This window comes from Mytilus galloprovincialis, chromosome 8 (genome assembly GCF_965363235.1).
Source record: "Mytilus galloprovincialis chromosome 8, xbMytGall1.hap1.1, whole genome shotgun sequence".
Classification (NCBI taxonomy): Eukaryota; Metazoa; Mollusca; class Bivalvia; order Mytilida; family Mytilidae; genus Mytilus; species Mytilus galloprovincialis.
Genome location: NC_134845.1, coordinates 85458089 through 85530177, shown reverse-complemented (window position 1 = coordinate 85530177; position 72089 = coordinate 85458089). Strand labels below are relative to the sequence as shown.

Sequence of the window (72089 nt, the reverse complement as noted above, 5' to 3'; positions counted from 1 at the left end):
TTAGTTACAGTACGTCTTAAAATGTATATTTTAGTTGCAAAGGGTGTGTTTACTTTTGATGGGACTTTCCACCCCTCTTACACTTAAAATTAGCTGTATTGGGATAGAACTCATATCCCATATTATAGTGGAGACTTGGGGTCATTTGATTTGAAGTACCTGCTATATGACTTTGAAATTTAATTCAAGGGGAAAGGTAAATTTGACGTTCTATATTTTGACCTTTATTTTACGGACGCCATCACGAGTTGGTTGACCGTTATGGAATAACCGTTTCACAAATGATATCGGATATGTTCCTTACGTCGTAACTACAATCCCCTTCCCTTTCATGAATATGACCTACCGAATTAGACTATTTACCGGATTTGTAATCACTTAAGCAACACGACGGGTGCCACATGTGGAGCAGGATCTGCTTACCCTTCCGGAGCACCTGAGATCACCCCTAGTTTTTGGTGGGGTTCGTGTTGTTTATTCTTTAGTTTTCTATGTTGTGTCGTGTGTACTATTGTTTTTCTGTTTGTCTTTTTTATTTTTAGCCATGGCGTTGTCAGTTTGTTTTAGATTTATGAGTTTGACTGTCCCTTTGGTATCTTTCGTCCCTCTTTTCTTTTACTCTATATCATTATTTATACATGATAGAGCCATTGTGTCTTTTAAATAAGGTTGGAAGACATATGATATTGAAAATGTCAACCAGAAGTAAACTTTTTAAATCGGAAGTAACAACTTATCTCCCTTATTTTAAGAAAAAGGTTTTAGAAACTATATATTTTGGGAATCAGTGTAAAGTTATTATTTGAAACTGGAACGTGACTTTGTAAATTGGCTTATTATCTTCATAAGTTGATGATACTTTTGCTTTCAAAATTATATTTTCAAAATTAGTTTGTGATTAACTATCATTTAAGATGGGAAATACTGTTTTAAAAAAAATATATTTTAATAAAAAAACAAATCTAGAAAAATATATTTTTGAAAAACTTAATGAGTCGGTAAACTTGTCAATCTATTTTAAGTAATAATTTGATATAAACAAAAAATAATATTTTAATGTTTAATACATTGGGGTAAGTCAGATCATCATTGCTAATAAAACAATTTGAATTTAATTTTACACTTATGTTATTAAAACATAAAAATTTTAAGGTTTGTTTGTCATTTTAAACTTATACAATGTATGCGATGTGTTTAAGCATTATGGAATACTTTTGGAGTAAAAATGCAGACTTTTTAGCATAATGAGCACATAATTTCTTATTTTATAAGTCATAAAAACCTGTATGGCTGTATGTTGAAAGATTAAAAAAACTGTTCACTAACATAAGGACAAGATAATGAGGATTGACATTTTGAGGGAAATGCATCTTTATACAAGACGTATAATTCTTTGATGGGAATTAACTGAATGAGTTAGTTTGCCAGTGCTACTTATTATAATGCACTTTTTTTAATTTTTGCAAATCAAAATGCGGAGATATTTCATTGTGCATTTATACATTAGACAACTTGTAAAGGAATGCAATCTTAGTTTCTTGGTTAGAAAAATAATGTCACAAGTGTGGGACATTAAGTTATAGAATGTGTAGTAATTAAACATTGTATATTAAGTAAATGTTGATTTTATTAAACATTAAGTTTATATTATAAACTAATGTTGTCAAAAATGATATTTAGGTAAAAACCCTATGATATCAATTAAACATAATAGATATTCATTTAAATACCAATTTTATCATTATGCATGCACATTACAAATTTTACTTAAAATTCACAACAGCAATCAACGTTAGTAAAACATAAAAAAAAAATTACGTTATAGATAGTTTATTTAATAATGTGTTTTAACATTTGCTGGAAAGACAGTCATCACGAACAACTAACACAAATGTTGCAGTACGTGAAGAAGGTTAAAATGCAAGTCAAACATTTCACTTTGTCATTTTCCATTATGATTAAATTATATCTTTCAGTAACTGCCATACTTTGGATGAAAATTACTTTTTCATCCTCCAATTATTATTGTTTTCATCCAAATATTTTGTCAAAACATAAGATTTGGTATTATGCTGTTTGCTGAGATTCTCTATTTACTGTCCATAACAGGTATAAGTTTCAACTCATCTTTAAATATCCAAGGATCTCTATTTATTGGAAAGGCATCAATCGTAAACAACTAACACTGCAATGTGGCAGCTAATGAATGTCGGTCTTTCAGATACTGCCATGTTTTGGATGACAAGTGTTTTTTATCTTCAAAATTGTTTAGTTTTCTTCCAATAGATTTGTCAGAAATATATGAAGTGGTTTTATGTTGTCTGCTAAGATTCTCTATTTAATGTTCATCACTTATGTCTGGTTCAATTTGTCTTTTATATCCAATGACTGTAATGGAAAAGCACAACAAAATTATACAACCCAGGAGTCAGTTTCACAAAAAAAACGTCATAAGTATACTGAATTGTTCATGACTTACGAGCAATCTTAATCGTTAGGTTTTTGCGAACTGACTCCGTTTTCAGTATTTTCTGACAGGAGAAAACAATTTTTAGATGAACGTAATTTATGTTTGCTGATCTTAAATTGCATTCTGACAATTGCACTGAAATGGAACAATCATGTTTTGTTACTGTTTAGTTTCAACGTTTTTGTAGCCATCATATTAGGGATCAGAATATATTTTGAAAGAAAAAAACGTTGCACCCAAATACCCACTTTATTCATTTAAAATTGAATGGCCATTCCCTTACATTATAAAATTGCAAATGAATATGGGGAATGTGTCAAAGAGACAACAACCCGACACTTATAAATGTTTGTGCAATAATTGATACTATCAAGGAGTATATGATTTATTTGTAATTTGTAGTTGGCTGTGAATTAGAATTTAGAAACCATGACTTGTATTCTATAAGGCAGCAACCATTTGATTTTCGGGGGGGGGGGGGGGGCTATGTTTTTTTTTCTGTACAAACTTTTTTTTTCGCGACAAGTTGAAAACAATTTTTTTCTTTCAATTTTAGCATTACATATAGTGGCAGAATTTCTCCAAAAACTAGAAACAAACTTTTTTTTCCAAAAAAAACCATAGCCCCCCCCCCCCTCCCCCCAGAAAATCAAATGGTTGCTGCCTAATAAATGTTGGTGTTACACCCCATCTCGGGTTTTTTATAGCTAAAGCGCATTGTTGCTTTGCATCACGGTGTGGAGCTAACAGTTTCAGTCGAAATACACGCCATCTTGAATAAATAACTTATCACGTATAGCTTCGGATTGGTTGCATTTAATGCGACTGAGATACAGCAACAGCTTTTGGCTTAAATGAGATAAAGATTTACAGACTTTTCTTGTCCAGGATAAGACATTAAATGCCAGAAAATGAACTGTGTACATTTTAGTTCCATTCAACTGTCATTAATTCATGTTCGTTTTATAATGCATACATTTCACTGATAACTTCAATATTGAAATATCAATTATTAATACGTATTATATTGCATGTTACTCTGCAATTTGCACGATTTCCTTTGCTAAACAATGTTCCTATACAACAAACTTTTACAGAAATGCATAATCTGTATTTTATAACTTCTGACAATATAGGCAAGAGTCGTGTATAAATTTATAATAATTTTCATTTTCATCTTGAAGAAATTTAATTTTTGCAAAAGCATGGGTGTAAAACGCACACTCTTAAAGTACAGCCATTTAATATCAATCAATATCTAAAAATACGACATTTCCAATACTAATTTAACAACCATATGCACACATATAACCTTAAATTAGTGTAGAGCGAAGCAGTCTATAGTTTTTTAGAAAGCTAAAACTTGTCGCAATTTAAGATCGGTTCTGCTAGCTATCTTTTAGAACATTGTAATACCATTTCCAGTTATTTCCCTTTGGATGCAATCCAATAAGTGTCATGATTGGATCGGCGATTGACAACATGAAAGTAATTTATCTGCGAATTCTAACTGTAGACAATTTAAAAGAAGACTAGACGACCGTCTGAGCTATATTTTTTAAATGCAGGGAATAAACTTTAACATTTCAAAGATCAGTCGGCTGTTCACATATTTTCATATGACAATGATTTATCAGTTTATACATGTATGTGTATCCGATATGATAATTTTTTAATGACTAATGTCCACGTGGAGCTTTTTACACCCCAAAATACACAACCGCAGCATCACTACATGTAATATATGAACTCACATTTTATACAACACACAGAAGGCATTCATCATTTTCATTAAATCAGTAAGGTTCTATGACCCCTTCTGTAGCCATTTTTAGCTTACATGGCCCAAATGGCTCATCACTTGGCGTCTGTCGTGGTTTATAATCCGTCGTAGTCTGTAAAATTTTACAAAAATCTTCTCCTCTGAAAGCACTAGGCCAAATTTATCCACACTTGGCCGCAATCATGACATCAATTTGGGGTATGTAGTTTGAAAAATGTGTTCACTGACGCGGCCAACGCCATGCAGAAATGTCCAGTAGCATCGTATATTCTTCAAATATTTTCTTGCACAATGTCTGGACATTGGTGGACATGCAACATTGCAAAACCACACGTTTACAAATAAAAATCAACACCCAGACTATAGCTATAGTTATTTGTTTCATCCTAATCATGCTAATGAATGTTGTCTAGCCATTAAAAACATGTTGATCCCAATAAATAACTGAAGCATTCTTAAAGTGTTGTTGTTGTACATGTATGTATAAATAGAATCTTCTACAGTATTTTTTTTTTATTTTATTTAAGTTGTTTATAATGATGATTTTAATTTTTCAACAGATTGAGACTTCAAGTTTTGTGTATCAATGAAATGCAAATTCACTGGTTTGAGCATGGTGACAGTCAGCATTTAAAATCTGCTGCACTTTTCTCAATCCACTGGTATGCATAATACAGCATAGTGCCATAGACGATTGGTGGATTAGCAAAATCATGCTGGAAATAAACATCATTAGCAAAAGGCTACAGCTTCATGTACATGTACATTGATGTACAGTAGGTGCATTTTATTTTTGTTAAGTAAATTTGTCTTAATTGGATTTTTTATATCACAGCCATGTAACTCATATCAATAACTGGTGTATAAGTGAATGTTCCTCTAAACTTGTTCAAAACTTCAAAAGGAGGGTTATGATTGAATTTGGGGGCTATCATGGCTATGGCCCAAACCATTTAGGAATATGATTTTCATGTTTGGGGACAATAACTTGAGCAAAAGTCTATGGATCTTTATGAAATTGTACCACAGGTTCCAAACCAAAAAAGATATGTTAGGATTGATTTAATTTTGAGGGTTGAATAGGTGCCGAAAAAAAACTTAAATTATTATGCTGAATCTCATCATGTTGTTAGATTTTGGATTTTTATGCCCTACCTAGGATAGTAGATGGGTATTATGTTCTCTGGTCTGTGTGTTCCTTTGACCATTTTGTTGACCGTCTGTCCTGCTTTTGGTCAAATTTTTTGGTCATGGTAGTTTTTGATGAAGTGGAATTTTAATCAACTTAAAACTTAGTACATATGTTCCCCATGATATGATTTTTTTAAATCAATGCTAAATCAAAATTTTGACCCCAATTTCACTTTCCACTGAACATAGAAAATCATAGTGTGAAGTTCAGGTTGAAGTTTTTGTTCAAGGTACTTTTTGATGTAGTTGAAGTACAACCAACTTGAAACTTATTACACATGTTCCCTGTGATATGATCTTTCTTATTTTAATGCCAAAGCAATGGTTTGACCCTGATTTCACGGTCCATTGAACATGAAAAATTATAGTGCAAGTGGTGCATCTCTGTACTATAGACACATTCTTGTTTACCTTTAAATTGGTCCACAGGGTCAATATTAAACATAGATCTATTTTATTAGCAAAAATTTATTTTATGGAGTTCCTTGGTATACTGAATCTTACCGTACTTATTGCGTAGTTATATATTGAATTTTTATCAAATAGGTCCAAATTTATTTATACATGTATTTGCATTTTTTTGTCAAGCCTCTAAGTTTTGTTGTAAAAGCGAGACATATCGATCCTACATTCTGTTGTCGGCGGGGTCCATTATTCACATTATTGTTAAAGTTTTTGAAATTTGAACAACTTTCTTAAACTATCCTGGATTTCTACCAAACTTGGTCGGAAGCTTGTTTAAGATCATAAGATAGTATCCAGAGGTAAATTTCGTTAAAAAAAATCCTGTGTATCAGCATTTTATCTATAAATGATCTTTGTTTTTCTGCCAACAAACATCACATTCACTCTGTGGTTAAAGTTTCGAAATGTATATATTCTTTTTTATATATCTTGGATTTCTACCAAACTTGGATAGAAACTTGGATACAATCATAAGAATGCATCAAGAAGTAAATTTTGTACAAAAAAAAAATCCTGTTTATCAGTATTAGAATTACTTATTTTTCTGCCTGTTAACAAATACATTCACTCCGTGGTTAAAGTTTTAATTTTTTTTATAAATTTCTTAAACTATTCTTGATTTGTACCAAACTTGGACAGAAGCTTATAAATTTTGTCATAAATTCTATTTTTTGTCTTCAATATTTGTCAATTGTTTAACTATAATAGACTAAGGTGTACAACACAGGCCCCCAAAGTACCTATTCTAGTTCAATCTCCGGTCTAGGTCCCAGAGATGTGTGTGGGAGGGTCAAAATCACCCTACTAATGGTATTGAATTTCCAGCGCCCCGAGTCAGGATCGAACCTGGGACCTTCAGCACTGTAGCCTTCGGTCTTAACTACTAGGCCACGAACCAACATATGATATATTAAGCTTCTGAATGATCAAAATTAGTTTTTGTCAAAATGCTATATAACCAGTGTAATTTTTCTGAAAAAATGGTTGGCTCAAAGTTTCTGAATTTTTTATACTTTTGTCAAATGGTCAAAGTAAATACTTTGTCATAATTTTATGAAAATTAAATGAGCCAAACTAATTTTAGTGAAGGTGTTGGGTACCATGTACGTAAGAAAATCTAGATCTCAAATATCGTAAATATGACTGCAATACACCATATTCACAAGACATTTTAAATAAACTATGTTACTTTCCAGTAATGGAATTGATTGGTGCGACCCTATAGTCCCTAATCATAGATGTACATTATACTCCATTTGAAAGTTTATTAAGAGATGAACAAAAGGTATATAGTCGATATGTTCAGCAACGCATATTAGAGGAGTAACGAAGGAATTTCACATCGAAATACGCTTGAACATTAAGAAATAACTTATTTTGAATAACGGAATGCACTGCCGCAAGCCGTTAGCCCCTTATCAAGGCAAAATTAATTCACCAAATTAAAGCTTATTGGTAGAAGAATAAATTTAGTTTAAACGATATGTGCCGTAATGACCATTATAGAGGGGTTACGGAGGACCTTATTTCAAAAATACGCGTGAAAATAAAGAAATAGCCAATTTTTAATAACGAAATTGATATTTTGAATAATGGAATTGACTGGGGCGACCCTTAAGCCCCTAATTATAGATATACATTTTACTTCATTCAAAAGCTTATGAAGAGATGAACAATTAAGAAATAGCCAATTTTGATAAACCAAATTGATGTTTTGAATAGTGGAATGGGCTGGTGCGACCCTTTAGTCTCTAATTATAGATATACATTATACGTCATTCTAAAGCTGATGAAAAGATGAACAAAGGGTATATAGTCGATATGTTCAGCAACGCATATTAGAGGAGTAACGAAGGAATTAAACATCGAAATACGCTTGAACATTTAGAAATAGCTTATTTTGAATAACGGAATGGACTGCTGCAAGCCGTTAGCCCTTATCAAGGCAAAATTAATACACCAAATTAAAGGTTATTGATAGAGGAATAAATTAAGTATAAACAATATATGCCGTAATAACCATTAGAGGGGTCACGAAAGACCTTATTTTCAAAATACTCGTGAAAATTAAGAAATAGCCAATTTTGAATAATGAAATTGATATTTTGAATAGTGGAATGGACTGGTGTGACCCTTTAGTCCCTAATTATAGATATACATTATACTTCATTCAAAAGCTTATGAAGAGATGAACAAAAGATATATAGTCGATATGTTCAGCAACGCATATTAGAGTAGTAACGAAGGAATTAAACATTGAAATACGCTTGAACATTAAGACATACATGTAGCTTATTTTGAATAAATTAAAGCTTATTGATCAACGAATAAATTGAATATTAATGATATGTGCCGTAATGACCGTTAAAGTGGTTAGGAAGGTGCCGTAATAACCATTAGAGGGGTTACGGAGGACCTTATTTCAAAAATACGCTTGGAAATAAAGAAATAACCAATTTTAAATAACGAAATTGATATTTTGAATAATGGATTTGACTGGGGCGACCCTTTAGTCCCTAATCATAGATATACATTATACTCCATTCAAAAGCTTTTTAAGAGATTAACAAAAGGTGTATAGTCGATATGTTCAGCAACGCATATTAGAGGAGTACCGAAGGAATTAAACATCGAAATACGTTTGAACATTCAGTAATAGCTTATTTTGAATAACGGAATGGACTGCTGCAAGCCGTTAGCCCTTATCAAGAAAAATTAATACACCAACTTAAAGGTTACTGTTAGAGGAATAAATTTAGTATAAGCGATGTATGCCATAATAACCATTAGAGGGGTTACAGAGGACCTTATTTCAAAAATACGCGATAAAATTAAGAAATGGCCAATTTTGAATAACGAAATGGATATTTTGAATAGTGGAATGGACTGGTGCGACCCTTTAGTCCCTAATTATAGATATACATTAGACTTCATTCAAAAGCTTACAATGAGATAAACAAAAGGTGTATAGTCGATATGTTCAGCAACGCATATTACAGAAGTTAGGAAGTAATTAAACATCGAAATACGCTTGAACATTAAGAAATTGCTTATTTTGAACAACGGAATGGACTGCTGGAAGCCGTTAGCCCTTATCAAGGCAAAATAAATACAACAAATTAAAGCTTATTGATAGAGGAATAAATTTAGTTTAAACAATATGTGCCGTAATAACCATTAGAGAGCTTACGGAGGACCTTATTTCCAAAATACGCCTGAAAATTAAGAAATAGCCAATTTTGAATTACGAAATTGATATTTTGAATAGTGGAATGGACTAGTGCGACCCTTAAGTCCCTAACTATAGATATACATTATACTTCATTCAAAAGCTTACAAAGAGATGAACAAAGGGTATATAGTCAATATGTTCAGCAACGCATATTAGAGGAGTAACGAAGGAATTAAACATCGAAATACGCTTGAACATTAAGAAATAGCTTATTTTGAATAACGGAATGCACTGCTGCAAGCCGTTAGCCCCTAATCAAGGCAAAATAAATACAACACATTTAAGCTTATTGATAAAGGAATAAATTGAGTATTAATGATATGTCCCGTAATGACAATTAGATAGGTTACGAAGGACCTAATGTCCAAAACACGCGTGAAAATTTAAAAATAGCCAATCTTGAATTATGAAAAAGATATTTTGAATAAGGGAATTGACTGGTGCGACCCTTTAGTCCCTAATCATAGATATACATTATACTCCTTTCGAAAGCTTATTAAAAGATGAACAAAAGGTATATAGTCGATATGTTCAGCAACGCATATTACAGAAGTAACGAAGGAATTAAACATCGAAATACGCATGAACATTAAGAAATTGCTTATTTTGAATAACGGAATGGACTGCTGGAAGCCGTTAGCCCTTATCAAGGCAAAATTAATACAACAAATTATAGCTGATTGATAGTGAAATAAATTTAGTTTAAACAATATGTGCCGTAACAACCATTAGAGGGGTTACGGAGGACCTTATTTCCAAAATACGCGTGAAAATTAAGAAATAGCCAATTTTGAATAACGAAATTGATTATTGAATAGTGGAATGGACTGGTGCGACCCTTTAGTCCCTAATTATAGATATACATTATACCTCATTCAAAGCTTATGAAGAGATGAACAAAAGGTATATAGTCGATATGTTCAGCAACGCATATTACAGAAGTAACGAAGGAATTAAACATCGAAATACGCATGAACATTAAGAAATTGCTTATTTTGAATAACGGAATGGACTGTTACAAGCCGTTAGCCCTTATCAAGGCAAAATTAATAAACCAAATTAAAGATTATTGATAGAGGAATAAATTTAATTTAAACAATATGTGCCGTAATAACCATTAGAGGGGTTACAGAGGACCTTATTTCCAAAATACGCGTGAAAATTAAGAAATAGCCAATTTTGAATAACGAAATTGATATTTTGAATAGTGCAATGGACTAGTGCGACCCTTAAGTCCCTAACTATAGATATACATTATACTTCTTTCAAAAGCTTACAAAGAGATGAACAAAGGGTTTATAGTCAATATGTTCAGGAACGCATATTAGAGTAGTAACGAAGGAATTAGACATCGAAATACGTTTGAACATTAAGAAATAGCTTATTTTGAATAACGGAATGCACTGCTGCAAGCCGTTAGCCCCTAATCAAGGCAAAATAAATACAACACATTTAAGCTTATTGATAAAGGAATAAATTGAGTATTAATGATATGTCCCGTAATGACAATTAATTAGGTTACGAAGGACCTAATGTCCAAAACACGCGTGAAAATTTAGAATTAGCCAATCTTGAATTATGAAATAGATATTTTGAATAAGGGAATTGACTGGTGCGACCCTTTAGTCCCTAATCATAGCTATACATTATACTCCTTTCGAAAGCTTATTAAAAGATGAACAAAAGGTATATAGTCGATATGTTCAGCAACGCATATTACAGAAGTAACGAAGGAATTAAACATCGAAATACGCATGAACATTAAGAAATTGCTTATTTTGAATAACGAAATGGACTGCTGGAAGCCGTTAGCCCTTATCAAGGCAAAATTAATACAACAAATTATAGCTGATTGATAGTGAAATAAATTTAGTTTAAACAATATGTGCCGTAACAACCATTAGAGGGGTTACGGAGGACCTTATTTCCAAAATACGCGTGAAAATTAAGAAATAGCCAATTTTGAATAACGAAATTGATTATTGAATAGTGGAATGGACTGGTGCGACCCTTTAGTCCCTAATTATAGATATACATTATACCTCATTCAAAGCTTATGAAGAGATGAACAAAAGGTATATAGTCGATATGTTCAGCAACGCATATTAGTAGAGTAAGAAGAAATTTAAAAACATCGAAATACGACTTGAACATTAAGAAATAGCTTATTTTGAATAGCATTATGGACTGATGCAAGCCGTTAACCCCTAATCAAGGCAAAATTAATACAACAAATTCAAGCTTATTGAAAGAGGAGTAAATTGAGTATTAATAATATGTGCCGTAATGACCATTAGAGTGGTTAGGAAGGATCTAATGTCCAAAATACGCGTGAAAATTTAGAAATAGCCAATCTTGAATTATGAAATGGATATTTTGAATAATGGAATTGACTGGTACGATCCTTTAGTCCCTAATCATAGATATACATTATACTTCATTCGAAAGCTTATTAAGAGATGAACAAAAGGTATATAGTCGATATGTTCAGCAACGCATATTAGAGGAGTAACGAAGGAATTAAATATCGAAATACGCTTGAACATTGAGAAATAGCTTATTTTGAACAACGGAATGGACTGTTACAAGCCGTTAGCCCTTATCAAGGCAAAATTAATAAACCAAATTAAAGATTATTGATAGAGGAATAAATTTAATTTAAACAATATGTGCCGTAATAACCATTAGAGGGGTTACGGAGGACCTTATTTCCAAAATACGCGTGAAAATTAAGAAATAGCCAATTTTGAATAACGAAATTGATATTTTGAATAGTGCAATGGACTAGTGCGACCATTAAGTCCCTAACTATAGATATACATTATACTTCATTCAAAAGCTTACAAAGAGATGAACAAAGGGTATATAGTCAATATGTTCAGCAACGCATATTAGAGTAGTAACGAAGGAATTAAACATCGAAATACGTTTGAACATTAAGAAATAGCTTATTTTGAATAACGGAATGCACTGCTGCAAGCCGTTAGCCCCTAATCAAGGCAAAATAAATACAACACATTTAAGCTTATTGATAAAGGAATAAATTGAGTATTAATGATATGTCCCGTAATGACAATTAGATAGGTTACGAAGGACCTAATGTCCAAAACACGCGTGAAAATTTAGAATTAGCCAATCTTGAATTATGAAATAGATATTTTGAATAAGGGAATTGACTGGTGCGACCCTTTAGTCCCTAATCATAGCTATACATTATACTCCTTTCGAAAGCTTATTAAAAGATGAACAAAATGTATATAGTCGATATGTTCAGCAACGCATATTACAGAAGTAACGAAGGAATTAAACATCGAAATACGCATGAACATTAAGAAATTGCCTATTTTGAATAACGGAATGGACTGCTGGAAGCCGTTAGCCCTTATCAAGGCAAAATTAATACAACAAATTAAAGCTTATTGATAGAGGAATAAATTTAGTTGAAACAATATGTGCCGTAATAACCATTAGAGGGGTTACGGAGGACCTTATTTCCAAAATACGCGTGAAAATTAAGAAATAGCCAATTTTGAATAACGAAATTGATTATTGAATAGTTGAATGGACTGTTGCGACCTTTTAGTCCCTAATTATAGATATACATTATACCTCATTTAAAAGCTTATGAAGAAATGAACAAAAGATATATAGACGATATGTTCAGCAACGCATATTAGTGGAGTAAGAAGGAATTTAAAAACATCGAAATACGGCTTGAACATTAATAATAATAATAATAATAATAATAATAATAATAATGATAATAATAATAATAATAATAATATCTTTATTTAGAGAGAGTAACTCATTTGGATTACACCAATTTTCAATAAGGCTCTCTTAATACAATAATAATTACATAACAAATAAACAATGCATCAATAAAAATGGTAAATAAAGATTATGTACAATTTAAAATACAATAAACAATTATGATATGGCATTACAGTAAAAATATGATGGTAATGTTAAAAGTACATAGATTTGTATATATGTTTAAATTCTGATACTGTATTAGATTTTTTTATTGAATTAGGAAGAGCATTCCACACTTTTGGTCCATTGTACGAGAAACTAGACTTATACAACTCTGTATTTAGTTTTGGAATAATAAAATTATCTGAGGATGAAAATCTCGTATTATATTTTTAGTTTGCAGAAGCTGATACAATAAGACTGGACATATATTCTGGAGCTAAGCCATGTTTTGCCTTATACATTAGTAATGATTTGTGATAAAGTATTCTTTGTGTGATTGGCACAATGTTACATTCGTGAAATAATTCTCTTGAAGGTTTGGTGTAATCATGTTCGTCTAAAATTATTCTTGCTGCCCTTTTTTGCAGTTTTAGTAAACTATCTAATAGAAAGTTATTACAGTTTCCCCATATTGAACAACAATAATCTAAGTAAGGTAAAACGTAAGCGTTATAGTACATTTGTCTAGCTTTATGATTTAAATATTTCTTTATCCTTTTTAGTAAAGCTAAAGAAGAGTTAACTTTTTTGATTATATAATCGATATGAGATGACCAAGATAGAGATGCATCAATAAAAACACCTAGAACTTTTTCACATGTACTTTCTATAATTTGTTGTCCATTTAAAGCAATATTGATGTTTTCATTTGATGTAACGGAAAGCTTTTGTTTAGATCCAATGCATAAAGCTTTCGTTTTAGATACATTTACAGCCATTTTATTGTCATCACACCAGCGAAAAATATCTTGTAAAACCGTATTAAGTTTTTGACTGATGCAACTTTTGTTTTGTCCAATGACATTAAGAAATAGCTTATTTTGAATAGCATTATGAACTGATGCAAGCCGTTAATCCCTAATCAAGGCAAAATTAATACAACAAATTCAAGCTTATTGAAAGAGGAATAAATTGAGTATTTATGATATATGCCGTAATGACCATTAGAGTGGTTAGGAAGGATCTAATGTCCAAAATACGCGTGAAAATTTAGAAATAGCCAATCTTGAATTATGAAATGGATATTTTGAATAATGGAATTGACTGGTGCGATCCTTTAGTCCCTAATCATAGATATACATTATACTTCATTCGAAAGCTTATTAAGAGATGAACAAAAGGTATATAGTCGATATGTTCAGCAACGCATATTAGAGGAGTAACGAAGGAATTAGATATCGAAATACGCTTGAACATTGAGAAATAGCTTATTTTGAACAACGGAATGGACTGTTACAAGCCGTTAGCCCTTATCAAGGCAAAATTAATAAACCAAATTAAAGATTATTGATAGAGGAATAAATTTAATTTAAACAATATGTGCCATAATAACCATTAGAGGGGTTACGGAGGACCTTATTTCCAAAATACACGTGAAAATTAAGAAATAGCCAATTTTGAATAACGAAATTGATATTTTGAATAGTGGAATGGACTGGTGCGACCCTTAAGTCCCTTACTATGGATATACATTATACTACATTCAAAAGTTTATGAAGAGATGAACAAAGAGTATTTAGTCAATATGTTCAGCAACGCATATTAGAGGAGTAACGAAGGAACTAAACATCGAAATACGCTTGAACATTAAGAAATAGCTTATTTTAAAAAACGGAATGGACTGCTGCAAGCCGTTAGCTCCTACTCAAGTCAAAATTAATACAAAAAATTAAAGCTTATTGATAAAAGAAATAAATTGAGTATTAATGATATGTGCCATAATGACCATTAGAGTGATTAGGAAGGACCTAATGTCCAAAATACACGTGAAAATTTAGAAATAGCCAATTTTGAATTATGAAATGGATAATTTCAATAATGGAATTGACTGGTGCGACCCTTTAGTCCCTAATCATAGATATACATTATACTCCATTCAAAAGCTGATGAAGAGATAAACAAAAGGTGTATAGTCGATATGTTCAGCAACGTATATTAGAGGAGTAACGAAGGAATTAAACATCGAAATACGTTTGAACATTAAGTAATAGCTTATTTTGAATAACGGAATGGACTGCTGCAAGCCATTAGCCCTTATCAAGCAAAATTAATACACCAAATTAAAGGTTATTGTTAGAGGAATAAATTTAGTATAAACGATATATGCCATAATAACCATTAGAGGGGTTACGGAGGACCTTATTTCAAAAATACGCGAGAAAATTAAGAAATGGCCAATTTTGAATAACGAAATGGATATTTTGAATAGTGGAATGGACTGGTGCGACCCTTTAGTCCCTAATTATAGATATACATTATACTTCATTCAAAAGCTTACGATGAGATAAACAAAAGGTGTATAGTCGATATGTTCAGCAACGCATATTAGAGAAGTATCGAAGGAATTAAACATCGAAATATGCTTGTACATTAAGTAATAGCTTATTTTGAATAACGGAATGGGATGCTGCAAGCCGTTAGCCCCTAATCAAGGCAAAATTAATACAACAAATTAAAGGTTATTAATAAATGAATCAATTGAGTATTAATGATATGTGCCGTAATGCAATTAGAGTGGTTAGGAAGAACCCAATGTCCAAAATACGCGTGAAAATTTAGAAATAGCCAATCTTGAATTATGAAATAGATATTTTGAATAAGGGAATGGACTGGTGCGACCCTTTAGTCCCTTACTGTAGATATACATTGTACTCAATTCGAAAGCTTATTAAGAGATGAACAAAAGGTGTATAGTTGATATGTTCAGCAACGCATATTACAGGAGAAACGAAGGAATTAAACATCGAAATACGCTTGAACATTAAGAAATATCTTATTTTGAATAACGGAATGGACTGCTGCAAGCCGTTAGCCCTTATCAAGGCAAAATTAATACACCAAATAAAAGCTTATTGATAGAGGAATAAATTAAGTTTAAACAATATGTGCCGTAATAACCATTAGAGGGGTTACGGAGGACCTTATTTCCAAAATAGTGTGAAAATTTAGAAAAAGCCAATCTTGAATTATGAAATAGATATTTTGAATAATGGAATTGACTGGTACGACCCTTTAGTCCCTAACTGTAGATATACATTATACTCAATTCGAAAGCTCATTAAGAGATGAACAAAAGGTGTATAGTCGATATGTTCAGCAACGCATATTAGAGGAGTAACGAAGGAATTAAACATCGAAATACGCTTGAACATTAAGAAATATCTTATTTTAAATAACGGAATGGACTGCTGCAAGCCGTTAGCCCTTATCAAGGCAAAATTAATACACGAAATAAAAGCATATTGATAGAGGAATAAATTTTGTTTAAACAATATGTGCCGTAATTACCATTAGAGGGATTACCTTATTTCCAAAATACGCGTGAAAATTAAGAAATAACCAATTTTGAATAACGAAATTGATATTTTGAATAGTGGAATGGACTGGTGCGACCCTTTAGTACATGTACCTAATTATAGATATACATTATACTTCATTCAAAAGCTTATGAAGAGATAAACAAAAGGTATATAATCGATATGTTCAGCAACGCATATTAGATGAGTAACAAAGGAACTAAACATCGAAATTCGCTTGAACATTAAGAAATAGCTTATTTTGAATAACGGAATGGACTGCTGCAAGCCGTTAGCCCCTTATTTATGCAAAATTAATAACCAAATTAAAGCTTATTGATAAAGGAAAAAATTGAGTATTATTGATATGTGCCGTAATGACCATTAAAGTGGTGAGGAAGGACCCAATGTCCAAAATACGCATGATAGAGGAATAAACGGAGTATAAACGATATGTGCGACAATGACCATAAAGAAAATCAAGAAATAGCCAATTATGTATATGAAATGGATATTGATTTATAGCATGGACTGCTGCCACTATTTAGCCTCTAATTATAGATATGCCTTATAGCTCATTCGCAAGCTTATTAAGAGAGGGAAAAAAATATAAAGTCGATATGTTCTGCAACACATATTAGAGGAATAACGAAGGATCTTAACATCGAAATTCGCTTGAACATTAAGAAATAGCTTATTTTGAATAATGAAATGGACTGCTGCAAGCCCTCAGTCTTTATTAAGGCAACATGTATAGAGGAATAGAGTGACTTTAAACGATATGTTCAGCAATGCATATTAGAGGAGTAACGAAGGAATTAATCATCGAAATACCCTTGAACATTAAGAAATAGCTTATTTTGAATAACGGAATGGACAGAAAACCTGTCAGATAGAAAGATAGCTGTTTCGTCGATGTATTTCCACACCACCTATTATTCAGATTTTTAAAAGATATAAATATGCTAAAAGGGCATGTGTGTCAGAAGTCACCTTAAAACAAATGTCTTAATATTAAAAGAAATAAGAAATGCATCTATTTGCTTTAATTATATTATAATTGTGCAGATCAGAAGATCTTTCTATCATGTCTATATAGCATGTTTTTGAATGATATTTCCCAGTTCAAAGTGTTTTATTAAAACCATATATTTAACACCAAAACAAAATTTTAATTCCAAATTAATACTCGGATACAAACACTTTGGTTTGTTTTGAGACTAAGAAATGAGCGGGAAATGTAACTGTAAGCTATACATTATAAATCATCATGTGTTAACCCAACTAACATGTTTATTTAGATAGTGTCGAAAAATGTTGCGACAGAAGCGGGAAATATAACTGTAAGCAATTATACATAACATGCTGATTACGCATTTCTCACGGATATTTGATACAGGGAAGGTCGTTGTTTTATCATCTCAACCACAAGTACACATTCCATCGTCTAGTTTTCGCTGCAATTTATAATTAATCGACAGTGCTCGACATCATCCTTAAGTATTTTACGTCACCGATAAAGAATTAGATATAAAAAAAAATCAAAAAATTATTAAATAAATATGATACTTTAAATCTTTTTCATTAATAATATGATACTTTAAGTCTTTTTTCTAACTATTTTAACACATCGACCATCTTTTCATTTTTAAAAGAAACCATGTATATTGAAAAAAAGAATATGTTAGTTTGTTCCAGGGTGTTTATATCCTCCGATTTGGAAAACAAATGTTTGTTCCAAGCAAATATAACTATGCCCCCTTGAAAAGATGAATATTGGGGCTAAAAAATATTTGGTTTTTATTTAGAAATTTTTTTTATTATTTCATGATTCAAAATAAGCTATTTTATAATTTTCACCCGTATTTTGATTTTTAGGTACTTCATAACTCCTCTAATATGCGTTGCGGAACATATTTACTATATACCTTTTGTTCATCTTTTAATAGGCTTTCGAATGAGGTAAAAGGTATATTTGTATTTAGGGGCTGAAGTGTTGCAGCAATCCAATCCATTATTCAAATTATCCATTCAATTGTTCAAAATTGGCTATTTCTTAATTTTCACGCGTATTTTGGCATTTTGGTCCTATGTAACCGTGTGGGTTTTCTATCAATAGCTTTCACATGGAGTTTTTAAAGTTTTCCTAATTTAGGAACTGAGTCATTGCCTCTAAATAAAGTTGTTATTACTGACCAGTCACAGCAGTTCATTCTTTTATTAAAAAGAACTATGTCTTAATGTTTATATAAAAAAGATGTGGTATGATTTCCAATGAGATAACGGTCCATAAGAGATTTAAATGACACAGAATACGCATTATGTATATTTCGACATGTTAGATCCTTCGTTTCTCCTCTAATATGCGTTGCGGAACATACTAACTACATATATTTTGTTCTTCTATTGATAGGCTTTCGAATGAGGTATCATGTAAATATGTAATTATGGGTTGAAGGGTCACAGCAATCCATTGCATCATTCAAAATTGGCTATTTCTTAATCTTCACGGTTATTTTAATTTGTGCTCCGTAATCTCGAGCTCCCTAATGGTCATTGCGGCACATATTATTTATAACCTAAACCATTTTGTTTCTCGGTCAATGGACTTTCAAATGGTTATAACGTTTTCCTTAATTAGGGGCTGACGTTCTCAGCAGTCCATTTCATTATTTAAAATAAGCTACATTTGTATTTCTTAATGTTTACATGTACATTGTATTTCGATTTTTAGATCCTTCGTTACTCTCCGCGTTGCGTAGTATATACGATTTGTTCCTCTATGATTAAGCTTTCGAATGAGCTTGAAGATATTTCTGTAATTATAAGGCTGAAGGGTCACAGCAGTTCATGTCATTATTTCAAAATATTCATTCCGTTATTCAAAATTGGCAATTTCTTTCTTTTCACGCATTTAAGTCATCCATTACCTCTCTAATGGTCATTGAGGGACATATTATTTATACATTTTATTTCTCTATCAATTAGCTTTCACATGGTGTATAAAGTTTTCCTTCATAAGGGGCTTACGGGTCGCATCAGTCCATTCCATTATTCAGAGTAAGCTATTAATAAAGCCATAATGTTCACCCGTATTTCGATTTTTAGGTCCTTCATTATTCCTCTGATATACGCTACATTTGGTGACCTTCGGCTGTTGTGTTTTCTATGGTCGGGTTGTTTGACACATTCCCAATTTTATTGCAGATCATATTGACAAAATATCTTTTGTTCCTCTTGTAATAGGCTTTCAAATGAGATATAAAGTCATATGTAATTAGGGCTGAAGGTTCACATCAGTCCATTACATTATTAAAAATATCCATTCCAGTTTTCAAAATTGTTTATTTCTTAATTTTCACGCGTATTTTTGTATTTAGCTCCTCCGTTACACATCATATTGTCATTGGGGCACATATTAGCTATAAACATTTTGTTCCTCTATTTATAACCTGGCAAATGGTGTATAAAGTTTCCCTTAAGTAGGAGCTTACGGGTTGCAGGAGTTAATTTCATGATTCAAAAAAAGCTATTTTATAATGTTCACCCGTATTTCGATTTTTAGGTACTTCATTTCTCCTCCAATATGCGTTGCGGAACATATTAACTATATACCTTTTGTTCCTCTATAATTAAGCTTTCGAATGAGGTTAAGGGTATTTCTGTAATTAGGGGCTGAAGGGTAACAGTAGCTCATGTCATTATTTCAAAATATTCATTCCATTATTCAAAATTGGCAATTTCTTTCTTATCACTCATTTAAGTCCTCCGTTACCTCTCTTATGGTCATTGAATGACGTATTACTAATACATTTTGTTTCTCTATCAATAAGCTTTCACGTAGTGTATAAAGTTTTCTTTTATAAGGGGCTGACAGGTCGCATCAGTCCATTCCATTATTCAGAGTAAGCTATTAATAAAACCATATAATGTTCACCCGTATTTCGATTTTTTAGGTCCTTCATTACTCCTCTGATATACGCTACATTGAAAACCTGTTGGTGACCTTCGGCTGTTGTGTTTTCTATGGTCGGGTTGTTTGACACATTCCCCATTTCCATTCTCAATTTTATTACAGATCATATTGACTAAATATATGTTGTTCCTCTTGTAGTAGGCTTTAATGAGATTTAAAGTCATATGGAGTTAGGTCTGACGGTTCACATCAGTCCATTACATTATTAAAAATATCCATTTCAATTTTTCAAAATTGTCTATTACTTAATATTTAGGTCCTCCATAACCCTCTAATTGTCATTAGGGCAGTCCCCGCACATATATATTATCTATAAACATTTTGTTCCTCTATTTATAACCTTGCAAATGGTGTATAAAGTTTTCCTTAATTATAGGGGCTTATGGGTTGCAGAAGTTCATTTCATGATTTAAAATAAGCTATTTTATAATGTTCACCCGTATTTCGATTTTTTAAAGGTAGTTCTTTACTCCTCCAATATGCGTTGCGGAACATATTAACTATATACGTTCTGTTACTCTTTTAATAGGCTTTCGAATGAGGTAAAATGTTTATTTGTAATTAGGATCTGAACTATCGAAGCAATCCATTCCATTATTAAAAATTGGCTTTTTTATTTTCACGCGTATTTTGGCATTTTGGTCCCCTGTAACCCTATTAAAACGTCATTGTGGTTTCTCTATCAATAAACTGTCTCATTGTCTATAAAGTTTTCCCTAATTAGGGCATGAGTTACTGCCTCTGAATAACGATACTATTACTGACGAGTCGTAGCAGTTCATTATATTATTAAAAAAGCTATTTCATTATGTTTATGTATATTTTGACATTAAGATCCTTTGTTACTCCTGTAATATGCGTTGCGGAACATATTAACTACATACATTTTGTTCCGCTATTAATAGGCTTTCTAATGAGGTATTATGTGTATCTGTAATTAGGGGTTGAAGGGTCACAGTAATCCATTCCATGCGTACATGTTATATCTAAAATAAGCTACAGTTGTATTTTTTAATGCTCGCATGTATTTCGATTTTTTGTCTTTCGTTACTCCCCCGCATTACATTTTAACTATACAGTTTTTGTTCCTCTATAATTAAGCTTTCGAATGAGGTTAAAGGTATTTCTTAAATTAGGGGCTGAAGGGTGGCAACAGATCATGACATTATTCATCCATGCTTTCATTCAAAATTCTTTCTTTTCACGCGTATTTTTGTCAATTAGATCCTCCGTAACCCTTCTAATGGTCATTGCGACAGCAATGAACTTTCAAATGGTCTCAACGTTTTCCTGAATTAATGGATGAAATGTCGCAGCAGTTCATTCCATCATTTAAGAGAATTTAATCTATTACTTAATGTTAATGCGTATTTCGATATGAAGGTATCGTTACTCCTCTAATATGCGTTGTGGAACACAGTAACTATGTACCTTTTTTCCTCAATTAATAAACTTTTGAATAAGGTATATATAAAGTATATCTGTAATTAGGGACTGAAGTGTCGTTGCAGTCCATTCCATTACTTAAAATATCCATTCCATTATAATCAAAATTGGCAATTTCTTCCTTGTCTTGCGTGTTTTTTCCGTAACCCATGTAGCAATCATTGTGACACAATCGACATGGTTTATAATCAGTGGATAAATAACAGCAAATGTCAAGTGAAAATACATATTTAAAAATAACCTTAATCTTATATATGTCTTGGTTTTCAGGTCGTCCATACATTTAACCTTCACTTTTTATCTTGAAAACAGAAATACAAACTATATCATTATTCATTATACATCCCTTAACATTGGATTTTGACTACTGAAAAATTAATAATGGACATACATCAGTGCAATGCTTTCTGGTCTTAAATTGTCTGATCTAGCCAAAAAATCCTTGCTAAAAATTCTGCATGACCTCCTACGGCACCTATAAGTAGTTAAAGATTTGATTTTACTAATGCGGGGTTCACACATTGCCGATTATTGCTCCCGTTTGAGATCAGACAGCGATACGACACGAACAGTGAAAAAGTCGGATTAGTATCCTCAATTATCTGGAATGTCCTATTATTGTCTGAACGCAGTCGTTTTAGTTCGTAACAGATTCCTATTGGTCGGGAAGGGTCCGAATAGTTCGGCAAAGCACCCCGACAGTTGGGTGCGTCCCGTAACATTCGGGGAAACTCAGCCGATTTTGTCTAGTCGGATTACAATCGTGCCTATGTCGTGACAGATTCTGCTGTATCGGATCGAATTCCTAACAATGTTATGTGTATTCGGGAAGGTGTCCTGTGGAACGGGAATGATCTGGAGAAGTCCCGACAATAACAGAATACAATACGACTGAGACCAGACAAAGCCGTTTGCAATGCGATAGAGCGGACCGTGATAGGATTACGTTCCGACAGTACCTGATCATCCCGATTATGCCGACAGTTTTCGAACGGATAACTTCCGTCATCGTCGGTTCACTGTCTTGTCACTATCTGATCTCTGTCGGATTACATTCGGTAGAATCGGGACGCATTCGTGACAGACTCGGTCGAATTTTACCTTGCGAAAGATACAAATCGAATTTCCATCCACGATTCACAGGATCTTGATCAGACTTTTGACAAATTTTAATCGGGAATGGTCCTGTCAAGGACGGCAGTAAAAAATCGTGAATGTGTGACCCCAGCTTAAACAAATTAATTTAATTTATGACCTGCATGCACGTATCGCTTAGAAAACGGCCATATACCATAAAGTCAATATTAATCATCGATGTAATTTGCTCTATGGGATGTTTGAAATTTCAACGGAGGCAATTTTTTGGCATGACAAGCCAGCCTCTTAGCGATAAAAGAATATTTTGAAAGAACTTAGCATTTTGCTACCTTTTATTCTTCAGTTCGTTTTTAAAACCTCTTTGTTTCTCCAATTTGAAAAATAGAAAATAAAACTATATATCAAACGAAAACTGAATAAAGTGAGAAACAAGTTTCTTTCATTAGTGAAAAATACTGCTTCCTTACTTATTTCAGAGTTTGAACACTTGGTGCTTAGTTTCACTTCATTCGTAGTTGACAAAGATGGACAGATTCCATGTCGAAGGTCAGTGTCTCTCTCCGGGCGTCCAAGTTTTTCTCTACATGCCATGAAATAGCGAATAATGATAAAAGTGGCGTTAAAGACCAACAATGAACACACCAATCATTAGATATCCTTCGCGTTTCACAAACAGATCATAGTTTTGTTGAACATAAATATTATTATTTAAAATTGAATTTGACAATAGAAATTTCCTCGAATCGTTTAATGGTGAATCCGGATAACACTGTAATATGTGCCGCTGGATATAAACGGGCTCAAACTTTAATAATTTTCAACAACTAGTGGAATAGATATTTTTAAAGCAAAACTATCTTAATGTTTTGTCAGCTACCTTTAGGAAAGCAATAAGTAATGAGAAGATATATAAGATTTCCAAGGATAAGGTTACATTTCTTACTCAAAGTCGACACCTAATAATGTAGAATATCTATTTCCAATAGAAAATAGTAATTCTGAGAATAAATAAAGCAATCGCTATTCAAAAGGAGCATTCGCTAACTGAGAAGACATGTTTGGAGGGTTGAGATCTCGAAAAACATGTTAAACCCCGCCGCAATTTGCCTCTGTCCCAAGTCAGGGGTCTCTGGCCTCTATGAGTCTTTTATTCTTAGTTTCTTGTGTATAATTCGGAGTTTAGTATGACGTCCATTATCACTGAACTATATATAATATACATTTTGTTAAGGGATCGGCTAAAGGACACCTCCGTGTGTGGAAGTTTCTCGATACATTGAAGACCCATTGGTGGCCTTCGGCTGTTGTCTGCTCTATGGTCGGGTTGTTGTCGCTTTGACACATTCTCCATTTCCATTCTCAATTTTATGTCTTTGACTAGCAATACTTTGAACCACTGACAACAGTCTCTTTAACGATCCCATGCTCAAAAATGACAAAACTAAAGAACAAAGTATATTGTCCCTGCTAGCCTGAATAGTGTAGGTTTCAGCTCGAGAGTTCCCACTAAAGGCATTTGTTTTTTTAGATAAAAAGATTTGTGATACCCAGTCTACAAAATCAAACAAAAGTTCAAAATCTGACTCTCGTCTGTACTAATTGTTTCATTGGCAATTATACTACATTTTCTCATTATTATGTTGCTGCATAAATGTCTTTAAGGATGAAACTTCTGTTGGTGGTTACGGTTCGGAGATGGGCTATTCTGCCCTTGTCAGATTTCGCATACAAGTGTTTCTATATTAGTATTCTAGTTAGAAGAAAATAGCTTGCAGTTATCCGCTATCTCAAGAAGTTACACATTTGCATTAAATAACATGCGATGAAATAAACACTTGAAATGAGTGAAATTCTAAAGATGTCGTAGACATGTTGATTTATTAATTGATTAGGATAAGATATCTTGGTTTTCAGTTGATTGCCTCCGTGTCGTTCTCTCACAAGTACAAATGAAGATCTCGATCATTGTTCTGTTTATTTCTGTGTCATTTTGTCTCTTGTGGAGGGTAATCACACCACCTCGTCGTTCTTTATGAAGATCTCGATCATTGTTCTGTTTATTTCTGTGTCATTTTGTCTCTTGTGGAGGGTAATCACACCACCTCGTCGTTTTATAAGTACAGAAAATCTTGGAAAGCTCATTTTTAATTGTTTTATTTTTTCTTTAATCGAATATTACAATCGTTACACCATTTTCCAAAGTCATGAATGATTGGCGCCTTAAACATGATTTTACCCTGTCACATTATGTATATATATCTATATATATATATATGTGTGTCTGTTCTTATTTAGGAGCCTGTAAACCAGTGGTTGTCATTTATTGCTGTATATCATATTTGTTTTCCGTTCATTGTTTTAGTACATATGTCATTTTTTTTATTTGTCATTTTGGAGCCTTTTATAGTTGACTGTACGGCATGGGTTTTACTCATTGTTGAAGCCCGTGCGCACGTGGCGACCTAATGTAAATCTGTAAATTTCAGCGTCATTTGGTCTCTTGTAGAGTGTTGTCTCATTGGCAACCATACCATGTATTCATTTTTTTTAAATACCAGTTTATAGGTAGTCAATTGCACCAGAAAAAAAAACTTAATATGGGGAATTCTATATGTGCATGTACCAAGTTAGTAGCCTGTAACAATCTGTATTCTTGCATTTATTGCTATGTATCATAATATTTTTCCGCTGTTGTTGTACATAAGTTGTTTTATATTTGTCATTTTGCCATTTTGAGGCCTTTCATAGCTTACTATATGTGGTGTGGGTTTTGTTCATTTTTGAAGACCGTACGTTAACTAATAGTTGTATAATTTTTGTGCATTTGCTCTCTGACCATGTGGAGATTTGTCTCATTGGCAATCATACCAAATCTTCCTATATAAATATACTAGTTAAGCATGTTTTGTAAGGGAAACCCCGAACGATTACACGGTTAAATAACTGGTGAAAAACTTCATGGATTGTAGAGTTAAATTATCTCAGTGAAGTTAGATATGTCGATGTTAATCCAATTGCGAACCATATATCATTAATATAAGGGACCTATAATCATGATAATCAAACTTTAAATCGTGCCAGTAACATAGACGAAAAGTTCCAGTCGATGAACAGTCCACTATGCGGACTGTGGCGACTGGGCCATGTACTCTGCGGCATAGAAATGAGATGTTCTAATATTATTTCAACTGCATACCAAATATTATGACTGAGCAGCTTTATATGGGTCCATCTTTGATTGACAGACATTCCATCACAACTTCAACATTGAAAGTATATATAATATATAAGCAAAAGTTTCAAAATCGACCATGCATTCATATAATATTCACGGATATGAGTTTTGCTAATGCTAATACATCTGCAAGTTTTTGTTAATTAGTATCGTCCTGAATTTCATGAAATATTGTCCAGTGGACGTGAAGCAAACAACTTATATCCATACATTGTTTTTGATATTTAGTCTATTATATCATAACGCAAGAAATCAAAACCATCCAATAGTCATTTTTTTCGGTGTAAATCTAAACGTCATTCTTGTGTTGGTAACAGTTTGACATTATTACATTGAAAAAAAAAACCAACAGTTAATATTGTTTTATAAGTCTCACTATGTTATAGTTATTGACCAAGCAAGTCAGTATATAGAATTTAATCTGCACAGCTCAGGTGACCCTTATTAACCCGAACGACGTAGGAGTTCGGGTTAAAGGGTCATCCTGAGCGCGTGCAGATTAAATTCTATATACCGATTTGATTGGCCAATAACTGTTTTAACACATGACGTCATTAATTTACGTGAACGTTTTAGATGTGGACGATTTTCCGCAATCCACGGATCCTAAGAAAGGGGGATATACGACTTTCATTGGTGAGTTTTAAATTGACAACTTTTTTGGGGTTTAGACTTTTTGTAAAATTGCGATTTAATGGTAGATTTTTTCTTAAGGTTTCTGTTTAATATATTCCCATTTTTTTATTTAATAAGTGACGATTAAGACTTTGACAATTTGAGTACCTTCAAATCGTTGTATGAAAAAAAAATCATAACTGAAAGGGTTATTGAGTTTTAATTAGATTAATTGCTTTTGAATATCTTTCCATCAATGATGTGCTTTAATAGAGAAAGATAAACAGAGGAAGATGTTATATTACCTAAATTTTAAATGTTGAATAAACAGAAAATACGTTTCTCTTTCCAATCTTTTCCTCCCCCTCCCCCAAATTTCTTTGTATCTACTGTATTAATTTTTAAGACACGTCCATCTAAATGAAGTCTGATTGATCTCCAGCTAGGAATAGATATTGAAAAAGTCGTTATATTAAATTCCATTGAGTCTAAAACTAATCCAAATCAGATTTCTTTTATTCGGATATTCTTAGATACATTTCTTTTTTGGCGGAAATGACCAAACATTGTTTTAACTCTTTTTCTGACTTTAAAACACTGATTTAAGATTTATGTTGTACGCAAAATATAATAAAATTTTTATGTTCAAGCTAAGATGAAAAAAAAGGAATGAGAAACCTTTCTTTTTTCCTATTTTGAAACTACGATGTTTGTACAAAGTTAAATTTTGTCGCAATTTCAAGGCAGAAGTCGGATTCGGGGGTGAGGACGTTCACCCTAGGATTGGACAAGTATCGTGTTTTGCCTTAAAATCGTCAATATTGTTTTAGTCTCGCTACACCGCGGTGGTATATTTTTTTAATTTGATAGAATAACGCCTCTGTCAACATCTAGGAACCGCCCCTAAAGGTAAAAATAGATTTGAACTGTGCAGTATATCTGAGGTAGTTAATGCACACCTTTGCTGTGCATTATCCAGATTATAGTACAGTAAGAACAAAGAGATTTTGCCCATGTCATGTGTTAAAGGTTATTAGAACAAAATGAGTATGGTTAGATTATTAAATGCATGTGTAAACCTAATATTATATGTAAAACTGAAGTTTCTTTTCAATTTCCTTCATTCTTTTTTAATGCATTAAATGTATGTGTATAGATAATTTGTCAAAGTTGTCCCATTCCTAGAACATGTACTATATTTTTCTATCTTTGAGTGGTTATCAGAAAATCCTAAAACCTTAGAACTTGTTGTTTTAGCATATGTTATTATCTGCATGCCATAACAGATTAATAGCTTTACTTTGCCTTTTTATAACTGAGAAAAAATCTCAACGGCTTAGATCATGCAGGACTGTATCTTACTGATGTAAAGCTTAAAAAAATACAAATCATAATACTAAATTACATCTCTTCGCACCTTTTGATAAAACTGTTGCATATAAATGTTTAACTCAATTGATATGTATTTACTTAGTCGTTGCTAATGATATAAGTGCGAGAACTTTAGACGGTGCATCATTGAACTGAATTGACCTGCGTAGGCGTAGGTACAATAAAGCTGTCATTTCACTTATCAAGCTTTTAACCACATAACGGTAACCAATTCATCATGCATGCTGATTTTGAGCACGCGTCTAATCGTTACAGTCCCTTTAACAAATACCGCTGTTATAAAAGACCTTTAATAGATAATCAGGAGCGTAGCTTACGTTGAGGCAACCGATGCAACTGCCTCAGTAAAAAACAAATCCTTCACTGTATTTTCTTTTAAATGATTATTGCAGCAAACTGGCTACTAAACAATAATGTAGCAACTTGTTATGTCTTGTTGGCGTGGTTATTGATTCATACCCTTTACGAATTATTCAAAACTTATGGGAACATTTGAATTAACTTTCCCTCCTCTACTTGGAAATACCCTTTACGGTAGTTTTCTGTAATTCAAGTTTGTCAGAGTAAAAGGAAATCGACAACAGATTTATTTTGTCCTACCCCATTGAAAGCGAAAACAGTGAGTAGAATAGATGAGGATGCAACTCACGAGTCACCCGATCAAATCACTTTACCATTGAATTAGGTCAATTAGTTTATTTTGTGTCAGAATAATTTCTAGTATATGAGGGCCTGGGTGAGGTTTTAAGAAAACAGAAAAATCGGTCCTGAAATTAATTTAAATTTGAAAGAATATGGATTTAAAATGGTGCTAACTTATAAAATAAAGGAAAATCAAATTATTGGTGACAATGATTAAAAAATAAATATTTGATAATCCCATTCTAAGCATTCAAACCCTCATTTATAACCGTTGACATGTTCCCCTACGACTATGTTCATTGACTTTGGTACTAAACAAAACAAAATATGCATTTACATTTATATATATATTATAGTGCACAGAAAATAATTTATATGTTGTGGTTCTGAAGTTTTATTCTCGCTATTTTAAATTCATAGTACGTTTTCACAAGCAGGGAATTTAAAATATTTAAAGGAATTTAGAGAAATATGTCTGTTAGTTAATACATAATGTCAGTTTGTATATATATATAAAAAAAAAATCAACCGAATGCTGTTCATTTATAATGAAGACTTCAGAATAAAGTAAATCTTAGTTATTCCCCGGTTGGCATGTTCATCGTGAATGGAAAAAAAAGTTAAAAATCATTCAATATGTAATTTCAAGACCTTCGAAGGAATACACCACCAAAACAAGTGCCGTGCTACACTTTACATATAGCATATGTTTTTCTCCTTGTTTATCCTGAAATTCGTTTGTTCAATCCAGCAGTCATTTTGTGGTGATTATCTATAATTCGTTAATTCGTGACCTACGACCAAACATATTATCATCACTAAACTTATTACAAATAAACCTTAATGTTTGCGGTTTTTTTTCTGTATTGAACATTTTGTACAGGTTTCTTCTATCCACCGAGCAAGGTCGTGATATCTTGTGATATATATGACGTGTGATGTACAGCCAACTATATTAGAGTGTACTACGGCTTGGAAATATATTGGGAGACATTAGGCATTTGAGCTGGCTTTCTGCTGGGAACAGTATGTCAATATACATATATATGTACATATGTTCCTGCTTTTTGTAACTGCTAGCAAGTCAGGAAACTGACTTTTCATTGGTTGTCTAATGTGATACCTTCACCGTCGTATTTTGTTATTTTTATAGCTTTGAGTATAGATAGTAAGGCATATAATAAACATTATTATGATGAAATAACATTGAACAGCAACTGTGCCCCCCCCCCCCCCCCTGACCCCCTGCCTCGGTATGAACAGAAGGCAAGCTACGCCACTGGATATTTTCAGCTTCCTTTTTTTAATCATTAATTAGAATATTCATTCTTCCGACTTAGGTATCTTGTTATTTAAAAAGATGTCTTTGTTTTAGGTTGAATTTCTGTAATAAATAGGATTTTACCGAAAAGCACTAAACTTAAATATTTTGATATACGTAATTCCAGAAACATCTCTTATTATTTATTATATGGGATGTGATATGACTGTTGTTTCTCTACTATCTATTACTATCTAATATTTGAGACCATTCAGGTAAATGGTATTTTTTTTCAATCAGATTTTCAATCGGTTTTGTCTAAAACTACTACATATAAATTCAACATATTTTTACTTAATATATAACATAAAAATATAAAATCAATTTACACTAAAACAAAAACTGTCTGTAATAAAAAAAAAAAAACCCTCTAGATCTAAATAATCGAGGTCCCGAATTTACAGAAATTTAAATCCCGACATCCCGAAATTAGAAAAAATAAATCTTGGATCCCGAAAGGGTCAATCCCGAAATCCCGAGCTTATAAACACCTGATCCCGACGTCCCTAAAAAGTCAAGCCCTCTCCCTCTGACATGTAATTATCAAAATTTTCCGAGCTTAAAAACACCCGATCCCGACGTCCCTAAAAAGTCCTGCCCTCTCCCTCTGCCATGTAATTATCAAAATTTTCGTGTTTATGCTGCACACAGCAGAGTTTGTTTTCTTTCTTGATACTCAACCCAAACAACTCAGACTAAATGATCTCATTAAACATATTGCGGATAGCCATTTAATAAAAAATTAGTATAGAAACTAACTAACTAAAGTTTATTCAGTACAAAATCCAGCACAAAAGGATCATCGCTGAAACACTTGAGCACATATAAAAAAAACAAAAAAAAACCAAACAAACAAAAATCATGAAACTGTTATTTGAATTATAGAAAAAAGATATCAGTTTCCCTTTGTGATCCTTTATGTATCCAAACCAAAATTGTAAAAAAAAACAACAGTTCTTTGATTTGCAAAGAACGACAATAAATTCTATGTTATCATTATTTGAACTGATGAAGGTTATACAAAAAAAAGAAAAAAAAAAGAAACATTTTCTCATTCGGCAATCCTTGGTAGAATCCGCTACTCTCCTTCCTAGATGAGGATAAAATCGTCCGAGTTGAGACGAAGACAAGTTTTAGAACTATGTAGATAAGAACATGACAATTGCCATTACATTTACAGTGCGTGTCTAGATCGTAAACGTCGCACAAAGTGCTATAATATATAGATACGATGATATCTTAAAAACCTTTTTATTAGATTTTATGATGTAAAACGACAAATTCTATGCGTGGATTAAGTTTTTAGACACTATGAACGTTTTATTCGATTTTGATGAAAACAGAGTCTCTGATGAAAAGACAAAGTGTTTTTAGCTTTTACTGAGAGCCTTAGTCTATACTGTGACTGTGTTATAGTAGTCTCAGGTCTATATATATAGTTGTGAAAGGCGAACTATTTTAGATTTTAATGCTGCAAGCTTGTTATTCTTTTTACCAGTGCGAACGTGAGCGTGAGTGAAGTAATTTATTTTACAACATTTATCTTTAAGACTATGAACTATTTTACTATTTTACTACGTAAACATATATAATCCCCCTGTATATATGTCCGGTAACTAGCCTATTAAACGCAACTAAGAATACATACTACAAGCTATACGTGCAACTAGAAAGTGATCCTGTATATATTAGTGGAGGATATAGTGTACATATTATATTCCCACATTCGTGGTGGTGGGTTTTGTTCTACACGCCGTAACGGTTTGGTTGTCCTACAAAGGATGTGAAGATTTAAAAGAAGAAGTTTACCTTATCTCCCTTCCAGAACTATTTATAGGTGGCGCTGTATACAGCATGGATGCTGATTTGTTTTGTGCATACAGAGTATAGTTTCAGTAAATTACATCCACATGGCGCAAAATTATTTAGTAAAGTTGTTTGATTGCCACAGGGATGTTACATCATATCTCAAAAGGTTAGGACTGAAATGTGGGCAGAGACAGAACAGAACAGAACAGAACATATTTTGGGCTCGCGGGTCTAAAATTATTTGAATTTTTTTTTATTTATGAAATATAGGATTTCTCTATATTTTTCTATAAATGAACTTTATCTTATACTTAATAGAAAAATGAAATAAAAAAATGGGGTCACCGTTCATTTACGCTCACAATCTGCCTTCGAAAGGAGCATACATTTTTGTTAATGTCCTTTTTTTCTGTTGAACTAATACTAATAGGAGAAATACTCGAAATAAAAAATAACTAAATTACAGAAATCGCTAAAATTTTACAATTATTTAGTCTATGTACAGCTTATTCGAAAACAATAAAAAATATAGGTCACTGATGAGTTAAAAAAGATATTTCAATTTTTATGCCAAAAAATGGCATTTTTGCACCAAAGGGAGATAATTTGAAGCTTTTTCAATGGCATCTACATTTTAAAAGTCAGCTGGGGCCAACACGAATTGATTTTTTGGAATGATTTTTGTACCATATGATAAAGTAACAGCTACTTAAGGTAATCAATAAAATTTGTAATGAAAAATTAATGTTTAATTTTTTTCTGAAAATCTTATACCCGCGAGCCTTCTTAGGGCCCACAAGGGGCATACAGAGCATACATGAATAAGGAAAAAGAACATTGATTTGCATAGATACATGGATACAAACAATTTTTTTACATACAGTTACAATACAATTAATAACTCATATTCACAAGATTTTACAGCTGAAATTCTGTCGGAAGGCAATATAATCGCTATGCGGATAATTTGGGCAGTTTTTGTTTAAAATTAATTATGTGGGTTCGTGGTCTAGTATTTAAGACCAATGGCTACAGTGCTAAAGGTCCCAGGTTCGATCTTGACTCGGGGCGCTGGAAATTCAGTACCATAAGTAGGGTGATTTTCATCCTCCCACACACATCTCGGGGACCTAGACCGGAATGGGTATCCAACCGTAGTCTAAAATCGGTCATCTTGTCAGTTCGTTAGGTATTTGTGTTTGAACTTACATAATGTAAGACATGGGGAAACTACGCATTGACGTCACTACAGCGTAGAAAAACAGTGTTGAATACGTTTTTTTCTGCACTTTTGAATGAAAAAACATTTCTTAAGGTATGTTTTCATACACCTTATCGCTAATCCTGGCTGACCCGGCCGATTGAACTTTTGACGTCAACAACAATCACTTTTTCATTGTGGTGTCAGATATTTTGCTTTATGAAGTCAAAATTTTATGGGAACCTGTGTGATATCCAGTAATAGCAGACAAATAGCGATAAGGTGTATTGTTGTTCCCAATTATTGCTAAAAAATGCCAATTTTCTAATGCTCATTTCGATCCTGATTTCCTATTGTCTAAAAACATTCTAGAACTTCACAAAATACCACTTCCGGCATCCATTGCTTTGTGTACATTGTTAATGTTAATTATCACTGAACTAGTATATATGTAAGCTTCAAAGCTATGTCCGGCCTCAAATCTATGTCCTTTCAGCAAATCTATGTCCTTTTTAATATTGCGTCATAGACGTTCCAAATATTCATCCTTTACTGTCTTTTTAGTAAATAAATATATGCAGTTTCATTTTTGAAGGCGGCATACAATATTAACACATAAGTCATGTAAAGATTTTAACCACATACATGGAGAAATGACTTAATAAAAAAAGTCATAAGACCGTACTTTAAACAATATTATAAATACCCGCGAAATAATTTAGCCAGATTTACTTAACCATAAACTATATTTGAGCCCTTGCACACACATGGAGAACACATACCAACTTAATATTAAATTAAGGGAAATGACTTATATTATTGGAGGTTTCTCAACATCTTAGGAACGAACGAAAATTGCCCTAACTTAACGTTACTTGCCATAACGAGAAAAGAGGCAGAAATAATTTATTTAATAATATTGGACTATCGGCTGTGTTCTTCTTCCTTTTGAAATGTCTTTTATTTAAAAAAGAATATATACATGCTGTATTTTTTAAGACCATTTAGCATGTTTAGAGTCGTAGACATATCATACTGACTTGATATATATCATATAATATACAATGTATGGTTCAATCAATGACAGTTGGAAATCTTATTTATTGAAAAATTTTGTGAAAGAATATAAAATATTTAGACCAAGGACATTTATAAAAATATGCACCTTTCAACAAGAATACACAAAACTATTACTTTACGATTGGTCGAGTGCTCCTGTATATTTCTGTAACCTTCAGTGTTCTAGGATTTTTTTGGCACCTTGACTTACCACGGGTAAGATCAATAAAAAAATTACTTACCCACATCTAAAAGTTAAATCCGCCAACCAATGCGGACGGCGCAAAAAAAACGATTTCTTACTAAATTTGACAAATATGTTATAGTTATTACTATGTCATTTATTAAGAGCTATAATAAATGCAACTGTAAGTTTATTTTCCTCCGATGACAAGAATAAAAATCGTTTATGTCCCGATTTAAGCACCAGTTATCAATCCGGATTTTCCGATTTTACCGACACCGTGACCGACTTTTAGAATGACAGGAGAAGAATGTGGTCTCTTTTGCGCTTGATTACACCTAGTAAACGAGTGCTTGAATAAAAGCGTCAATAGACATCGACAAAATCTTCGATCTTTTATCAAAAGTTTTTTCTCGTGATTTAATAAAAATAAAAAGCAGATATGGGAAAATTGAAGAGGACCGGGAAATTTCAAGAGTTTTTCGGCTTCCCCGAACTTGAAAATTGACTTACCACCGGGTGACAAAGGCTAAAAAATGACTTACCCGTTGTCCTAATCCACTTACCCCGGGTAATGGGAATCCTAGAACACTGACCTTTTCCTAAAAGATAATTTTCTTTTAAATAAATAGTAGTGTTCACGACATATTTATCCAAGATACTCTTGAGCATGTAAATGACGCTCATGCATACGCTCATGCGTATCAGCAAGTCGGACTACTTGGACCTAGTGCACCTTAAGACTATCCTGTTCGGTGCTTTATTTTAGGAGACAGTCTATACCCAAACAATCCTCCTTTATTCGTTCCATATTTATAAAGGATGTGTCGATATAATAAAAGAAAAATACTAAACTTGTGTCATATTAATCACTTTTCAATCCGTTTACAAACGCTAATTAATCTTGTCGTGAAATTCATGGAATACTTGCCACTGAACGTTTAACATCAAACAATCAATCAAATACAAACCAGACGCGCCAATTGTTTTTAACATTAACATTACATAACAATGATCTTTTAAAATGGATTAGGCAGATAAATGAAAAGCATATACGACATGTAAACAAACGAAACTCAACGTAAGAATATGTAACATTCAACAATAGAAAACAAATTGGAACACTAATGTTTACCCACAAAAATAAAATACAAGGTTGCAAAAAGACTAAGAAATTAATAACTGTTGTCTTTAAACACACGGGTATATCGGAAGAAATTTATCGTGGATTTTATTTTTACAAAATTACTACTCCATAACAATACGTTGGAGAGTTTCGTTCGTTCGTAAACTATGATGTTGAGAAACGTTTTATAAAACAAAAAACCTACAATGCCGAACTTATTAGATGGGCATAAATGTGCACATGGCGAAACAAACTGGAAAAAGGATTTAAAACATTACACAGATTTGAGGCCTTATCTTTTTTAACGGACATAGATTTGCAAATGACGTCACGATTGAAAATCGGACACAGATTTGAGGCAGAATCTTTTTTACGGACATAGATTAGCGATGGACGTCACAATGGGGCATAAATTTGAGAAACAGACACAGATTTGAGGTCGTACACAGACCTGAGGTTTACATATATATTTATTTAGCATGTTTAGGGGACATCTGAAGGATGAGGGAATTTCTGGCTGCATTGAAGACCTCAATATGTGATACAAGGGGAAAATATTAATGAATTTAAAAAAATATTATAATCAAACGATTGTGTAATTACAATGAGTAGTTTTTATACGACCACAAAAATTTTAATTTTTCGTCGTATATTGCTATCACGTTGGCGTCGTCGTCGTCCGAATACTTTTAGTTTTCGCACTCTAACTTGAGTAAAAGTGAATAGAAATCGATGAAATTTTGACACAAGGTTTATGACCACAAAAGGAAGGTTGGGATTGATTTTGGGAGTTTTGGTCCCAACATTTTAGGAATAAGGGGCCAAAAAGGGCCCAAATAAGCATTTTCTTGGTTTTTCGCACAATAACTTTAGTATAAGTAAATAGAAATCAGTGAAATTTAAACACAAGGTTTATGACCACAAAAGGAAGGTTGGGATTGATTTTGGGAGTTGAGGTCCCAACAGTTTAGGAATTAGGGGCCAAAAAGGGGCCCAAATAAGCATTATTCTTGGTTTTCACACCATAATTTACGTAAATAGAAATCTATGAAATTTAAACACAAGATTTATGACCATAAAAGGAAGGTTGGGTTTGATTTTGGGAGTTTTGGTCCCAACAGTTTAGGAATAAGGGCCCAAAGGGTCCAAAATTGAACTTTGTTTGATTTCATCAAAAATTGAATAATTGGGGTTCTTTGATATGCTAAATCTAACTGTGTATGTAGATTCTTAATTTTTGGTCCCGTTTTCAAATTGGTCTACATTAAGGTCCAAAGGGTCAAAAATTAAACTTAGTTTGATTTTGACAAAAATTGAATCCTTGGGGTTCTTTAATATGTTGAATCTAAAAATGTACATGTACTTAGATTTTTTATTATTGGCCCAGTTTTCAAGTTGGTCCAAATCAGGGTCCAAAATTAAACTTTTTTTGATTTCATCAAAAATTGAATAATTGGGGTTCTTTGATATGCCAAATCTAACTGTGTATGTAGATTCTTAATTTTTGGTCCCGTTTTCAAATTGGTCTACATTAAAGTTCACAGGGTCCAAAATTAAACTAAATTTGATTTTAACAAAAATTGAATTCTTATGCTTTTTTGATATGCTGAATCTAAACATGTACTTAGATTTTTGTTTATGGGCCCAGTTTTCAAGTTTGTTCAAATCAGGATCCAAAATTATTATATTAAGAATTGTGCAATAGCAAGAAATTTTCAATTGCACAGTATTCAGCAATAGCAAGAAATCTTCAATTGCACAGTATTGTGCAATAGCAAGAAATTTTCAATTGCTCAGTATTGCGCAATAGCAAGAAATCTTCAATTGCACAGTATTGTGCAATAGTAAATATTTTCAATTGCACAGTATTGCGCAATAGCCAGAAATATCTAATTGCACAATATTGTGCAATAGCAAGAAATTTTCAATTGATTGGAGTTATCTTTCTTTGTCCAGAATAGTAATTGAGTCAACTTAAATCATTGTTTTATACAATATACAATGTATATTCACTTTTACTACCAACTGATAAATTAAAACAATCTTTACCATTCAGTGATAACAAGCACCTTTTGTTACATTTTAATATTTTATGATGTATTTAAATGAGTAGTTATTGTTGCAAACTCCATTAGAAATTTGAATTGAGATCAGTTTTGGATAAAGGGAAAGGGGTGTGTGAAAAAAAGGGGGGGTGGGTTAAATTTTTCTCATGTGCTCAAAGGCAAAAACAAATTTTTAAGTTCATTAGACCACATTCATTCTGTGTCAGAAACCTATGCTGTGTCAACTATTTAATCACAATCGAAATTTAGAGCTGTATCCAGCTTGAATGTTGTGTCCATACTTGCCCCAACCGCCCAGGGTTCAACCTGTGCGGTCGTATAAAGCTGCGCCCTGCGGAGCATCTGGTTGAGTTATCAATTTTTAAAACATTATCCAGTCAGTCTTTTTAGGCAAAATTTTTAGAAAATGGGTGAGGGGTACAAAAAATGATTTTACCAGAAGCATGTACATCCCATATCTCTTTTTCTTTTCAAATTTCTTAGATATGTATTTTCTCAATCATTTATAACAAAGAAGTTAAAAAAATATGCATTTTGTTCTTCAAACACACAAATTTACAAAATCGACAGCATGGTGAATTTGACTCAAAAAGCATCAAAACATGATAAAACTTTCTTATATTAATACCTACCTATGTATAGTAATTTTAATTTAAACTTAAAAACTTAAAAAGGGGGATTCCAACTTTCAGAACCCCCCCCCCCCCCTGGATCCGCCACTGCAGATTGGTCCTCTTCATCTGAATTGAAAGTATGAACAATGATGAAAAAAAGTTAAATTGTGGATTTGGGTGTTTTTTTCATGATAATAGCCCAAAAATAGGTAAAAATTGATGAAAAATGGGAAAATCATGAAAATTTGGTACTTTAAAAGGGCTGTAGCTAATCATTGCTAAAAAAGAAGTGCACCACCATATGATTTATAATGTCTTTACAAGACTTATAAACCCAAAAATCACTCAGAGGTGTGCATCCTTAATTCAATTTAAATATTTTCATAATTTCATTTTATTTCAGCACAATTACACTGTAAGTGGTCAAGTAACATCAAGCCAAGTAAACGTGTGCAATAATCCAAATTTAATTGTACGACAGTCTCCTGATTCATACAGCACACCTGCAGGATCAAATGTATCTACTTTGAAGCAACTCACAGAGTCCCATTGCATAACAACTGAAGAATAAGAAGTCAATTATCCTATGGTAAGTTATCAGAGAGTGTTGGCAGTTTCTTAAAACGTTGGAGATTTGTTTGCCTCACCTACTATAGTAGAGGGAATTATGTTTTCTGGATATTTGTTAATTTGTAATCTTTTTATCTATCTATAGTAGAACTTGTAAACATGAGAATTGTATTGAAAGCAAATGTCAAAATTAATGTTCGTCTTATATTTGTAGGTCAGACCCAGACGTGAATTTCTTGACCGTCATTGTACTTAAACAAGTAGGTGCATCATGGGAAGTGTTAACCAGAAAAGAGGTAAAAATTTCTCTGAATTCAGAAATTATTTCCATGATTTTATTAATGCCAAAACTGCACAGCACCAGGTTTCACAATAATTAAAGCTTTTATTCATATTTTCAGTAGTGATTTTATCTTTATTGCAATCAACATATTTAAATACTGTAAACATAATAATAAATGAAGAAATTTATGTCAAGTTTTTATTATTCATGTTATTGTAAAAATGCTACCATATCAATTTTGACACTATAAAAACTTGCATTCTTAATTTCAACTGGTTTATGTGTAAATTGAAGGTCTGTAGTTATCTGAAGGATTACATTGGAAGCAGACAGTTGTATAATCAGAATGACCCTAGTATCGTGTTCTGTAAAAAAGATCCTCTGGGAAAAGTATTTGGAGTTGATAAGTTTACCTTCACAGAAGCAACGTAAGTATTTATCTATAATTGTATACATTATCACTGAACTAGTATACATATTTGTTTAGGGGACAGCTGAAGGACTCCTCAGGATGCTGGAGTTTCTCTTTGCATTGAAGACCCATTGGTGGCGTTCCACTGTTGTTGGCTCTATGGCAAGTTGATGTCTCTTTGACACATTCCCCATTTCCATTCTCAATTTTATGTATATGTATATAATATGCATGTTCTGTACCATTGAGGCCACATTTAAAAGAATGTCTGTTTCCCCTCCCCCGGGTCTACTCTTTGTAAACAAACCAGGCAGGCAGGTAATTTTTTTTCCATGGTTTGACTTGTCCACTGGAGGCCACTTATCAGTTGTTAGTGCTCAATTTGAGTGTATTTATTTAGATTATCAATCCTTTTGCTTTCAAGCACTATTCAAAATATGCACATTTAGTGCATAAAACTAATGTAGCATTAAAGTGTATATTTACTTCTTTCTGATTTGACAGTTATTAAAGCTTTTATTAATAACATATTTTAAAGTACAGCTATTTTTAGAACCAGGCAGATCTTAAAAAAAGTGATTCATCCAATATTCCAATTCTCAGTTTTTTGTGTATAAATATCTTCACTACAGTATTAAAGATAAGAATATACAAAAAAATCACCAACAAATAGTAATACAAATAAAAATAATGATATTAAATCACTAGTTGTTCCTATCATTCCTTTGTAAATTGCACACTATTGAATGATGCTTATTTGGATGAACAACTAAGAACCCAGTATAATTTTACACCAAATTGAAGTTTTATAACTTTTCTATGTTTATCATGTAAACATGGTAAAAGTGTGTTTTTTTTTAATAAAAGTGTAGAAAAAGAAATTTGAAAATTTGTTAGTTTGCCTGAAATTATCTCCCTTTTCCCGTAAAATTATGGAGCTCTCTTACTTGAAAACCATAAAATGTCTATTGTTTATATTCCATATCAACAACTATGGAAGCAGACGTTGAGATGAGATGCAGTTTCTCATGCTTTAGTAATGTAAAATGTGATACATCAATCTTCTATCCCGCTGAAAACGCTGTGATTTTGTAAAAGGAATGCATTAAGGATATAAGAAATCACCTAATTTCTAACAAACTGGGAAAATTTACAAATTTAAATGAGGGACATTTAATTTGCTTTCAGGCTGGAATATTTTCTGTCATGGGAGAATATTTGGGGTGTCCGAACCACAGGTATTCTCTCGGTATGAAGTGGAGGAGGAGCAGCATATTATGTGGTCATCCTGACCACAAGGGTAAATCCAAGCCTGAATTCGACCGGGCAGTCACGCCTCAGATAAGCCACCACCTTTTGAGAACCAGAGGAGTTGTGCTTCCAATAGGATCAGGTAATCATCTCAAGTTTAAAGATAATTAGGAGGCTGTTTGATAACTTAATAAAACTTCAGAACCCAAGCCCTTAATTTGCAGTGTAGTACTGACAATTTTTTTAAAGAGTAATGTGGGACAAATGTGGGGGTAGAGTGAATTGATCTTAATTTTCAGTCTGAACTGTATCATGTCTGTTCGCCCTAATAACACATTTGCCCTGAGTCCGTTTTCTAGAAAATATTAATATTCAGGGCATCGAAGTTGAATAAACTTATTCAGATATTCAGGGGGGGGGAGCTATGCTAAACATGTATTTTAAAAAAAAAATCTAAGTAAGTTTACATTTTGTCTTGCTAGTACTAGTGGCTACATGTATGCAATTTTTTAAAGTCTGAACATGAAAGTAATATATTGTCAATATAGAACTTCCAAGGTCTGAAGAACCATATTTTTTGTCTGTATTATATCATTTAAACCAACCATTTTTGGAGTAATTTAGGTGCCTTTCAAACCATATGTGTACACCATGTACACATTTACTCCAAAAATGGTTGTTTTTTATGATATAATACAATGTAATACAGACAAAAATATGGTACAGGGTCTACTGAAATGTCTGCTTTTCTTGAATAGAACTATATATACAGTTGGGACAAAATTTAAGATGTGGTCTTCTGTGACATGTCATACATTTATGAATGTGCCAAAATTTAAACTTCAATCCCTGCATACAAGTGTTACTGTAAAAAATTTAGAAAACAATCAAAACTTATGAATGCAACAATGATTTCCCCATATACATGTTCATTATTTATATATTTCTTGACAATCTGTTCATTGCATGATTTGGTTTTTCACAGAATAAAACAATTGTAGTAATAAAATTATATTATCCCTAGGCCCATAGACATGATACACTTATTAAATTTAAAATAAAATGTACAAAATTTTAAAATTTATCACACACATTTGTACTTTTTTTTATAAATTCAAAAATTAGCTTGAAAGTGCAAGTATCAAAATTATTTCTTTTTAGCTCACCTGGCCCGAAGGGCCAAGTGAGCTTTTCTCATCACTTGGCGTCCGGCGTCGTCCGTCGTCCGTCGTCCGTCGTCGTTAACTTTTACAAAAATCTTCTCCTCTGAAACTACTGGGCCAAATTTAACCAAACTTGGCCACAATCATCATTGGGGTATCTAGTTTAAAAAATGTGTTCGGTTACCCGGCCAACCAACCAAGATGGCCGCCATGGCTAAAAATAGAACATAGGGGTAAAATGCAGTTTTTGGCTTATAACTCTGAAACCGAACCATTTAGAGCAAATCTGACAGGGGTGAAATTGTTTATTAAGTCAAGATCTATCTGCCCTGAAATTTTTAGACGAATCGGACAACCGGTTGTTGGGTTGCTGCCCCTGAATTGGCAATTTTAAGGAAATTTTGCCGTTATATGGTTATTATCTTGAATATTATTATAGATAGAGATAAACTGTAAACAGCAATAATGTTCAGCAAAGTAAAATCTACAAATAAGTCAACATGACCGAAATGGTCAGTTGACCCATATAGGAGTTATTGCCCTTTATAGTCAATTTTTAACCATTTTTCGTAAATCTTAGTAATCTTTTACAAAAATCTTCTCCTCTGAAACTACTAGGCCAAATTTATCCAAACTTGGCCACAATTATCTTTGGGGTATCTAGTTTAAAAAATGTGTCCGGTGACCCGGCCAACCAACCAAGATGGCCGCCACGGCTAAAAATAGAACATAGGGGTAAAATGCAGTTTTTGGGTTATAACTTAAAAACCAAAGCATTTAGAGCAAATCTGACAATTGGTAAAATTGTTTATCAGGTCAAGATCTATTTGCCCTGAAATTTTCAGATGAATCTGACAACCTGTTGTTGGGTTGCTGCCCCTGAATTGGTAATTTTAAGGAAATTTTACTGTTTTTGGTTATTATCTTGAAAATTATTATAGATAAAAATAAACTGTAAACAGCAATAATGTTCAGCAAAGTAAGATTTACAAATAAGTCAACATGACCGAAATGGTCAGTTGACCAATATAGGAGTTATTGCCCTTTATAGTCAATTTTTAACCATTTTTCGTAAATCTTAGTAATCTTTTACAAAAATCTTCTCTGAAACTACTGGGCCAAATTAATCCAAACTTATCCACAATCATCTTTTGGTTATCTAGTTTAAAAAATGTGTCTGATGACCCGGCCATCCAACCAAGATGGCCGCCATGGCTAAAAATAGAACATAGGGGTAAAATGCAGTTTTTGGCTTATAACTCAAAAACCAAAGCCTTTAGAGCAAATCTGACACGGGGGTCAAATTGTTTATCAGGTCAAGATCTATCTGCCCTGAAATTTTCAGATAAATCGGACAACCCGTTGTTGGGTTGCTGCCCCTGAATTGGTAATTTTAAGGAAATTTTACTGTTTTTGGTTATTATCTTGAAAATTATTATAGATAGAAATAAACTGTAAACAGCAATAATGTTCAGCAAAGTAAGATTTACAAATAAGTCAACATGACCGAAATGGTCAGTTGACCCATATAGGAGTTATTGCCCTTTATAGTCAATTTTTAACCATTTTTCGTAAATCTTAGTAATCTTTTACAAAAATCTTCTCCTCTGAAACTGATGGGCCAAATTAATGCAAACTTATCCACAATCATCTTTGGGGTATCTAGTTTAAAAAATGTGTCCGATGACCTGACCATCCAACCAAGATGGCCGCCATGGCTAAAAATAGAACATAGGGGTAAAATGCAGTTTTTGGCTTATAACTCAAAAACCAAAGCGTTTAGAGCAAATCTGACAGGGGTTATATTGTTTAACAGGTCAAGATCTATCTGCCCCGAAATTTTCAAATGAATCGGACAACCCGTTGTTGGGTTGCTGCCCCTGAATTGGTAATTTTAAGGAAATTTTGCTGTTTTTTGTTATTGTCTTGAATATTATTATAGATAGAGATAAACTGTAAACAGCAATAATGTTCAGCAAAGTAAGATTTACAAATAAGTCAACATGACCGAAATGGTCAATTGACCCCCTAAGGAGTTATTGTCCTTTAGAGTCAATTTTCAACAATTTTTACTAAAATTTTCCACTGAAACTTCTGGGCCAAGTTCATTATAGATAGAGATAATTGTAAGCTGCAAGGATGTTCAGTAAAGTAAGATGTACAAACACATCACCATCACCAAAATACAATTTTGTCATGAATCCATCTGCTTCCTTTGTTTAATAGTCACATAGACCAAGGTGAGCGACACAGGCTCTTTAGAGCCTCTAGTTTTTATATAGGTTTGTGCAGAAATTGCAGACAGATTGTTACCAGAGAAATGGAAGAATCTATCTGGCCAAATTTTGAGGTACAACTTAAATGTGTACATGTATTATATAATCAAAGCAATACACCTTATCACTATTTATCTGCCATTACTGCAAAAATTCCAGTAAAATTTAAACGTCTGACATGATAGATAATATATCTGACACCACAATGGAAAAGTTATTGTTGTATTATCTCATAAGTTTAAGCAAAAGAGGTTTTTTGGTCAAGGGGAACAGATTTCCAAATACTGATATGGTGTATATATATACATGTAAATGCATACCAAAAAAAACCAAAACAATCAAAACATTTTATTTGTATTGACACAAAACATTTTTTTTTAATTTAAAACAACAGGGGCCTGAAGGTTATAAATTGTAGACATTCTGCAGAGAACTAAACGCAACCTTCAAAAATGAGCAAATCCCATACCACGGGGGGGTCTCTTCCTATATAAAGGTATATACATATGTGCTGCTGGAATGGGTCCCTTTTTTTATCCGTCAAATATATCAATGGGGTGCAATTTTACCGAGGAAATATATCAATAGGTAGTAATTGACCGATTGTGATATATCAATGGGTCATAAATTTCAGTTTGTTGTGCAACGATCTTCACTGAATTTCCCAAACTCTTTGTCATTAAAATTTCCACATCTGCTGAAACTTATTTACACAAGTTTTGATATTGATTAAATTTAATTACACTGTCACAATTAATAATCTTCAGTAAATTACCCAGTAGATATTGAACCTTTTGCACTAGTTGCGTCACGTGAGTTGCGTAACACATCGATTTATTTGCACTTAATTTGTTGCGTCTATTCTCATTGACATTGTGTGTCTTGCTTAATCACTTTTAATTTGTTGAAAGAATTTGTCATTATTTGATTGCCAAAATGAAAGACATACGAAGCATTGACAGAGGGAAATGTTTAAATTGTCATGAATGTGAGGAATTTACTGGAACTTTAAGATGTGATTATTGTGACTATGTAGCTGCAAAACACATTCGAAAACAAGAGGAGGAAGCTATAACGGGAGATGAATCAAACAAACATTTCAAATTGGACACTTTGGAACATAGTGGTCATAGTGATGTAGGATTAACATCACTGACGAGTGGGTTCGAGAATTTAGAAGAAAACTGCGTAGAAGAAGTTTCAAATGGTATGTGCAAACTTAATTTCAACCAAGTGTTGTATTTTTATTTGTTCGTCCATAATAAACAACGTTTCACGTTTAGGGGACGACCTTTTGATATTCTGGAGGGGGGGGGGGGGGGGGGGGGGCAGGAGTTTTTGTTTCGGATGAGTTATTTGTTTTCACTTTATGCCAATCCAACGTTATTTATTTTTCACTGCGTAACTGTTTATTTTCAGCTTTTGCCAGGACAAGTTATTTATTTTCAAAACCTGTTATTAATTTTCAAAATCCTGCCTGATGAGTTATTTATTTTCACTTTATGCTTAACCAGTTTATTTATTTTTCACGGCTTCGCTGCTCAACCATTTATTTTCAGCTTTTGCCAGGACAGGTTATTTATTTTCAAAATCATCCTCCCCCTCCTTGGCAATATATCAATTACAATTTAAATATTTCCATTAAATATGATGTTTTGTAAAGAAAAGACTTTTGAACTAATTTATTTATGTGATATTTGGTTAAATTTTGCAAGATTGATGAAATGTGAAACCATTTTAAAAAAAACTATGTTTACATAATATAAACATTAACTGACCCTTTTAAAGTCTGACAATTGTAACATAATCTGATGAAGACTGTGTAAAAGACTGTCAATATAAAGATTAAAATAAGACTGTACATGTCTGGTGTTCAGAAGTCAGTTTCACAAAAAAACTTAAGACTAAGATTGATCATAAGTATACTGACTTGTTCATGACTTACGATCAACTGTAGTCGTAAGATTTTTTGTGAAAATGACTGCAGAATCTTATTATATATCAAAAATATACAATTCCTTGATTTCATTTTAATAAAAAGAATGAAGTCATTTAAAATGATATAACCAATTGTTTTCAACCAATTGTTCAGAGAACAATTGATGGTGGTGGTCTTTCCCCATTGGTTAGTTGGTTGGTTATTTTGCAAAAATCATTATTTTTATTGATTGATCGGCAATCTGTCACACAGATAAATGGGGGCCAGTATTACACATTGTACTTGGTAAATTGATTGATAGGCAATCTGTAACACAGATAAATGGAGCCCGTATTACAGTGTACTTGATAAATAAATTTCTAATCATGATTAAATGATTACTCTGAATCATGATTTGATTGATTAGATCTTCATGAAGATCGATTGAATGGTAATTAATAGTAAAACTCGATTGATTGATCGGCAATCTGTAAAACGTCAATGGGGCCCGTATTACACAGTGTACTTGATTGATTGATTACATGGTCATTTTGAATCAAGATTTGACTGATAAGATCTTTATGAAGATCGATTGATTGGTAATACATGGTAAAACTCGATCGATTGACTGGCAATCTGTAAAACGGCAATGTGGCCCGTATTACACAATGTACTCGGTTGATTGATGCCTGATCATGCATGGTTGATTACATTGTTATTTTGAATCATGATTTGATTGATAAGATCTTCGTGAAGATCGATTGATTGGTAATATATGGTAAAACTCGAGCGAGCGACTCCGTCCGTCAGTCCGTCCCATGAACTTTGTATATATGAAGTGTGATTATAATAAAGACACCGACCTACTGTCTGCCGATACTTCCATTTAAATCAAGAGAGGAAGTATTCTTAGCACGACACAGCGTGCATTATTGTTACTATTTAAGTGTTTATAAATAATGCATTTTATTTCTTTTGCAGTTAATGATAGCATTTTCCATGATGGGATTTCAAGATTGGAGAGTCTTATTAGTGAACTAGAGAAAGAAGAAAATGAAAAATTCAATGTAAGCTGTAAATTTAAAGTTGTTGAGGAAGATGGAAAATCTATGTTTTCTTGCTCTCTTTGCAACAAAAATTACAAGTTGGGAGATTTTGGAAAGAAAATCCAAAATGTTAAATTTCATGCCAGTTCAAGGGGACATTTGGCAAATGTTTATGCAGTTGGGATGAACAAGGAATTTTTCTGCTTAATCGAAAGAATGCACATTGTCGCTGCTGCAAAATTGACATAAACTTGGGATGCAGAGGAAATCCTGTCCAGAGAGCCAGGGAACATGCAAACAGCAGAGACCATAAGGAACGACAGGCTAAGTTTCAGACTAACAAAACTAGAGACATTGCAAGCTTTTTCATTAAAGGTAACTTGAATGAAGAGAAAACCAGTTGACTAGATGTGACAAAGTGTCAAGGATATTATTTAAATAATACAACATATCTCATGGCATCAGGAGAGGAACAGTCTTTCAATGTTAAATTATTAATCAATGACGTTAAAGTAGGAGAAGACGACAGCAAAACAAGCTGGTATCCTTTGCCGTTTGTAACTGTTAATTTAAAGAAACATACAACAGAATTTAAAGGAACATTTAAGCATGTTAAATGTACTGGTTATGTGATGAAAGAAGGAAACATATGTGAGCTGTGCAAAGGTATACCTACTTTGCCATCCTTCAAAAAGAGGTTACTCTTACGTACTCTCAACGTAAATGATGGGAACAGGGACTTAACAAAGGTTCGTTTTGATTACATGACTAAAACAGAACAACTTAATTTACTTCAAAAGAAATCTGAAGAACTTAAAAAGTGTCGTTCAGATGCATTTTTTCTTAAAAGCAAACACATTCGATTAAAATTACGTACAAGAACACTTAGAGAGAAATTGACAGAATTTAGTTCAAGAGGTGACATTAAGGCAATTTACCATAAGCTAGTAAAAGCTGAGGAAAAGGGAATTTTGGACAACAAAAATGTTTTCCTTGAAACAATTGAATCGATTGCCAACAATTTCCATGTGCAAGGACCGCACGGGAAACGATATAAGTCTAGTACACGAAAAATTTTCGAAGCGCTGTTAATCATGGGAGGTCCGAAACTGGCAAACTTTGTTGCAATTAACTTGGAAGGGCCAAATCTGAATACCATGTATCGATGGCGGAAATTGCCCACTTTGAAATGGCTCCTGGAATACAAGAAAAAAACTTTGTTTACTATTCAAAACTAGTAAAGGGTATTATGGAAATTTACAAAATACCACGAACTCCTGTTTTAGCGGCAGAAGATGAGACAGCTATTGTTGGTACTGTTATGTATCACCAAGATAGAGATGAACTTTTGGGGTTTTGTGGACCTAAAGACAACCACAAATGCATGGAGAATAATCACATAAAAGTTGGCAACGACCGTGATGCTTATGACCGTCTGGTAAATGCATTTGACAAGAACATTATTGGTAAATATGCAAGAGTTATATTACTTAATCCTTTGCATGAAAAGATTCCACATTTAGTAGCATTACTTATGCCAACATGCAACCGATTCACTCATCATACTGTATACCATCAGTGGCAAAAGGTACAAAATTTGTATGAGCTACCTCTGGAACATGAATTAGGACCGCTTATAGGTAATAGTTCTGATGGTGACAGCAGGCGAAGAAAACTGCATTTACAACTCATGACATGTACCGCAGGAGACAGATTCAGACCTATTGGATGACATCTTGGTTTCATATTTTCAGCTAGGAAAGAAGTGGTTGAAAATGGTTATGTAATAAGAGAAATTGGAGATCAAGACGTAATACATAACCATAAGAAAATCATAAATCACCTTGATCATACATCAAGAATGCTACATATTGGACCAGATTTGCTTGTACATATGAACCAAATTGAGCTGGTTATGAGATCATTCCCTGTTTTAGTGCACGGGTTGACACGAGATCATGTACGGAGAGATCGTGATCGTCAAAACTGGAAAGTAGCACAGGAGTTATCATTTCCGAGGGTGCAAGATTGTCTCAATGATCTAATTAATGGAAGTGACGACCGTGCTCCTATTCCTTCAGTCAAAGGAACTAAGGCCTTTCTTTATGTGGTACATCAGTATGTTGACATTTTCTTCAGTCCGAAAGCTTCGCTTGCTGAACGTATCTCTCTCGCAGGATTTGTCACACATTTTCTAGGAATTTGGCGGAATTATGTTTACCTTAATCAAGCACTTACTCTGACCTCCAATTTTTTGTCCCGAGAAACATATTGCGACATATTTATTTCAGTTCACTTTGCAGTAATGCTTATTTGCTTCTACAGAGATAATTTTCCAAACAGCCAATGCTTACTCCATCTAACAGGGTCAGATTGTTGCGAAGACTTCTTTTCAAAGAATGGCCAGTTTGTAGGCAACCATCATGTGTATCCATATGGTCAAATGTATCGCAATGTAAGCCATATGATCCGACTAAGTCAGATTGAAGCTAATGATAATGCCCCAAAGTTTGCCAAAGCCCACATTAAGCAGGAGAATGTATGGAAAAGTCAGTATCCTGGAGGAGTAACATGTTCCTTGAGAGACTACCCTGCTTTAGGCGAAGAAATTTCTGCATGGAAAATTGGAATACGTCGTGCCCGAGAACTTGGAATAATTCCACGTGACCTCAACATAGATTTAGGGTTTGATGATGACGACGGGGATGATGACGACGGGGATGATGATGATGGGGATGATGATGATGGGGATGATGACGACGATACTGATGACAATTATGGATGGTTTTATAAACCCTTTGATAATTGTAACCATGATAAACTGTTTAAAAATCTATCAGGGGATACATGTAACAACAACAATCACGATTCTGATGAATATTGCGATGACGACGATTTGGATCCATGTATTGCTACGGATGAAACTCAGGAAATACATGATAGTAGTGATGATAGTCAAGATGAGAACTCTACATATACGCCAATGAGTAAGTACATTATGTTCAAAACAGTCTATTGACTTAAGGCACCTGAAAACACGTGTGCCTGAAAGTATATATGACAGACTATGGTCATAATTCTTTTAAAAGTATTCTTCAGGTTCTAAATTGTAAGATCAAACTATTTTTAGACAAATTTTGCGATCAATATGTCATCATACATGAAACAATTTTTAGTCACTTGTTTCCAATAACAATAATTTATAGTTCTACATGTTCTTTAAACAATAGTTTGTTCTGTGGAATTAATTATGCATAGGTGTTAAAATGATTTCTTGCCTTTTGACAAAAAGAACAAATACAAGTTAATAAACATATAAAAATATATTATTTATATAAAACATTTTTTGAAATCCGTAGTCAAGAGATTTGTCAACACGACCTCAGTTCCATTGAATGTTTAAAAAAAAACACACTATTATAGCATAGGTTTAAATTGCACAAGTTTATTCATTACATAATGTGAATACAAAATGTAGATGTCTTAGAAATTCACGAAAATGGAAATGTCTAAGAAGAAAAAATCGTGACATGGAACAACACCTTAATATCATTGTTGATTGTCATTTTTTTAATATTATTCGATATTCTATTTTTTTGATTGGATACTTGTTAAAACAATAAAAGCAAACACAACTACAAATGTATTGTTTTATCCAAAAATCAAAGCTTCTTAATATAAAACAGAGATGATTTTTTTTACTTGTATCTAATGTAACCTTTATCAATATATTTCAGACATTTTTGAACCAACAAGTTCAGAATTCATGGAAATGCATGAATGTATAGATGTAGCAATCGACAATTTTGAAGAACACTCTGACCAGAATAGCGTTAATATTGATGACAGTATACCGAGCTCTTTACAGAAACGGTAATTTGATATATTTAATATATATATATTCAGGAATTCTAAGGCGATAGTGATTTACCGTGTCATGGGAAATGCATTTTCTCTCTCTCATAAAACCTGTACACATGTAATGTACGCATTATTTATCTATGTCACAGTTGTTCTTTGTGGTGAATGTTACTGATATGTCTGTTTTTTAGTCTACAGTGGTGTGATGTATGTGTTATTTTTTACACTTGCCATACATGCGGGAGGTTTGACTGGCCATAAAACCAGGTTAAATCGACCATTATTTTCCGGAATAATGTCCTGTGCCAAGTCATGAATTGGCAACTGTAAATCAGACAGTCCGTTTCTGTGTTTTGGTGTTAGGCTTTGTGTAATTATGTGTTTGCTGTTTTCTTGTGGTTGGTTGTTTCCCTCGGTTTTGGTGTGTTTCACAGATTGTTCACTTTTTATCGTATTATGACTTTGTGAACAGCGGTATACTACTGTTGCTTATATTTATTTATGTTTGAGTACGCTGAATTAATTAAGAAGAAAGATAACCTTTACTGTAACAAACACTGAGGAAATAAGACATTAAAAGAAGTTACATGAGGCTCGCACAACGTTATCAAAGGTCTCAGAATCAACCAATCAAATTATTGCCAGGTGTGATTCTGTCACCAGCTATGCTTGAATCACCCCCATCAGTACCCAAAAATGTGTGTTGCTAGCCAGTGCTATATGCACAAAAAACAAACCCAATAAGTAAAAACATCTTTATATTATATAAATGTTATAGTTAAGCATGGGAATTATGATAAGATTCTTCACATACTTTTACTGAATACAACCATGACAACTATTAATGAAAGATGTACAAAAGATCACTTAATTCAATGGAATTTCAGAGACAATTAATTTTTTTTAGACAAAGAATAGACGCAACACTTCTGGTTCCAGAACATGGCATCCAACATAAGACAACTCTTGTAAAACTTCTAAATGAAGACCCAAATTTATCAAAAGACAGGTATGCAGTTAATTCTTACAGATACATTAATTTTTGTCAGATATCTTTCATGCCCTTAAATATAAGCCATACAAAAAGGCAGTGGCTATTTATCAAAATATCTAATTATAGCAGGCAAAATAGCATATTTCTAAAGCAATCTTCCTTTTAAGAAAAATCAAAAACAAAACCAATGCAGATTGTCTTAGAATTTAAAAAATATTTTACAAATTCACTCATATACAATGTATAAGTCGTTATACACAAAGAACTGACAAAGCGGAAAAATAAGAAATTTTAATCATAGCCGGCAAAATAGCACGATGCCGGCAAAAATGTCAGCTGCCTACAAAAAGATTGATGAGGGGTCCTTGCAGTGGGTCATTGATGCATACACCTTTTAAAAAAAACCAATGGAATAATCGATTTGTTTTTAAAATACATACGGAAATGACTTACAAATTTATAATAACATTTTCCTGTGGTCGCAATGCAAAACATATGAATAAAGGCGGGTAGAGAGCAAGGAGGTGAACTGTGGTTTATTTTAATCAATAGTACAGAGTAAAGCGATGCTTGGGGCTGTCTTGATTTGATTTGTGAGAATCATGACAACAGAAACATTGAAGGTCATGCTCTGACCTATAATTGCATGCATTAAATAACTTGGGTCTTGGACGGAGAGGTGTCTCATTTGGTCATTGGCAACATAGCATATCTAATGTTTTGGCCTTCTTTTACTTTAAGGGTCCCTATACTTTAGAGTTAAGGAGCATTCGTGGTTATGGTTAGGTTAGGGGTTGTTTTAGGTTAGGGTTAGGGCTAGTGTTAGGTTTAAGTATGGGTTACGGCAAGGTTTGAGGTTTGAGGTTAAGAATAGTTTTGTAGAGTTCTTTATGGGTTGGGATCCCTAAAGTAAAAGAAGGCCAATATTTTTTATGTATAAACCCTCTTTCATGGCATCATGCGTATGAATTCCTACATGCATAGGAAAACTAGTTTTTTAAATATTTATGAAATATTTAATTTAGGCAAATTTTAAGTGCATTTGAAACTTAAAAAAAGCCTCCAAAAATGGATTTAATTTCGAAAATTGACGATTTATATTTGTTACAGGTTAGTGCGTGTACGACAGGCTGCCTTACCAAATATGGCCAAATCGGCACAATTAGGAACAGACAACAGCATTAATCTTTTTGAGAACTTCGCCTATGTTGATAGGACAGCAAAGACTTTTCAAATTGGACGCATCCAAAGGATGCAAAGAACAATTGTAGCTAAAAACAAAAGGCAGTTGGACATAAAGATACGATTTCTTTTTCGGCAGACTTTTTAAACGACTTACAAATTACATTTTCAAAGTATGAGAGGATAAGTGAAGACACGTACAAGATTAACATATTTGAAATAGTCTCAATAACAGCCTCTGATATCATATGCCATGTCAATTTAACATTTCAATCTGGTGTATTAATTCTTTCTGCAGAAGAATTATCTGTTATTGAGCAATCAGTCGAAAAGTTAATGAACACAAACCATGGTAAAACAAAAGAAGGTAGAGCTACAGGACAGAAGAGATCAGTTTCACATCAACATGCATTTCAGGACTTTGACGGGAGATTTGCTGAAGTTGTTATCCCGTCACATTCTGAATCGGACAATCGCCGAAGTTCAAGGATACAGAAGCAAATCCACTACATTACATAGGTGCAAAACCACCAAAGAGTTTTCTATTACTTATAAATAAGAAGATGTGGTATGAGTGTCAATGAGACAACTCTCCATGCAAGTCACAATGTATAAAAAGTTAACAGTTATAGGTCAAAGTACGGCCTTCAACACGGAACTTCTATTACTGTTTGTTAAATTAAATTTTTCAAAAAATTGTGCAGAATTTGCTTAACTTTTCAACTGATTGCTCATAGAGCAAAAAAAAATGCATTAAATACAGGTTTATTTCCTCAAAACTGCGTGTTTTTGGCTCATAATTATAACCAGCTGTGAAGTCATATTGTTTGTGCTATTGCACCTTCAAAACAGTGTTTTTACTTGTTATTGTTTGAAAAGTTCAATGTTTCATATAAATTAAAGTGTATTGTATAATTGAAAAGTGTTTTTGATGTATAATAAGATTGTATATGCATATAGGTACTATTTGAGCTGATAAATATATGAATGGGTTATGATTTCGCTGTGAAATATATGTATAGGTAGGGATTTCAAAATTATTCAATATATGAATGGGGGGTGTTTTTAAAATCCCAGCTGCACACCTGTACCCAAAATCCCATGTTGAGACCCCCCGTGTCCCATACAGCAAAGTCAGATATAAAAAGCCGTGAAATCACAAATGTAAAACCATTCATACTAGAAAAATAAGGGCCTATAATTAGGGTAAAATTTCTTTTTTTAAGGAAAACCAATATATGTTACACAGCAACATATATCAACCACTTAATTACAGGCTCCTGACTTGGGACAGGCACATAACTTCAGAATGAGTCAAAATTAAAAATGTTAGCAGGATCCCAACCTTACTTCTAACCCGGGACCAGTTTTACATTACATGTTTATAAAATCATGCTTTTTTCATGACAATAAAATATAATGTCAGGACTAGTATACATGTAAGTAACATGTACATGTATTACATTTTAACAATGAACAAAAGTTATTCTGAGACCTGTCAAACATTGTCAAAAGGAGTTGCACATTAGACGGATATATTGATTTTAGTGATCAGCTTGTTATGATATTGATTTAATGTAAACATTTCTTCAAATATTTTATGATTGTAGGTTTTTATGCCCTGACAAAGGGCATTATATTTTTTTTGTCTGTCCGTTCATCTGTCTGTCCATTGGTCTGTTTGTCTGTCTTCAGGTTACAGTTTCAGGTCAAAGAAGTTTTTGATAAAGTACATTTAATCAACTTAAAATTTAGTACCAATCTTGCCTAAGATATGATATTTTAATCTCAATGCCAAATTGTCCACTGAACATAGTAATTGATAGTGCAATTGGGGTTCATGTGATCTATGGACATATTCTTGTTTTTCTAGTTATTTTCAATGTTTGTAAGGCCTTGAAGAATATTTTTTCTATTTAAATTTTCAGATATTTGTAGCACCAAGTAGAGCAGATCCTGTAGAAGAAAATAAAGACTTCAAGCCAGATAGCTTATTAAAGGTATAAACCTTCATTATTGTACACACTATACTATGTTGCAAAAATATGTAAAACTTCTCTGGTCTACAAACAAATTTATTTCAAACTTTTTGTAGATGATGCACTTAAAACTTTTTTATTATCATGATTACATGTATATTCATGTAGATATGAGAAGATGACTGATATGGTATAAGTCCCAATGAGACAACTTTTCCTCCTAGTCATAATTTATTATACCGTTGCGGAGGGTATAATGTTTTTGACCCGTCAGTCCGTCCGTCAGTCCTGTTTCTTGTCATCGCAACTCCTCTCAAACCACACAACAGAATTTCACGAAACCTTTTCAGATGAAAAGGACATACTATGTAGTTGTGCATATTGACAGGAAATTGCGATTCAATTTTTTTTATAAGAGTTACGCCCCTTTGAACTTATTTGCTTAATGTACTACTGCAACAGTTTGTCATCGCAACTCCTCTGAAACTACACAACAGAATTTCACGAAACCTTTTTAGATAATAAGGACATACTATGTAGATGTGCATTTCGACAGGAAATTACGATTCAATTTTTTTTCTAGGAGTTACATCTCTTTGAACTTATTTGCTTTAAGGTACTACTTCAACAGTTTGTCATCTCAACTCCTCTGAAACCACACAACAGAATTTCATGAACATTTGTAGATAATAAGGACATACTATGTAGATGTGCATATCAACAGGAAATTACGATTCAATTTTTTTTTCTAGGAGTTACGCCCCTTTGAACTTATTTGCTTCAATATACTTCTGCAACAGTTTGTCATCTCAACTCCTCTGAAACCACACAACAGAATTCATGAAATTTTGTAGATAATAAGGACATACTATGTTGATGTGCATATATATTGACAGGAAATTATTATTCAATATTTTTTCTTATACAATTTTTTTTTTCTTACACTTATTTAATTTCTCCAATGACAATGTGGGGACGTGGGGTATGTGAGCGTGCTCACTAAGGTTCTTTAATTATGTCAAAAGTAAACATTTACAGGTCAATAATCTTCGAAAATATTAGGCAATGATGTCATTTATCCTCCTTCCTATAGTCGTCTGCTCAGTTGCTCCGAAATTCTATTAATATCACAGCTTTAACATCATCAAGTGCAAACAAACATTCATTACCGCTTGCTATAAAGTAAAAAAACATTAATATCTATGTACATGCATGCAGAAGAGTATCTTAAGAATGTAAGTATCTTTGCAATCTCAAGGAACTATAACTCTGCATGGATGATTACAGATTTTTTGCAGGAAGATACAAATGCCTACCCAAATCCATTCTATTAGAAAAATTGAAATTATATATATATATATATTTGTACACACACATGGCTGCTCCCCAATACGCCAGCGTAAAGTGGCTTTTATCATCCACGCACGAGAGACTCACTCTCAGGAATAGAGATGTGATTTTTTTTCTAAGACAAGTACTTTTTGGACAATCCACAAGAACTTGGGTCATCCAATGTTCAGTACTTCAGTACTTTGATTATTAATTTGTTGCTGCACTCAATCACTAAAAAGGTTCACATTCAATGTGGCTAACGGCTGATATTTTACGATATCAATGTGTAAACCCAATACTATGTACGTAATAGTACAGCAGCATACATACATACCGTATATATATATATATATATATATATACAGCTTAGTAACTATCACAATATTTTGCATGATTAAAAGTAGTTTTGCAAACTGTTTTTTTATACCCCCGCTTTAAAAAAGGGGGGGTATACTGTTTTACCTCTGTCTGTCCGTCAGTCAGTCCGTCCCATGAAACTTTCGTCACATTTTTCTCAGGAACTACACATCCACCCTTTCTGTAATTTGGTATCAACAATTATATATGTCAGCCATACCGTGTGATGCGTTTTCAGATTCATCACTTGACAACTTCCTGTTTACCGAACACTTGTATGATTTTACACATGATAGCCAAGTTGAAAATTTTCGTCACATTTTTCTCAGGAACTACAATACAATACAAGGATTTCTGAAATTTGGTTTCAGGGTTTATCTAAGTCAGCTATACCGTGTGATGCGTTTTCAGATTGATCACTTGATAACTTCCTGTTTACCGAACACTTGTATGATTTTACACATGATAGCCAAGTTGAAAATTTTCGTCACATTTTTCTCAGGAACTACACATCCACCCTTTCTGTCATTTATATATGTCAGCCATACCGTGTGATGTGTTTTCAGATTCATCACTAGACAACTTCCTGTTTACCGAACACTTGTATGATTTTACACATGACAGCCAAGTTGAAAATTTTCGTCACATTTTTCTCAGGAACTACAATACAAGGATTTCTGAAATTTGGTTTCAGGATTTATATAAGTCAGCTATACCGTGTGATGCGTTTTCAGATTCATCACTCGACAACTTCCTGTTTACCGAACACTTGCATATTTTTACACTATTAATATTATCCACTTGCGGCGGGGGTATCATCAGTGAGCAGTAGCTCGCAGTTTCACTTGTTTTTTCAACAAAAAAATAGACGTATTGCCACCAAAATTATAATGACATTTTATTATTTATACACTTCATCAGCTTGCCCCAGCAAGCTTGCTTAATATTCTAGCTGATTCAATCAATAATGATGTATGTCTAATGTTTAGGGATTTTCTTAATTTCATGAATGCAAACATTGAATTTTATCAGAATGAAGAGCCTGTATTGAAAAGACCACGCAGAGAAATTGTCAGTTGTTTTGATACACCAGGACTGTATGAAGTATCATCACAGGTAAATATAGTGTTCCCATACCCAAGTTTGGTGAAAATGTTATTTACATTTCAATATTGTAATGGGGAAAAAATGTCCATGAGACAAAAAACAAATTAAAACATTGAATATATAAGAATATAAAAAAAAAAAAGAATACTACACAGTCTACACAGTCAACATCAAGTAAAATAAGACAGGATCTGGGATTCTTAATGAGCCTTCGACTTCAGTCAAAAAAGCAAGACTGAGCGATCCTACATTACAGCGGCGGCGGTGACATCTACAAATATTCACTCTGTGGTTACAGCAAAAGTAGGCGAGACACTGGTTTCCAGGGACCCTTAAATTTTTTTTTTATTAATAATTGGACCACACGACCAATGAAGCCGCATTGAAGGTTTTATACAAATTATTATTTAATAAACTACTGCAAGGCTGGTTTAAATGTGAGTGGACTTAATGACCACTGAGGTTCAAAGAAAATGTGATCAATCATTGCCAGCTAGGCCCTATTGCCACAAAATTAAAAAATAATTCTTAAGTCTGATAATGCTCTTAAAAAATTTGATGAAATCTGATAAGAGATTCGATTAAAAAATTGTTCATCATAAAAGCTTTAAAAAAAGTTTGGTTTCATAATTAAACAATGAGGAACACTAAAAAAAATATAAATGTTCCTGGCCTACAGCAGGCACATAAATATTTCATGGAGTTCAACTTGATTTGAATATTTTAAAACCTGTCCCTTCATATGTACCAACAACTATTATGTCCATTAAAATGTTTTATTTCTTAGTATTTGAAATGGTTAACAGTTGTCAAAATTTGATAGAAAGCAAAATTGTAAACATTTGTTTTTCAGTCTGAACCATCATTGTCACAAGAATCCAGTTGGAGCCTAACTTCAGATGGTCAAAAGCATCTCAACAGCGGAATACATGTTTTGAATGAGCCACTTCAAAATCTAAGTAGTGGACACATGAGTCCTATCAAATACATACTTCAACAGCCATTGGAATGTGTACAAGATAGTACTAAGAGGTATTTTTTAAGAGTTCTTAAACAACAGAGAGGTCATTATAGAAACAATTCATGGCATATAAATCATATAATCATTGACTGCATATATTATATTTAAATTTCATACAGAGCAATAGCCAAGGATTAAATAAACAAATATAACAACAGTTTTTTTAATGGAAAATAACTATACACACAGTCCTGAATTATTTTTACTTGAACAGGGCAAAGAAGATCTATAATTTTCTCATCTGTCCAAGGACAGTTCTTTTTATTTGTATATGCCTGTTTACGTGAAGTATTATAGGGTTATTGCATGAATATTGGGGAATATTGCCCCGAGTAGAATTTTATATTACACGAGCTTGCGAGGGACAATATTCACCAATATTCATGCAATAACCCTTTTATTGTATAGCAATATGATATTTGGAAGTAAAAATTGGTTTAAACTAAGATTTTGTCGTTGATGATGTCATGAATTTTGACGTTTATTGCACTAGTGCAATATTAGAATTTATTGCACGCTAACTTTTGGTTACTTTTTGTGAGAAATATTATATTGCTATGCAATAATATGGTATACTGTTGTCCATCTGTCATCAACATGTCAAAATTACTTAAACCAATTTGCATAACACTTTGGTAAATCGTTTATATCTATTGACGTCAGCTCCCTTTTCCATTTTTATTAACTTTCTATTTTACATTGCCTTGTTATTATTCATTACAAAAGGTGGGATTTTCCACTTTTAGTACAATAACTCAAAAATGTTTGAGCAGTTTTCATGAAACTTTGGTTAATTGTTTAAATTTATTAATGTTGTCTCCCTTTTCATTTTTATTAATTTTAAATTTAAGGTTGCTGAGTTCATGGAGTTGTGGGATTTTATTCATGAAATTGTGGGTAGTTTTCCAATTTTCGACAATAACTCAAAAAGAAGGGCATTAGGTTACACCCTTGTCTAAGTTGATTTCCGTTCTAAAACTTTTGAATGCCTCAACTAAATGGTATGACACTTATACACGATGCTTATCAATGCAAGATCAAGTTTGAATTTTGGTGGTGTCACTTTAACTGTTCTAGAGTTATGCCCCTTTACAAATTCAAAAATTGCTAAATTCTCGTATCCATTCTTGAACTTTATTTTGTCTCAACCAAATCGCACATGCTATGAAACTTATACAAAATGCTTATTACCACAAAATACAGATCAAGATTGAATTTTGGTCATGTCACTTATATTAATCTAGAGTTATGCCCCTTTACAAATGGAAAAACAGGTTTTTTTTACCTGTTCTCTGAGTTAACTAAAATTTGCCTCAACCAAATGTTATGAATACACAATGCTTAGTACCACAAAATATAGATTACAATTTTTTTTTAGCTGTTCCTGAGTTATGCATACAATATGCAAGCAGGGGCATCATCTGTGTCTCATAGACCCATTCCCATTTATTTTGTAATACTAACTCCTTTTTAATTTCAATCGCAGGTATGTAAGAAGAAAAGCCTCAGAAGCAGTTTGTACAGTGCTTGACCATATTGCACCTGGACAGTCATCAAAACTTCTTGATCTACTCGTGGAAGACATCTGTAATAATAATGCTGTTGACAAGCAAAATGAGAGCAAAGATGAATTATTGAATTTGATACTGAGATTATATGATGAAGCTGACAGTAATGCATTAAAAATGCAATTACTTTCAATAATATCAACCACATCATTAAACAGTAAATCACAGCTGCTAGAATTAAAACCTGGAATGTCAAAATGGAAAGTTGACCAGAGTAGAAGCCATGCAACACGCTTTGGTGTTGGGACAATACAAACTGAAAAGACCCCAAACTACAGAGATAAGATGGATAAGGAAAAACTGAAGCATGCAATGGCATTTTTTCTGGATCCTAATTTTATACAAATTTGTTCCTTTGGAAATAAGGACTTGCATTTTGATAATGGAGATGTCATAAATATACTCCAAGTTGTACGAAGAACTTGTCATTCTGCACTGATACATATGTACAAGACAGTATGCACAGAAGCTGATTTTACTCCTCTGTCAGACAGTACTCTTTTCAAAATTTTGACTACTTGTTCAGCAGCAAAACGGTCTAATTTATGTGGACTTGATAATATTACTACTGATGGCACTTTTGCAATTGAAAATCTTATCAGAATGACAGAAACTCTAAAGGTTGGGATCAAATAACACAGTACTTTCATCCCTCAAAACAGCCTTGGCAAATTTCAAGTTATATTTAAAAACAGAGTACAAGTTCCATGTAACTATGTCTAATTCATGCCAAACCCATTGTATCAAGTATGCATTGAGCAATCCAGGAAATGTTCTGCTTCAAGAAAAATGTGACCATCAACATCAGAATTACTGCTCCAAATGTTTACTGTTGACCAATGCAAGATCTCAACTTGAAGATGAAATTCAGAAAATACAATGTAAGTATTTTTTAAAATGTAGAAGATTATATATCTTTTGAGTGGCCATTGCAAAAGCATGGGTGTAAAACGCACACTCTTAAAGTACAGCCATTTAATATCAATCAATATCTAAAAATACCACATTTCCAATACTAATTTAACAACCATATGCACACATATAACATTAAATTAGTGTAGAGCGAAGCAGTCTATAGTTTTTTAGAAAGCTAAAACTTGTCGCAATTTAAGATCGGTTCCGCTAGCTATCTTTTAGAACATTGTAATACCATTTCCAGTTATTTCCCTTTGGATGCAATCAAATAAGTGTCATGATTGGATCGGCGATTGACAACATGGAAGTAATTTATCTGCGAATTTTAACTGAAGACAATTTAAAAGAAGACTAGACGATCGTCTGAGCTATATTTTTTAGATGCAGGGAATAAACTATAACATTTCAAAGATCAGTCGGCTGTTCATATATTTTCATATGACAATGATTTATACATGTATGTGTATCCGATATGATAATTTTTTAATGACTAATGTCCACGTGGAGCTTTTTACACCTCAAAATACACACCCCCAGCATCACTACATGTAATATATAAACTCACATTTTATACAACACACAGAAGGCATTCATCATTTTCCTTAAATCAGTAAGGTTTATGACCCCTTCTGTAGCCATTTTTAGCTTAAATGGCCCAAATGGCCAAGTGAGCTTTTCTCATCACTTGGCGTCCGTCGTGGTTTATAATCCGTCGTAGTCTGTAAAATTTTACAAAAATCTTCTCTGAAACCACTAGCCCAAATTTATCCACACTTGGCCGCAATCATGACATCAATTTGGGGTATGAACTGACGCGGCCAACGCCATGCAGAAATGACCATTTTTTTCTGTGTCCAGTAGCATCGTATTTCTTCAAATATTTTCTAGCACAATGTCTGGACATCGGTGGACATGCAACATTGCAAAACCACACGTTTAAAAATAAAAATTTGTAAGGGTTACGCGGAACCCAGTGTCTCGCCTACTTTTGCTGTTAATCGCAGACTCAACAAAATGAGGAAAACATCAATAAAAAATTTCCCTCTCGATACTGTCTTTTGATGGAAAGAAGCTTCCAAGTTTGGTAAAAAATCCAGGATAGTTTATGAATCTAATAAATGTTGTGCTTCTGTCTAAGTTTGGTAGAAATCCAGGATAGTTTAAGAACATTATAAAAATTTTAAAAACTTAAACCACAGAGTGAATGTTTTGTTTCTGGCTAAAAAATTAAGTCCATTTATAAGTAAAATACGGAAAAGTGGAAATTTATTTTACAAAATATTCTTCTTGATACTATCTTATGATCATAAACCAGCTTCTGTCCAAGTTTGGTACAAATCAAGGATAGTTTATGAAAGTTATTAAAATTTTAAAAACTTTAACCACAGAGTGAATGTAATGTTTCCTCACAGAAAAACTGTCCATTTATAAGTAAAATACGGAAAAGTGGAAATTTATTTTTACAAAATATTCTTCTTGATACTATCTTATGATCATAAACAAGCTTCTGTCCAAGTTTGGTACAAATCAAGGATAGTTTATGAAAGTTATTAAAATTTTTAAAACTTTAACCACAGAGTGAATGTAATGTTTCCTCGCAGAAAAACAAAGTCCATTTATAAGTAAAATACGGAAAAAATGGAATTTTATTTTTACAAAATATTCTTCTGGATACTTTCTTATGATCATAAACAAGCTTCTGTCCAAGTTTGGTAGAAATTCAGTATAGTTTAAGAAAGTTATTAAAATTTCAAAAACTTTAACCACAGAGTGAATATTTGTGGACGCTGATGACGACGACGGAATGTAGGATCGCTTAGTCTCGCTTTTTCAACTAAAGTCGAAGGCTCGACAAAAATCAACACCCAGACTATAGCTATAGTCATAAAGAAGGACAATAAATGAACAAAAGACAAACCCCGGGACACAGAAGTACAAACAATAGACCATCCACTCTGAAAACTAAAAGTAAGATAGAAACATGGATCACGAAAAACATGCAGGGACGACATCAGAGAGTGAAGAGAACTTGCTTCTTGCAAGACACTTTCCGTGAAAACAATTTGATATGAAGACAATTTTTGTTTTTATTTATGGTTTTTTTTAGCTCACCTGGCCCCCAAGTGATTTAAACTTTGTAAATGAGTTGACTGTATCAAATGAAACTCAGATGTTTGTTTATTTTGCTATCTTCTACAGACTGGAAAAAAACTGCACATAAAAATCCAAGTAAGTTTTTAATTTTCTGAAACGTATACTATATTTAACTTATATACTAGTATATATCTAGTTCCTGCCATGCCTTAAATTTTTCCTAGACGTTGCAGTTTGTCTGTACTCATAGTAACTTTTGAGGTGTAAACACAGCCATATTTTTCAATTCCTTATAATGAACCTTAATTGGTTCCTGATTGAACACACAAAGTTTACACAGACATGACAGAAAACAACTGATAATAATTTATTTTATATGTTTAGTAGTAAATACGCTTTATCATATATTTCAACAGACGAGTATTATATTATATGAACTGTTTTCTGATCCATAGCACTGGGTTACCTTCAGTTCTACTTTTGTCTTGTTTCAAAGGCCTTAAAAGAACTGCTCAATTACTTATCCGAAGCACCATGGGTACCTTACATTTTGCGTGCTGTTGTTTTAATAATATTTTGTTTATTATTGTATTTATTTGTGTGTTTTGTATTTTTATAGTTGCATTTAGCATGTTTAGTGTGCCAAAAAATATGAAAACTTGACGTTCGTGATGTCGCATACAATATGAAAACTTGACATTCGTGACGTCACATACCAAACAATGTCGTCATTCAAAAAATTGACCTTTTTGAGGAAAATTTTTCTTAAGCAAAAAAAAAAGTAGGGGTGAGATAAAGGGTATGCGATATAGGGTGCGCATCAAAGTTGCGCGATATTGATTTATCAGCAGGCTATTTATCAAATATGCAAAACTACTGTATTTACTACTAAACATATGATAAATATATTTATTTATTTTTTTATAGTTTACTTCCATATATCAGTATATATTAACTTACATTCATTTTCTCTTTTGATTGCTATTTATAGAAAGATTGTGAGGTTTTAATTTTTCTCAACCGGATTTTGTACATCATCAGGATTTTATTATTTGTTTCATCCTAATCATGCTAATGAGTGTTGTCTAGCCATTAAAAACATGTTGATCCCAATAAATAACTGGAGCATTCTTAAAGTGTTGTTGTTGTACATATATGTATAAATAGAATCTTCTACAGTATTTTTTGTAAATTTTATTTAAGTTGTTTATAATGATGATTTTAATTTTTCAACAGATTGAGACTTCAAGTTTTGTGTATCAATGAAATGCAAATTCACTGGTTTGAGCATGGTGACAGTCAGCATTGTTGTAAAATCTGCTGCACTTTTCTCAATCCACTGGTATGCATAATACAGCAAAGTTCCATAGACGATTGGTGGATTAGCAGAACAGAAAATCATGCTGGAAATGAACATCATTAGCAAAAGGCTACAGCTTCATGTACATGTACAGTAGATGCATTTTACTTGTTAATAAAAGTAAATGTCTCAATTGGATTTTTTGGAAAATGACGCTTTCAGCGGCATGTTTCCGATACTATTGACATGAACTTCCATTACATTTCTTTGCCTACCGCGCTTGGTTCGTATTTACTTTCCATTACATTTCTCTGTCTACCGCACTTGGTTTCGTATTTACTATTTTACATACAAACTGGAATCTGCTTGTATTATCATTATTGTGTAGTAATCAACCGGGAACCAGTTTACATACTTTATTTACAGAATAAAACATTTTGACCTGTTCATATGTTTATTGTTGTATTTTGAGCTTTCCCTTAGTTATATTTTTCATATTTATTCAAGCTTTCGCTTTTAACGTAATAAACAAATAGATCCGTATTGACATGGTTCTGGACTTTTCTAGACAAAATAGTTCTCCTAAATAATGTCAGCCTTTCTTACCCTTTCCACTTAACAACCATTAAGAAAGTATTAATCAGAATCATCTTGACATCCATTGGATAGATACTGGTCTTTATCCAGATTTACGAAGTTTTGAATAATCGGAAATTAATACCAACGCAGTGCGTATGAATCATCTGATGACACAGGGTCTCCGCTCCTTCTTATTACCAAAAAGATCGAAGTGTACCAACACGATGTTGTTAAGATACTCATAAATCTATTTTTATAACTTTATTGATTATGTGAAGTAAAACTAAAACATTGTAAAAACAAAGATATATAATTAATCAGGGAAAACTTGATAGTCTTTTCGTTTTACAAACAATTGCCTTTATTATAAGAAAATATAATGTGTCCGTGTTGGTCCACTTTCTACTGGTTATAAGACAGAAGTAAGTACCGACTCAATCTTTGTTTACAAAGTTACAACAGTCTGTAACAGACTGAATCTGTATGACATGTGAATAAGTTATCGATATCGATGCTGGGTTTAATACAACGGTTTGAGAGAGTGCCGCCGATTTATTGGGGTATCAGGTCTGTTCGCGCCCAATATACTTTGGCACCCTAAACGTTCGCACCTCGCACGTTCGCACCCAAGGTCCGTTCGCACTCTACAGGTTCGCGCCCAATTTTAATTCAAATTCGAGTTGAATAATTGGAAAATCATGATTGTTGTTTTTTATTGCTTTCGTGTAAATACTGAATGTATTTATAGCTTGGTATGAGTAAAAGATTGAAGATTTTAAATGAAAAACACAAAAGATAATTGTTTTTAACAGCTTGGTCCCTTTGATCTGAAATAATGAAACAATACACTATTATATATTACTATACATTATAAAATTTAATCAACACACAAAAAAAAAAAAAAAAACGTAGTCAGAATCTCACTTCATTTTGAAACAAGTCAATGAAACAAAAGTTATAGCAATACACTAACCAAAACATGATAAACAGTTATTCAACACAAAATAAAACGTTGACAGAATCCCACTCTATTTAGAAAGGAATATAATTTTTTTTAACAATACACTATCCAAAACATGATTAAGATTTATTCAACACAAAAAAAAATGCTGTCTTACTTTATTTTGAGACCATGAAAACAATTATACTTATAAGAATACTACTTGCCAAAACTTGATTACAAAGTTATTAAACACAAAACCAATTAAAATTGGGCGCGAACATGTAGGGGGCGAACGGACCTGGATTCATTTATTGGCGGGGCGGGAGAACAGATTTGAAGCTTTCTACGTTTGATGCGTGCAAAACAGTGTCATCTAGCTGATTCGGTGCGATCACTGTCTTACAAAGGATGAGTTTGAATTTTGTACGGTGTTTTACTTGATGGAATGTCAATACACTCACAGTTAGAGTTATTCTTCACTTGCTTTTCCACAATAATTGTTGCGTGGTATTCTTTGAATTTCTCGGCAGTTATGGTTCTCTTCGGTCATGCTTTTTAGAGGAATTCATCTGGTTCAATAGCGTGAATCAGCCCCTGAACTACTTTTCACATAAAAACTAACTTTGGCTTCAATGCCTTGTTCGTCCTTGTCTGGAGATCTTGTTGTAGTTCCAGTTTGGCAAGCATTTTGGAGACTTATCCATCCTATCTTGACTTGTAATTTCTGGTGATAAATTTTGCCGCTTGACATGTTTATTTTTGTTACCGGGTAGGGGTTGCATACTATGGCTCCATATTAAATTATGAGATCAATTCCTAAAGGTCTAGTTCATTATCCAATCTGACACAAATTTCAATAACTGGAATGCCACCCAAGTTGAATATATGGTGACCCACTTTAACAGCATATTAATTACTTGGAATTGTGTTTAATACCATGATGGTTCAATGGCATAAACTTAAATGGAGACAAAAATTTGACATGAAAGATTGTGGATTAGTGTAAAATAAAAAAACTAGCTTTACTATGATATATGATTAAAGAATGAATATCAATTATATGGGTCATGGGCAGAGTTGTTATAAAATATCAATATGGCAGAGAATGGTTTCAAGTTTCATATAAAGTGACCTGACTGACATGAAATAAAAAATCAAAGGAGTATCCCTATTTGTCTAATCTTCAAGGTGAAATAAAACAAGTATAACAATAGTATGCTATTGTGTAAATCTACAGAAATAGAATTTGCTTCAAGTAACAGAAATAACTGTCACTAGTAACTTATTTAATGAGTATGAGGGTAATCAGTCCTATAACATATGACCTCGGGAGCATTATTTATTATATCTATTTACTGTTCTGATAAAAAAAAAATACTATCAATGTGCCACACTTTGCATTCAAAAAAATTTTTAAAAAATGAAAATATCAGTATAAAAACGTTAAAAATTGAATGAGAATGCGAAGTCATATGTTATAGGACTAGTGGGGTATAAGAGCTTGTTACAACAGGCTCTTCATATTTATTTGGTTTGAAAAGGATACTAGTAGTCTGTATTCTTGATTTAGAAAATTGTAATTGCAAGAACAAAATTACACATTACTTAGAATACTTTAGATCATTCAGGTAGTCTTTATTTAGTATGTACAAAAGAACAGCCAGTAGTCATTGGATATTGTAGATCATTTAAATAGTCTTGACCTATTTATTAGTACAAAAGAACAGCTAATAATCATTGGATATTGTAGATCATTCCAGTATTCTTGACTTATTTATTTGTACAAAAAAATCAGCCAGTAGTCATTGGATACTGTAGATCATTCAGGTAGTCTTGACCTATTTATTTGTACAAAAACCAGCTAGTGGTCATTGGATACTGAAGATCATTCAGGTAGTCTTGACTCTTGATCTATTCATTTGTACTAAAAAAAAACCAGTCAGTTGTCATCTTCACTTCACACACACATATACGAATATCAATTATATGATAACGAGACATGTTGCAATGTTAATCTTATTAGGGTATGTGAAAATCAAGACTTGCATAAAAAATATCCCAATATTAGAGGCAGTGGCGTCATTTTTCCTCAGAACTTTCAGCTCTTTGATTATATCACAGCCATGTAACTCATATCAATAACTGGTGTATAAGTGAATGTTCCTCTGAAATTGTTCCAAACTTCAAAAGGAAGGTTATGATTGAATTTTGGGGCTATCATGGCTATGGCCCAAACCATTTAGGAATATGATTTTCATGTTTGGGGACAATAACTTGAGCAAAAGTCTATGGATCGTTATGAAATTGTACCACAGGTTCCCAACCAAAAAAGGAATGTTAGGATTGATTTAATTTTGAGGGTTAAATAGGTGCCGAAAAAAAAAACTTAAACTATTATGCTGATTCTTACAATGTTGTTAGATTTTTGATTTTTATGCCCTACCTACGATAGTAGAAGGGTATTCTGTTTGCTGGGGTTTTTTTTCCTGACCGTCTGTCCTGCTTCTGGTCAAAGTTTTTGGTCAAGGTAGTTTTTGATGAAGATGAATTTTAATCAACTTAAAACTTAGAACACATGTTCCCCATGATATGATTTTTCTAAATCAATGCTGAATCAAAATTTTGACCCCAATTTCACTTTCCACTGAACATAGAAAATCATAGTGTGAAGTTCAGGTTGAAGTTTTAGTTTTTTGTTGAAGGTACTTTTTGATGTAGTTGAAGTCCAACCAACTTGAAACATGTTCCCTGTGATATGATCTTTCTTATTTTAATGCCAAAGCAAAGGTTTGACCCTTATTTCACGGTCCACTGAACATGAAAAATTATAGTGCAAGTGGGGTATCACTGTACTATAGACACATTCTTGTTTACCTATAAATTGGTCCACAGGGTCCATATTAAACTTTGTTCTATATTTTTTTAGCAAAAATTTATTTTATGGAGTTCCTTGGTATATAATACTGAATCTTACCATGCTTATTGCGTAGTTATATATTGAATTTTTATCAAATAGACTGTCCAAATTTATTTATATATGTATTTGCATTTTTTGTCAAGCCTGTGACTTTTGTTGTAAAAGCGAGACATAGCGATCCTACCATGCCTACATTCTGTGTCGGCGGGGTCCATGATTATTCACGCTATTGTTAAAGTTTTTGAAATTTTAACAACTTTCTTAAACTATCCTGGATTTCTACCAAACTTGGTCGGAAGCTTGTTTAAGATCATAAGATAGTATCCAGAGGTAAATTTTGTTAAAAAATCCTGTGTATCAGCATTTTATTTATAAATGGTCTTTGTTTTTCTGCCAACAAACATCACATTCACTCTGTGGTTAAAGTTTCGAAATGTTTATATTCTTTTTTAAATATCTTGGATTTCTACCAAACTTGGATAGAAACTTGGATACAATCATAAGAATGTATCAGGAAGTAAATTTTGTACACAAAAAAATCCTGATTATCAGTATTAGAATTACTTATTTTTCTGCCAGTTAACAAATACATTCACTATGGTTAAAGTTTTAATTTTTTTTTATAAATTTCTTAAACTATTCTGGATTTGTACCAAACTTGGACAGAAGCTTATAAATTTTGTCATAAATTCTACTTTTTGTCTACAATATTTGTCAACTGTTTAACTATAATAGAATACGGTGTACAACACAGGCTCTTTAGACTTTTTATACGACCGCATATATTGGTATCACGTCGTCATCGTTAGCGTCATCCGAAGACGGATGGTTTCCTGGTAATAACTTTAATATAAGTAATTAGAAATCAATAAAATTTTAACACAATGTTTATAACAACAAAAGGAAGGTTGTAATTGATTTATGGGGTTATGGTCCCATCGGTTTAGAAATTAGGGGCCCAAAGGGGCCCAAAATATACATTTATCTAGTTTCAGGACAATAAGTTGTGTATAAGTATTTCAATTATTCTGAAATTGTACCACAATGTCCATACCATTAAGTAGAAGGTTGGGATCTAATTTAAGGGTTATGGGGCAAACAGTCTAGGAATTAAGGGCCAAAAACAAGCATTTTTGAAGTTTTAGGACAGTAACTTATGTTTTACTGTATGGAACTCTCTTACATTGTATTTAATCTATTTAATCACAATCCAAATTCAGAGCTGTATCAAGCTTGAATGTTGTGTTCATACTTGCCACAACTGTTCCGGGTTCCACCTCTGGGGTCGTATAAAGCTGCACCCTGTGGAGCATCTGGTTTAAGTTTTTGAAAACACTTTAAACTATAATAGATACATGTACAAAGAGAGAAACAGTAAGTACCACAGCACTTATGTTGATAACAGTTAGAATCAGTCCGCATGTTATTATGAAGGCCTGTTGGTGACCTTCTGCTGTTGTTTTTTTCAATGGTCGGGTTGTTGTCTCTTTGGCACATTCCCCATTTCCATTCTCAATTTTATTCAGTGATTCCCTATATAATCAACCAATTTTTTCCCGAAAAAGGGGGTCCGGGCCCCCTGAAAAACTCTCTAAATCCACCTCTGCTTGCCTTTATTAGTCTTGTACAAAGCTTTCTCGTGAAATTTAGCCCCTCCTATGGTTTATCTACACATACCCAACACTTTTTAATTTGGTGTTGACTCAAATGTAGATTCTATTGATTTTTTTTGGCTTTAAAAATATGCTTCCAGACAGACAGACAGACAGACAAATTGTCAACTGACTCCACGTAGAAGTTATTTCCAATGAATGGTGATTTTTATCCATATTTTGCATTTTTGTTCTAGTTCAGTGATAATGAACGCCATACTAATTTCCAAATTGTACACAAGAAACTAAAATTAAAATAATACAAGACTAACAAAGGCCAGAGGCTCCTGACTTGGGACAGGCGCAAAAATGCGGCGGGGTTAAACATGTTTGTGAGATCTCAACCATCCCCCTATACCTCTAGCCAATGTAGAAAAGTAAACGCATAACAATACGCACATTAAAATTCAGTTGAAGAGAAGTCCGAGTCTGATGTCAGAAGATGTAACCAAAAAAAAAAAAAAAAAAAAATGACAATAATACATAAATAACAACAGGCTACTAGCAGTTAACTGACATGCCAGCTCCAGACTTCAATTAAACTGACTGAAAGATTATGATTTCATCATATGAACATCAGGCACAATCCTTCCCGTTAGGGGTTTAATATCATACCATCATAACATATATGAGAAGAACATAACCCGTGTCATGCCAACAACTGGTTTTTGAGTCGAAGCATGACTGGAGCGGGCACCCTCTTAGGCAGTCAGTGGGCCCCCACTTATGAAAACTTCTGGATCCGCTACTGGCCAGAGGCTCTGGACTTGGGACAGACGCAAGAATATATGTTTACTGTTGAAAGACACTCGAGTATAATTAGATGGGTATTCGGGCCAGGGATTCGGTCTTCGCAGGGGATATGGAAGATAAAAAAAAATATTTTCCGGACCATAATACTGAGTACATGAATCATACGTATGTTCATAGCTATATGCGAATACTATTATAGTCCGACATACGCGTACCGGGTTGGACCATATGAGAATTATACTCGTTTGGTAATGTTCCGGATCATATTTAATTTAGTACAATGTATGTATATACAACCCACCACCAGGACAATCCCCAACCCAACACAGGGGGGTGTTAGGAGACACAGGGCAGTCTGTTATTGTGGTAGAGGAAGCCGAAGAACTCGGAGAAAACCACCGGGCTTCTCGGCAGGAA

General features: G+C 33.0%; 1 protein-coding gene across 1 annotated transcript; it reads left to right on the top strand.

Annotated features, from left to right (window-relative positions):
- The first annotated feature begins 43972 nt into the window (after window positions 1-43972).
- LOC143042715 (uncharacterized) lies at window positions 43973-61457 on the top strand. Its single transcript, XM_076215152.1, has 5 exons — window positions 43973-44228; window positions 55084-55155; window positions 57856-57939; window positions 58784-58962; window positions 60438-61457. Exons 1-5 carry the CDS (start codon window positions 44199-44201, stop codon window positions 61153-61155), a joined length of 1083 nt encoding a protein of 360 aa, XP_076071267.1. The 5' UTR covers window positions 43973-44198; the 3' UTR covers window positions 61156-61457.
- Window positions 61458-72089: the final 10632 nt, after the last annotated feature.

Excerpts from the sequence above, each read along its gene's own strand:
- LOC143042715 (XM_076215152.1), top strand. The coding sequence starts at position 44,199 with ATGGAAGAATCTATCTGGCCAAATTTTGAG. Across the intron at positions 55,156-57,855 it reads AGCCAGATAGCTTATTAAAG|AATGAAGAGCCTGTATTGAA; the intron begins GTATAAACCTTC and ends GAATTTTATCAG. Across the intron at positions 58,963-60,437 it reads GTACAAGATAGTACTAAGAG|GTATGTAAGAAGAAAAGCCT; the intron begins GTATTTTTTAAG and ends TTTCAATCGCAG.